This window comes from Malus domestica, chromosome 02 (assembly GCF_042453785.1).
Source record: "Malus domestica chromosome 02, GDT2T_hap1".
Taxonomy (NCBI): domain Eukaryota; kingdom Viridiplantae; phylum Streptophyta; class Magnoliopsida; order Rosales; family Rosaceae; genus Malus; species Malus domestica.
In genome coordinates this window covers 3,341,710-3,402,657 of record NC_091662.1, presented here as the reverse complement: position 1 = coordinate 3,402,657, position 60,948 = coordinate 3,341,710, and the positions used below count along the sequence as shown (strand labels likewise).

General features: G+C 39.3%; 5 protein-coding genes and 2 long non-coding RNA genes across 20 annotated transcripts; 3 read left to right on the top strand and 4 right to left on the bottom strand.

Annotated features, from left to right (window-relative positions):
* The first annotated feature begins 495 nt into the window (after positions 1–495).
* On the top strand, positions 496–8,812 carry LOC103426625 (disease resistance protein RPV1-like). Of its 4 annotated transcripts, XM_070805817.1 has the most exons (6): positions 555–695; positions 5,076–5,145; positions 5,594–6,215; positions 6,567–7,638; positions 7,841–8,119; positions 8,264–8,812. In XM_070805817.1, the coding sequence occupies exons 3-6, from the start codon at positions 5,683–5,685 to the stop codon at positions 8,657–8,659; spliced, it is 2,280 nt and encodes a 759-aa protein (XP_070661918.1). In that variant the 5' UTR covers positions 555–695; positions 5,076–5,145; positions 5,594–5,682; the 3' UTR covers positions 8,660–8,812. The 4 variants fall into 4 exon arrangements, with proteins under 4 accessions (XP_070661917.1, XP_070661915.1, XP_028965427.1 ...); XM_070805816.1 differs by lacking the exon at positions 5,076–5,145 and having other exon boundaries at positions 496–695; positions 5,482–6,215; XM_070805814.1 differs by lacking the exon at positions 5,076–5,145 and having other exon boundaries at positions 514–695; positions 7,880–8,119.
* Positions 8,782–10,160, bottom strand: LOC103426626 (uncharacterized). Of its 4 annotated transcripts, none has more exons than XR_528153.4 (3): positions 9,829–10,160; positions 9,329–9,446; positions 8,782–9,051 (listed from the first exon to the last, which is right to left on the bottom strand). XR_528153.4 is itself a non-coding variant. In XM_008364710.4 (3 exons), the coding sequence occupies exons 1-3, from the start codon at positions 9,992–9,994 to the stop codon at positions 8,896–8,898; spliced, it is 450 nt and encodes a 149-aa protein (XP_008362932.1). In that variant the 5' UTR covers positions 9,995–10,142; the 3' UTR covers positions 8,782–8,895. The 4 variants fall into 4 exon arrangements, 2 of the variants coding, with proteins under 2 accessions (XP_008362932.1, XP_008362933.1); XR_528152.4 differs by having other exon boundaries at positions 9,329–9,596; positions 9,829–10,087; XM_008364710.4 differs by having other exon boundaries at positions 9,329–9,456; positions 9,829–10,142.
* Positions 10,161–17,305: 7,145 nt separating this feature from the next.
* On the bottom strand, positions 17,306–19,039 carry LOC103426620 (uncharacterized). 4 transcript variants are annotated; one of them, XR_003776692.2, is made up of 5 exons: positions 18,910–19,039; positions 18,627–18,794; positions 18,413–18,489; positions 17,595–17,669; positions 17,306–17,514 (listed from the first exon to the last, which is right to left on the bottom strand). It is a non-coding gene; the product is annotated as an uncharacterized lncRNA (long non-coding RNA). The 4 variants fall into 4 exon arrangements; XR_003776693.2 differs by lacking the exon at positions 17,595–17,669; XR_003776689.2 differs by lacking the exons at positions 17,306–17,514; positions 17,595–17,669 and adding an exon at positions 17,782–18,129.
* Positions 19,040–30,972: 11,933 nt separating this feature from the next.
* Positions 30,973–36,252, top strand: LOC103406894 (disease resistance protein RUN1-like). 3 transcript variants are annotated; one of them, XM_070805822.1, is made up of 4 exons: positions 30,973–31,436; positions 33,030–33,652; positions 33,753–33,818; positions 34,992–36,252. In XM_070805822.1, exons 2-4 carry the CDS (start codon positions 33,105–33,107, stop codon positions 36,217–36,219), a joined length of 1,842 nt encoding a protein of 613 aa, XP_070661923.1. In that variant the 5' UTR covers positions 30,973–31,436; positions 33,030–33,104; the 3' UTR covers positions 36,220–36,252. The 3 variants fall into 3 exon arrangements, with proteins under 3 accessions (XP_070661923.1, XP_028965425.2, XP_028965419.2); XM_029109592.2 differs by lacking the exon at positions 30,973–31,436 and adding an exon at positions 32,118–32,187; XM_029109586.2 differs by lacking the exon at positions 30,973–31,436 and adding an exon at positions 32,726–32,939.
* An 860-nt stretch (positions 36,253–37,112) lies between these two features.
* LOC139188450 (uncharacterized) lies at positions 37,113–37,384 on the bottom strand. The gene is made up of 2 exons (XR_011571873.1): positions 37,295–37,384; positions 37,113–37,209 (listed from the first exon to the last, which is right to left on the bottom strand). It is a non-coding gene; the product is annotated as an uncharacterized lncRNA (long non-coding RNA).
* A 23-nt stretch (positions 37,385–37,407) lies between these two features.
* Positions 37,408–38,809, bottom strand: LOC108169477 (uncharacterized). Of its 3 annotated transcripts, none has more exons than XM_070805850.1 (3): positions 38,476–38,809; positions 38,321–38,365; positions 37,408–38,101 (listed from the first exon to the last, which is right to left on the bottom strand). In XM_070805850.1, the coding sequence occupies exons 1-3, from the start codon at positions 38,671–38,673 to the stop codon at positions 38,084–38,086; spliced, it is 261 nt and encodes an 86-aa protein (XP_070661951.1). In that variant the 5' UTR covers positions 38,674–38,809; the 3' UTR covers positions 37,408–38,083. The 3 variants fall into 3 exon arrangements, 2 of the variants coding, with proteins under 2 accessions (XP_070661951.1, XP_028965467.1); XM_029109634.2 differs by having other exon boundaries at positions 37,408–38,091; positions 38,476–38,779; XR_011571869.1 differs by lacking the exon at positions 38,321–38,365 and having other exon boundaries at positions 37,408–38,091; positions 38,476–38,763.
* An 11,255-nt stretch (positions 38,810–50,064) lies between these two features.
* On the top strand, positions 50,065–51,751 carry LOC103426710 (ABC transporter G family member 32-like). Its single transcript, XM_008364794.3, has 4 exons — positions 50,065–50,484; positions 50,812–50,932; positions 51,027–51,103; positions 51,319–51,751. Exons 1-4 carry the CDS (start codon positions 50,210–50,212, stop codon positions 51,446–51,448), a joined length of 603 nt encoding a protein of 200 aa, XP_008363016.2. The 5' UTR covers positions 50,065–50,209; the 3' UTR covers positions 51,449–51,751.
* The last annotated feature ends 9,197 nt before the right edge of the window (positions 51,752–60,948 follow it).

The window sequence follows — 60,948 nt, the reverse complement described above, 5'->3', positions numbered from 1 at the left end:
ACTTTGAGGACTGAGGAAATGTTGAATTGGCTTCAGTGTTTCAGTATAATCGGTCCAGCAACAGAACAACTGTCATTTTTTATTTGAACCAATGCAGCACCATAACGGTAGATACCACCATGACAGATTGATGAGTGTTACAAGAATATAGATTACAATTGATGGAAAAAAAATCTTAAGATATAATCACAACTAGTTAATTACTACTTGACTTCTCAACTAAAAAAAACGTTCCACTTGCTAAGGAATCCAATGTCTAATAAGATTATTTTATTACATTAGTTAATTTGCTCCAATTAGATTTGGGGTCGTTACTTGCATATATAATCATATCATAGTTTATACGGATTGATACCATGAATAGGTGAATAGCTGTAATCACTGCTAATAAGTCATTGTTATAATCTGTTGCATAGTCTTTGTCTTTTCATGTTCATTTCCTTCCTCTTTTCCTTTCTTTCCCTTTTTAAACTGACAAAGAACTCCAATACTCTCATAGAGAATTGTTGCATCCAACAATTTCTTTGTCACCTGATCATTCATCTACTACCTCAGGCCACTTTCAGCTGGAACACCTGACTCTCTTGGTCTTTACCATTTGAAGACAGGAGACTGTTAGAGTTTAATAGCTGTACTAGCTAATCACCGCCAAGAAAGTCATCGTATGCAATTTGCGGCCAGAACTCCAAGTCCAGGTCATATAAAAAGCGTTAGCTCCCTTGTCCTTTCAAAACATTGTTTATATATGTATATATGGTTCATTTCGCAATGGTGTTTAGCAGTTTAATCCTTATGCGCATTTTGCAAGAGTTTTTAGCAGTGGAGCCTAAAAATTGATCCATTTGGGTGTATTATATGGTCCACCCCCATATATTTGCCTCCTTGAAATTCCTGAAAAATAAAAGAGCATCTTCTTTGTCAATCATATTTGACATGCATCTTAGTGTACACACAGTTTCCCCATTTTCTGTCTTCTCTTATTCTTTGTGTGTGTGTGTGTGTATTTATTTATGTATAAATCACAATTCTCAAATAATTGTAAATCAAAGTTAGGCTAATAATCTTAACATGCATCTGAAACTCCTTTGTGCAGAAAGGAGATATCTCAATCCAACAAAACTCAACCACTCTTAAAAGCATTATGTGAACTCTCAACTCAAATAAGTCCTCAGTTTTCATATACTTTTTATTTCTTGATGTCTAGATGGTTTACATAGTTTTTAACCATTATATCATGCAATTTTACATTAACAATTCTATTGTTTCTGATTGTTTATATAAATTTCTTTTTGTTCCCAGCAAGAGGATGTCATGGTGTGGTTTATAGTGGTGTTGAATATAATGGAGAAACTATTCCTTTATCTATTCATGCTGTGGGATTTCAAAGTTGAAAACCACTTGCTTTCAATCTTTTGAAACAAATTAACTTTGTAAAGTAATTAAACAAGGACATTTATGGAGGAAATAAAATTGTTTGGTTTGCTGAGGTAGTGTTTAGATTAATCAATGTTATAGTACACTTTGAAACCTAACTTATGAATTCGTTTTTTAATAGCGAATCTTAAATTATCAATATAGAGAAGAAAGATCCGTTACTTATGGTTTTTAAAGTACCAGTATACAAAACAAAAAATAAAACAAACTATTAGTTTCAATTTGAACACTTCTAGAAACTTAGAGATACATTTTATTAGTTCAAATTTATATACTATTGGAAAGTTAGAGATCTGCTGATTACACTAAATTTGACATTGATAATCTTTCAAATATAATTATTCACACAATTTCTAATCCTACAACAATGCACGGACATCACTTTCTAGTAAGCTAACTAAATATGTTTCTTGTGTGATCGTTGATATGGACAAATTTTAGCAGAAATTTGTTTTTCCCTCCATTCAAATGATTCAAGTTTTATTCTGCAACCTTACACTTGCCCCATCTACAACTATACATGCACCACTAGAAATAATCAATGAATAAATCCAAGTGTAAAAACATCGGTCTCCTCCCGACCCCTTCCCCCACAATTAAGTGGCATTAAATTAAACTTAATACTCCATTAGTGGTGGTTGAACTGCATAGAACGGATGTGGGTCTTGCCAAATTAATAGGGTCATTCTAGTTAGGACAAAGATTGTCTGCCCTCCTTGTTCCCGTGCCTTTCTGTTTTGTGTGGTCACGGTTAAGCCACGTCATAGAGATAATAAGATAAAAATAAATAGTAATATAAAATGTTAACGTGGCTTAACCATGACTACACAAACAGAAGGGCATGAGAGGGCACGTGAACAAAGAGGGCAGACAATCCTTGTCCTTCTAGTTAATAACTTAATTGTGACTAAAAAGTCCACGTGTCAATTTCAATTTTTTTAATTATTTTATACAAAACAATTATATCTCTCTCTAATATTTCATACAAACTATCCGAAAGAAGCCTCTCCCCTCAATCCATCCTGCAGCAAACTTGCCAAAGCACAAATTATTAACAAATAATGACTGTTACAATTGTATAGATTACCATTGATGAAAAAAAAAATCTTAAGATATTAATCACAACTATTTAATTACTACATGACTTCTAAACTAAAAAAAAAGTTCCACTTGCTAAGGAATCCAAATGTCTAATAAGACTAGCTATTTTATTACATTAGTTAATTAGCTCCAATAAGATTTGGGGTCGTTACTTGCATATATATATATATATATATATATATATATATTTTTTTTTTTTTTTTTTTTGTTTTTTTGGTCAAACGTTACTTGCATATATAATCATATCATATTTTATACATTTTCATAGTTGAATATGTGAATAGCTGTAATCATTGCCAAGAAGTCATTCTTAAAATCTGTTGGATAGTCTTTTGTTTCATTTCCTTCTTCTTTTCCTCTTTCTTTCACTTTCACTGCACCTTCTCGGCCGTTGTTTCTCAAGTTCATATGCTAACATTATTATATTATAAACTTTTGTTTTTGTTGAGCAAAGGAGTTTGACTTGCTGCAGTGCAACCATTACCAATATTTCATCAGTTTGTGGGTATCACTTGGTATAACAAAAAACGTACATATAAAGTCCTTAACAACAAGGCACAGAAAAGAATTGAACACAGATTTAACCCTTCTATGGCACAATGCTTTGGTTAAGAAGCTCGGCTTAGTTGTGGCGTAAGTTTACAATCTAACAGTACCATATTACAATCTTTATTTTGATCTGAGCCAACGGTAGCACGCCTGACACTAACATTTAACTCATTTAAAAGAGCCTAATGCCTACTCAAGGCCTCCACAAATATTTTTAAACTGACAAAGAGTTCCAACACTCTTATGGAGATTGTGGCATCCAACAATTTCTTTGTCTACTGATCATTCATCTAATTGCTCAGTCCACATCGAGCCGGACACCTCACTCTCTTGGCCTTTACCATTTGGAGAGAGTTACTGAGAGTTAAATAGCTGTACAAGCTAATCACCGCCAAGAAAATGATTGCATGCAATTTGCAGCCAGAACTTCGAGTCATATAAAAAGACACTGTTAGCTCCCTTGTCCTTTCAAAACACTGTTTGTATATGCATATATGGCATCCATTTGGATGGTTTACTGTGTGGTTCATTTCGCAATAGGCTTTAGCAGTTCAATCCTACTGCGCATTTTGCAATAGTTTTTAGCAGTGGAGCCTAAATTGGGTTCATTTGGGTGTGTGTTAACATATGCCTCCTCAGAAATTCCTAAAAATTACATTAGAGCACCACTTAATAGTTAATACAACGATTCAGTAAATTGTGATCCTAAATTAGAACTTGTAAATGGCTGAATCATTTACCGTCCATATTGAATAATTCTTTTTAAGAGAAATTAGGTTCACATCCCTCTTTCTTCTATTGAATTGATTAAAACCTTATTTCTTTTTAATTTTTGATCAAGGTCCCTAGCTTTTAATGAACGTCATTATTTCAGTTATAAATTATTAGGAGACTTTAGATCCGGTCCCTAGCCACTAACATTATTTGATTAAAACCTTAATGGTATTCAATTTTTGGTCAAAGTCCCTTGACTTTGTACATCTCATTATTGCTATTAATATATCCCATATTATATGGCATATAAATTAAAAACGATTACAATAAAAAAGAAAATACTCAAAAATTTTGATTGCATAAATATATAAAAATAGGTAACAATGTAACTTTGAAATAATAATTATCAAACAAATGTACTCATAGTGTTCAAAAAATTGAAAAAGGGTACTTTTATAATAAATATGTATACATTATAAATAAAAAATAAATAGATTTCACATTAAAAAATGGGTACATTTTACATAAAAAAAAAGGTATATTTACAAAAAAAAAAAAGAGTACATTTTACATATAATAAAGTGGTACATTTATAAAGAAAATGGGTACATTATAAATAAATTATGAGTATAAATAAAAATAAAAAAAATATGGGTACAAATGAAATTAATATATGGGTACAAATTAAAACTAAAAAGAAAATTGGTACAAATTAAAAAAGGGTTGCCAATTAAAAATGGTACAAACTAAAAATAGAAGTATATGATACAAAGTTTAACCATAAATATAAATATACCAAATGTAATGTTTCTAACACTAAATGAATATACTTTAGAAATAAAATTTAATTATGTTGATATGTAGAAAATGTGATTTTAATCCTTGGTTAAGATTATAGTTAGAGAAATGTCTTATGCAAGATTAAATATTGATTATAGTCATTTGACTATACATCCATGTCAATATATATTATCCACGTCAGTGTTTATTTTTTTGGGTGGTTTTATTGATTCTATTTTTCCAACATTGCCCTTATGTAATGATGGACAATAACAAATTTTAAATGTTGAGTTATGGGTGTGCAATTATTACTTAATATATTTTCAACTGTTTTTCATTTTAAACACAAAAGTTCAATTGTATGAATCTTCCATCGTCCTCTTCTATGGTGTTGTGCAGATTCGTTTATTTGTCTAGGAAGTTTAGCATTTTCACTAAAATCGTGTGGGTTTTTTTTTTCTACATTAAAATTCTAATAATGTCTTTTTAATTTGCAGGTACTATGTATTAGGTACTATGATATAGGTACCATGCTATAGATACTATGGTATAGGTACCATGGTTTAGGTACATTGTTTACTTATTTGGTTTGATGTATTCATTAAATTTTGATTTCTAGAGTTTTGTTTCATTGTGATATGAAACTTTTTGAATTTTAATCAATAATTTCGTTTTCTTATTTGATATGTACCTGAATTTGTTAATTGGTATCTCAATTATTTTAGATGTAGTTATCTTTTATAGGAGGAAATGAGGCACTCAAATCAAATATTAATTGCGGGGTTATTTTAGGAACTTAAATACACATAAAGACATTAAATCCAATGAAATATGAGTTTTAACGTTAATCATGAGGTGGACATCCAGTCAAGGGACTAATTTAAATTTTTTATCTCACACCAGGTTTTTTTGAAAAGTTGATCTCAACGAAGGATTAAACTCCACTAACCCCTATTAATTATTATGGATGACTGTGCGGACTGAAGAAAGGTTGTCTTGGCTTTTGGTATTTCAGTATCATCGGTTCGGCAACACAAACACAGCCACTGCCATTTTTTCCGTCGTGATCTTAACCACTGCAACGCCATTACGGTGGATACCGTCATGACGGCCCATGAAGCCTCCTCTTCATCCTCCTCCGAGTCAAAACTTTGGAATTACGACGTGTTCTTGAGCTTCAGTGGCGAAGACACGCGCCATGGCTTCACGGGCAACCTCCACGCGACTTTAAAAGACCGGGGATTCCAGGCTTATATGGATGAAGACGATCTAGAAAGAGGGGAAGATATAAAAGAGCAACTGTTCCGGGCAATCGAAGAGTCGAGGATCTCTATCATTGTCTTCTCAAAGATGTATGCGGATTCGAGTTGGTGTCTTAACGAGCTGGTGAAGATTATGGAGTGCAAATCCAAACTGGGTCGACATGTTTTGCCAATATTCTATCACGTTGATCCTTCGCATGTCAGGAAGCAGGACGGAGATTTAGCCGAAGCATTTCAGAAACACGAAAAAGACATCTGTGAAGAACAAGATGACAAGAAACGTGAAGCTAAACAAAAACAAGCAAATCAGTGGAGAGAGGCTCTTACAAGAGCTGGAAATTTGTCCGGCCACCATCTTCGAATTACTGACAATAGGTAATCATTCACCTGCTTTTCAAGATTTGGAACATTTTAGTGAATGACTTAATGCTTTATTTATTAACATTTTTACAGAAGCTAAACATTAATTAACATGCTTAATTAATAAACCTTAATCTCTCATACAAAACCTAAACCGTAATTGGAGTTTTAACTAATACACCTAACTTTTATATATCAACGAATGACTTTCTTTCTTTTATTCAAGTTGGTCACAAAATCACATATACTAGGTGGTAGGTAGTGGCTAGTTATTATATATATACAGGAAAGGAAATTGTTTATGTACTGATAGCTCCTACTGAGCTTTCATGGAGTCCCACTAATGCTTAAGAATTTAATTTTCAGGCGGGAAGCAGAGGTTATTAGAAAAATTATTGAGGAGATTATTATGAAATGGCTTCCGAGAACAAATGAACTAAATGTGGCCGAGCACCCAATTGAAATCAAATCTCGCATTCTACGTATTATCAATCATCTTTCAGGTGGTGGATCAAATAAAGTTGTCATGGTTGGAATTTGGGGGATGGGTGGATGGGGTAAAACAACAGCCGCCAAAGCCATTTATAACCAAATTCATGGTGAGTTCCAATCCAAAATTTTCCTTGATGACATTAGAGACGCTACAAGTAAACATGGTCTAGTTTATTTGCAAAAAAAACTTGTTTCTGCCATCTTGAAAAGTAAGCGTCAAATAAGAAGTGTTGGTGAAGGTATTGAACTGATAAAACAAGAATTTCAACATAGAAGGGTACTTCTCATCATGGACAACGTAGATAAAGGGGACCAACTCAATGCAATAGCTGGAAATCAGGATTGGTTTGGTCCAGGAAGTAGAATTATCATAACGACACGAGATAAACATTTACTAAAGAAAGTGGATGAGATATATGAGGTTCAGAAATTGAATGATGGAGAAGCTTTGAAGCTCTTTAGTTGGCATGCTTTTGGAAATAATTGGCCTGACGAAGGATATCTTCAAATCTCAGAAAAGTTTGTTTCATACTGTAAAGGTTTGCCATTAGCCCTTAAAACTTTAGGTTCTTTGTTGTTAAAAAGACCCATAGAAGAGTGGGAAAGTCAACTGGAGACATTGGATCCTGATGGAGAAATAATAGAACAACTAAAAATAAGCTTCCAAGGGCTAACGGAAAAACAAAAGGCTATATTCCTTGACATATCTTGTTTCTTTATTGGATGGAATAAGGAATACGTCGCAAAAGTATTAGATGGAATAATAGATATTAGTATCCTTTGCGAACGATGCCTTGTAACTATTGAACGCAACGTGTTGAATATGCATGATTTGATTCGAGAAATGGCTGGAGTAATCATTTCTGAAAAATCCCCCAGTCATCCTAGAAAATGGAGTAGGCTGAGGAATCTTCAAGAGGTCACAGATGTATTGACAAATAAATCTGTAAGTACATTCCTAGTAAAATTTTGGATTAATGCATCGTACAAGAAAAGCATATATGTAACCTACGTATGTCTATTATAAATTAAACAATATTCACGTGTAGATATACGCATTTTCATTAAGAAGCTCAATTAGGCAAAATCACGTCAAAACATATGCAGATTATCCTTTTTCTTACTCCATATAACCTTTTCTTTAACAGGAATCTGAAGAAATTGTCGCACTAATTATTGATTTGCAGAGCTCGAACAATGATAGTTTCAGTACAGTAGCATTTGCCAATATGAAGAAATTGAAATTTCTCCAGCTATACCACGTAAAACTAGATGGAGAATACAAATATCTTTCCAAAGAGTTAAAGTGGTTGCGCTGGTATAGATGTCATTTGAAGTCCATACCAGATGACTTTTTTCGTCAAGACAAACTAGTTTGTATAGATATGCGGTTTAGCCAACTGGTACAAGTTTGGAAGGGTTCCCAGGTACAATCAATCCCGCATGTTGATGTTCTGTTTCTCTTTGTCGTTTTGATTTCCTTCTCTCTTCTTTTTTTTTTTTTTTTTTTTTTTTAATGAGATCTTCATTTTGAATATTAATTTCACTTTTCCTTTGGTTTTTTGCAACAGTCGCTTCGGAGGTTGAAAATCATGAATCTCAGTCATTCCTATTCCTTAATAGAATCACCAGACTTTTCAAAGGTCCCAGATCTTAAAGAGTTGATATTGGAAAATTGTGCTAGTTTGTCCGAGATTCACCCCTTCATTGGACAGCTTAAAAATCTCTCTTTGGTAAACCTTAGAAACTGTTACAGTCTTAGTTCTCTTCCAAGTGATTTCTATAAGTCCAAATCTGTTAGGACTCTTTGTCTTAATAATTGTCCGAAATTCGGAGAACTGCATGAGGATTTAGGGGAGATGGAATCACTGGAAATACTTGAAGCAGAGGATACAGCCATAAGACATATACCAACTTCCATAGCAAGATTGAAGAAACTCACTCGTTTCTCTGTAAGGTTTGTCTAGAGAACACCCTTCCATTTGGGGATTAGCAACCAGGGATGTGAGATCACATGCTTTTGTACTGAAACTAATTTTTGAAAGGTTGATTGGTGAACTAATTTGTTGTATAAAGGTTACTAAAATACTTTTTGCAATAAGCAGTTCATTCCCTCCTTAGATTTCCACATGTATGTAAATAGTATTGTCTATCTTACATATATTGATAACTTTCTACATGTTTTATACGATTTTACATATCTTTAAAGCCTTAAAGATGAAGGTGAAAACCCGGAATATTTTTTATTCATCTGCCAATCTTCGTAAAGTGGTTGAACAACACCTCCTAACACTGTCACGATTTTAGGACTCAAACATACCATTCCGTTCAGTACAGTAGCTTTACCTTCCAGACGAACCTGCCAATCCAAAAGTAAGACAAACAAAAGATGTTCAATTAACTCGAAGATTTTCAGTGACAAAGCACACAGTGTTCATCATTAAGTTCTACAAAAGTGTTGGTTTCTTAATGCGGTATTATCCAATTTTCCATAATCTAGCTCAATTTCATACTAGTTTGAATACTCAGCTGAACATATTCAAAAACCAAAAAGTGATTAATCAAAGAAATCTCCAACTCATTTACATATAAAGCACAAGCCGAGCATTGAGCAAGCACGAAGTAGCAGAAAGTACCTTAGTTCTAGGAAAGAAGTCGCCAGGGATTGCCGGGATATGAGAGTCCTTCACAGCAACTACCTCACTGCGGCCGTCTGTGAGCCCAAGTTTCAAAAGTCGAATTCCTCGCAAAATCCTACACACTGCTGTTATAACGTCTCTTGCTCAAGCTATCTGATATAAAAATTAAAAAAAAAGGCAACGAAGGACCATATTTTTTCTCTCTTTTTCTATTTTCTCAGCAACCAAACCGAAAACGACCCAATTCTCAATTCTCTTAATCAACCTGCAAGTAGCACAAGAAAGCTATGGAAGAAGAGGGAAGGAGAGAAGGAGCAAGCTCCAATATATTTTTTGTATTTTGATTTCTTTCTAAAATTCTGATCTCTTTTCAAACCAAAGAGCAAGTGCTCTTAATAACAAGTAAAACCCTCAATTACGACTAACTTGACTCTTAATTTGTGATTAAGATAATCACAATCCTAAGTTCATAACAGAAAACGAGAGGTGTGATTTACCTGGAGGACTTTGGGGCTGAGGAGGTGAGAGGACATTCGGAGCGTACGCGGGTCGAGCAAGGAGCTGGCGGAGATGGATTTGAGGTCCATGTTGGTGAGCTCGGCTTCCACTGAATTCCACCACCGTACGCGTGTCGCCGGACAAGGCGGAGTGGATCAGGATCATCGCCTTCACTTGTTCGAGATCGCCGAAGTACCCCCCTCAAGTTCTTAGGGTTTCGATTGCGGCGTCGGAACTCCCCTGCATTCTTTTAGCGCCTGTTTGCAGCGGCGTTTGATTATGGGTTATTATGTCGATGTTTTGGTCTTGCTTGTGTTGATAAATTTTGAGTTTAAAGTTATTTTTTCTGCCAAAAAAAGTCTATCTACGTACTTGAGAAATTTTGGTACGCTGACTGATTAGGATATAACTCACATAGAACAAGATCACATACAAACGGCCGAAATTTCAATACAACTGTCTGACTAGCAACTCCCGCACTGGTTGAGGATCAATGTAATTGAGTAAAACCAAATTATACGTCATCCCTTGATATTTTGAGAAGTGCTTTGTGGATAACGTGGTTGGACTGCGTTACCCATATTTTTCTGTCTGCTAACCCATGTTGGAATCATACAACTGTAATACATGGAAGAATAAAAAGAGAGTAGGTGTGGTCGTCTCTTCTTAATATTAATAAAGAAACCAGTGATTTCTTGTGAACATGAATCATGGGAAAGCCCTGACGATGGTGTCATGACTCATGCCACTCATGCCATTGGAATTTGACTTCTCATCTTCATTTGGACGGTGACCTCACATGGCCTGCACGTATGTACCCACATGTGTATACGTATATTCACACCTATGTGTGTGTGTATTTTATATATATATGTGTGTGCGCGCGCGTGCACATAAACATGTATGTATGTATGTTTATATGTATGATATTGAGAATGTAAATTTCACGTTGGAGAACTAAGGATCTTGCATGTCCTCATAAAAAGTTCGGCTACCTCTAATATTACCAATTGGTTTCTATACCTCAACTTTTTTATGGTACCAGAGCATGTTACTCACGTGTTGAGCCACATCTTGCTTGCTCTCACGTTACCCAATTGTGTTGTTATGTGTTAGGCTTAAATGACCCCACACAGAAGGGAGTGCTGAGAATGTGAATTCTAAATCGAAGATTAGGTTATCAGGAGTTAGACTGCCCACTTTTTGGGTAATGGAAGCTCATAAAAATGATTGGTGGATACATTTAATACTAAATCTGAGTGGTTGCATATCACACACAGCTTTTATCATTCAGTATTTCTATCAAATTTGTAAGCCTAAAAAAAAAAGAGTTGCACAGAAAAATCAGCACTCAGTCTTTATCTGTTTCTTGGATTTTCCAAGTCTCCAACCAAGAAGTTTTCCTCACTCGGGAAATTAAGGGAACACTACCCCAACCTACATGCTCCACTCAGAAAGCTTCAACATACAAGCTTCAACAAAAGAAAATTCAAAGAACTTAGCGAAGAAGGCTTTGGTGTATTTAACACAATACGTTGAAATGAAGGAAAGCTTATTTATTGATATCCCCGATAAGCTACAAATATGTACATATACATGAGTCAAAATAAACACACAAGAGGGAGCCTTCACAAAGGTTACTTAGGAGAAGTCTCAGCAGTCGGTAGAGCCCCAGAAAGAGAAGGCACCGGAGGGGGATCATTTGGAGCCTCAGTACTGGACAGAACCCTAGAAGGAGGAGGCATCAGAGGTTGATCATTTGGAGCTTCATTACGCGGTACAGCCCCAGAAGACGAAGGCAATAAATGCCTTTGGAACAAACCCACAAATCTCTGATGATCAAGTAAAACCTGACCATCAGTTTCCTTCATCTGGTCAAGCTTCCTCTTCATGTTTGTAGCATAGTCATGTGCGAGCCGGTGCAACTGTTTATTCTCATGCTTGAGCCCTCTAATCTCCTGTTTGAGACTCATCACTTCAGCCGCCAATGATTCAACTTGGCGGGTTCGAGCAAATAGGCGTTGGGCCATATTAGACACAGAACCTGCACACTGAACACTGAGAGCCAGCGAATCCTTAACAGCTAACTCATCAGACCGTTTGGAAAGTAGTCTGTTATCTTTGGGAGTGAGAAGGTTCCTGGCCACCACCGCAGCGGTCATATCATTCTTCATCACGGAATCCCCAACGGTAAGAGGACCAGTTGGGGAGACGAAGGATGGGCGCCATATGTTGTCTGGAGAAGGCGGGGCTGCCTCTTCAACAAGGTTCAAGTCAAAACGACGGTCGGAGGGGCCAGACATTTTCAAAGGTGTTGAAGAGAGAAGAGGTCGGACAAATCAAGATCTTAGAAGTGCAAGAATGAAGCTTCTACTGGTGGAGATTCAAGTGTGCTTTGGAACTTAATGCCAGCCCCTATAAAAATCTGCACTCGACGGAGCTTCAGAAATCAAAGAGGCGCCTGCTCAGAAATCGAAGAGGCGTTTGCTTTCTCAAAAGTTGGGCTGCTTAGAGATCACGAGGGTTGATCTCAGAAATCGAAGAGCCGTTTGCTTTCTCAAAAGTTGGGCTGCTCAAAGACCACGAAGGCCGATCTCAGAAATCGAAGAGGCGCTCGCTTTCTCAAAAGATGGGCTCCCTAGAGACCACGAGGGCCGATCTCAGAAATCGAAGAGGCACCTACTTTTCCAGCCTTGTCAGCACCTGTCACACGCACACTCAGCTTTGCGGAAATTATGGGCATTCTGTCAAAGACTTCTGTGGAAGTAGAAAACACATGAATCTTACTGTTCAATCACCCACTTCCCACACGCAACAATAGCTCATGGGTACCACAGATAACTTTGCCAAAGTTCTCTGCCAAAGTTGAGCACGTGAAGCTTGCAGCTCCCACTACATCGCTCTGACCAAGAAGGGTAAAAGAATAGCAAAGAAACAGCACTAACAAAGTTTAGACCCATAAATTTTGAAGGTCTAGCTACCATATTATTACCCACAAGGGTAAAGGAACAGTACCACTGCTGGATAATTGGAAAGTCCATGTATGTCAACCTCTGTGCTTCGTGGCAAGGTAGACTAGCAAACATGCCCAACCTTTACTCACATTCGAGAAAACACTCCCAATAAGATTGCTTGCTCCAAAATCGAAGAGGCACCGTCCTCCGAATCTAAAGAGCCAGACTCCCAACATGACTACTTTCTTAAAAATCGAAGAGAGGGTAAAGGAACAGTACCATTGCTGGATAATTGGAAAGTCTCTGTGTGTCAACCTCTGTGCTTCGTGGCAAGGTAGACTAGCAAACATGCCCAACCTTTACTCACATTCGAGAAAACACTCCCAACAAGATTGCTTGCTCCAAAATCGAAGAGGCACCGCCCTCCGAATCTCGAGAGCCACTCTCCCAACATGATTACTTTCTCAAAAATCGAAGAGACACTGCTCCCCGAATCTCTAGAGCCAGACCCCCAGCATGATTGCTTTCTCAAAAATCGGTGAGGCACCGTTCTCCGAATCAATCGAAGAGACGCTCGCTTTCTCAAAAGCTGGGCTGCTCAGAGACCACGAGGGCCGATCTCAGAAATCGAAGAGGCACCTACTTTTCTAGCCTTGTCAGCACCTGTCACACGCACACTCAGCTTTGCAGAAATTATGGGCATTCTGTCGAAGACTTCTGGTGAAGTAGAAAGCACATGAATCTTACTGTTCAATCACCCACTTCCCACACGCAACAATAACTCATGGGTACCACAGATCACTTTGCCAAAGTTCTCTGCCAAAGTTGAGCACGTGAAGCTTGCAGCTCCCACTACATCGCTCTGACCAAAAAAGGTAAAAGAATAGCAAAGAAACAGCACTAACAAAGTTTAGACACATAAATTTTGAAGGTCTAGCTACCATATTATTACCCACAAGGGTAAAGGAACAGTACCACTGCTGGATAATTGGAAAGTCTCTGTGTGTCAACCTCTGTGCTTCGTGGCAAGGTAGACTAGCAAACATGCCCAACCTTTACTCACATTCGAGAAAACCCTCCCAATAAGATTGCTTGCTCCAAAATCGAAGAGGCACCGTCCTCCGAATCTCGAGAGCCAGACTCCCAACATGACTACTTTCTCAAAATCGAAGAGAGGGTAAAGGAACAGTACCATTGCTGGATAATTGGAAAGTCCCTGTGTGTCAACCTTTGTGCTTCGTGGCAAGGTAGACTAGCAAACATGTCCAACCTTTACTCACATTCGAGACAACACTCCCAACAAGATTGCTTGCTCCAAAATCGAAGAGGCACCGCCCTCCGAATCTTGAGAGCCAGACTCCCAACATGATTACTTCTTCAAAAATCGAAGAGACACTGCTCTCCGAATCTCGAGAGTCAGACCCCCAACATGATTGCTTTCTCAAAAATCGAAGAGGCATTGTTCTCCGAATCTCGAGAGCCAGATACCACAGACCACTTTTTCAAAGTGCTCTGACAGAGTTAAAACATGTGAAACTGGCAGCTCCCACTACCGTGCTATGACCAAGCAGGGTAAAGGAATAGCATTACTACTTGTTGTTAGGGAGACTCCTATATATGTCGACCTCCATCCCCAACGGACAGGCAGACCTGCAAAAATGCTCAACCCTTCATCATATCTGAGAGGGCACTCCCAACAAAGCCTTTCGAAATATTCAGCTTTCTTTCCCCCCGATAATACCTCTGCAAACAAGCTATACTAGAGCAAGAATATCTCATATCATCAGGGTTAAAAGCAAGAGTATCCCATATCATGCTTTTTCCCTGTTTTTTCTTTTGGCCTTGTTTTTACCTGCAAGACAAGGAGAAAGAGAGCAATCAGTCAGCACTTGGAATCAAGCTTCCAGCCAGGAACTGACTACCTGGAACCCCTTACCTGATTACTTACCTGGCATTGCTCTCGAGTACTCATCTTCAACATCTTATGTTTCCAGGGAAGATTCCGCATCTGCTTAAGGAACAGATAGGGCAAGTGCGAAGGATACAAGGAAGCATGTGGAGACAAGCGTAACAGCACACGTGCCGATACATCCATGACTCTGTCAAAAGCAAAAGTATCCCATATCAGCAGGGTGGAACGTACTCTAGATTTGATGGACTTGTTTTGACCCTCAAATTCTTCAGTCGGCCTTATACTCTGGAGGAAACCAGAAAACCCTCCAGCTCAGTTCAAGAATAAGCCTGTGGAAAGTTACTTCTTCAAAAGCAAAAGTATCTCATATCATCTCTTCTCATTTTTCTTCTCTTTATCCTTCATGCTGCTGCAAGATGGGGAGAAGGTGAACAATCAGTCGGAGCTCTGATTGCTTACCTTGTCTGTCACCTCTTTCAGCAGACCCCCTAGCTCGGCGACTTGGGGGACTCCTACTACATGGTTTGTATCGCGCTTGACCAAGCCTGAAACTACAAGTAAGCTTCAAGTGAAATTGATACATTACCTTGTGCATCTCCACCAGTTAAAGATACCACCCCTGGATGGAGGAAGAGTACTTCCAGAGAAGATGCCACATCTACCTATGAGACAGATAAGGCAAGTCAAGACGACACCACACTCCGATACTTAGAAGTTTCGTGATTACGAGATCATTCTCCCACAATATTTCCTAATGTCATTTGTACTAAATCATTCACTCGTACTCACTAAAGGAGAGCTTGAACCTATGTACTTGTGTAAACCCTTCACAATTAATGAGAACTCTTCTATTCCGTGGACGTAGCCAATCTGGGTGAACCACGTACATCTTGTGTTTGCTTTCCTATCTCTATCCATTTATATACTTATCCACACTAATGACCGGAGCAATCTAGCGAAGATCACAAAAAGCGACCGTTTTCGTTACCTAGGATCTATCTTGCAAGAGAACGGAGAATTAGATGGAGATCTCAACCATAGAATACGAGCTGGATGGAAAGAGTGCATCCGGCGTGTTGTGTGACCGTCGTAGGCCACTGAAGCTCAAGGGAAAATTTTATAGGACGACAATAAGGCCAGCGATGGTGTATGGCAGAGAATGTTGGGTGGTGAAGCATCAACACGTACACAAAATGGGTGTAGCGGAGATGAGGATGCTTCATGGGATGTGTGGGCACACGAGAAAGGATAAGATTGGGAATGAGGATATCCGAGGTAAAGTAGGAGTAGCCGAAATTGTAGGAAAGATGAGAGAAAATCGGCTCTGGTGATTTGGACATGTGCAAAGAAGGCCGACTGACGCTCCGGTTCGAAGATGTGACTACGGGACAGAGGTTCAGGGCCGAAGGGGTAGAGGAAGACCTAGGAAAACTTTGGAAGAGACTCTAAGAAAAGACTTAGAGTACTTGGATCTAACGGAGGACATGACACAAAACCGAGCGCAATGGCGTTCTAGGATTCATATAGCCGACCCCACTTAGTGGGAAAAGGCTTTGTTGTTGTTGTTGTTGTTGTAGTCTTTATCTGTTTCTTAATTTGTGGTGGGAGGAGGAAGAAGAGAAAATGTATGCACCATCGTGGTACCAAGAAATGTCTCCGGTTGATCTGTGAATTTCATTTTGTGATCTGTGAATTTCGGTGCAGTTTGTTTGCAGCTTCTTGTTGTTTCAGCTGCTATGAGACTTGTGAGTGCTGTTTAGATGTACTATGTTGTTGCTGCACTTGAATTTGTCATCTTTAATCTGGAGATGGGGTCCCCACTCTATCAAAGAGGTTCTGAGTTCAAATTTTATAGATGACGGTTGTAATAAAAGTTAAAGAATCGGATATCAGATTTCTTATGAATCGGATATTGGCGTTTGAGGTTCTTTGGGGTTCTTGAAGCAGAGCATACAGCCATAAGACAAGTACCACCTTCCATAATAGGGTCGAAGAATCTCACTCGTTTATCTCTACGGAGAACTCTGCCTATTCCTTTGCCCCATTCATTACATGGCTTAAACTCTTTAAGGGAATTAAATCTCTCGTGGTGCAAACTACCTGACGATGCAATGCCTAAGGATCTTGGGAGTCTAATTTCTTTACAATATTTGTCTTGGAGGGAATGATTTTCATACCCTACACAGCCTCAATGGCCTTTCAAAGCTTGAAACATTGAGGTTAAGCGATTCACCCAAACTCGCCGAGGCTCCGCACCCCGATCAGTTATTAAACCCCATGACATGGATTGATATGAAGAGGTTTACCAATCTCACAGCTGATTTTGGCAAGAACATCATACATGTATTTCTTTTTCTCTCTCTCCTAAGTTCTAATTGCCTTCCTATCGTGCGCATGCAGGTCCATGATTTGTTCAAAAAGTAGTTGTTTTGAATTTTGAAGATATATTGCATCTAGAAACATTTCAACATTACAACAATCAATACAAGCCATTCATCCAAATATTTGACAAATACTACTCGAATTTGCACAAATACTTGCCATGCTTCCACCACATATCCCAGGAATTTACTTTTAAGGTTAGAAAGAAAATCAATGATAGCCGGAAGATGCCAGTCAATGGTTTCTACTACCTTTTCATTAATCTTGACTTGCCCTGATAGGTTAACTGAAGATTGATTGTACATTTACTAGAAGATTTATTACATTTTCTACTACCCTTGCAATTGATGAACTCGTTTGCGCAATCAAAAAATGGTCTCCTGTCGGATTCTCCAAAACTGTAGACGGAAGTTGTTTGTAAGATTGTAGAGCTGTTCCTGGTAAGATCAAAAAGCTCATTTGCAAGGCTCATAAATGGATTGCTCAATAGAATATCTCGGAAATTTTCTCCACTTACCTTCCATTCTGACTGATGTGTTCATGAGCTTTTTTTACAGTTTTAGTTTCTACTAGTGATGGTGCCTGTGCAATGCTGTGGGTTTTAAAATCATAAAAAACACGTCAAAAGTTCTAAGTATATACGTGATATGCAAAATTTACATACATGTGATTCATGTCTTCTTAACCATGAACAGAACACAAACTGAAAAAACGAAAAGCAAAAATATGAATTGTACATGAAATTGTGTTCGATCCAAAAACAACACTTAAGAAGGATAAATATACATGCGCTCTGCAATTTCACTCCTCAGTTCTATAACCGCCAAGTGCCACTTATTCTAAAAAGGGTCAACTTCGACTGTTCCCACTTTATGAGTGCTTATTACATCCCTTACTTGAAAACCAATTGCAAACCCCAGCCCATGTTCAGTTGCTTCGATCTTTTCTTTCGTCAAAATTTTTTCAAAACACAGTATTAAAAACAAAAGTTGCTCACTCAGCTATATTCTTCTGCATGGGTTGTGGCATTGTATTAATCTGAAAAGACAAAACTGGATTGGGGGAAACACTTTGGAATCATAGAAGTGAAATTATACTAAAACATAAGCACTTGATGGCAACTTCTTATGTTTCAGTCTCAATTCATTAGTTTTTGTAGCAAGAGAAATTCAATCATCCGCATAAAAAAAAAAATTCAAAATTTACAACCCACACCAAAATCCCAAATTGCAAAACAGTAAAATTCAACAGAAAACCACCATTCATTTCATCATTACATAACAACCCAATTCTTCAAAAAATGTAAAAAAATATAATTTGAGATTGGACACATACCAGTCATTAAATCTCTCCCTCCTCAATTTCTCACGGCAAGCTTTTGCCCTGATCTAGAGCACGAATCTGTTCATCCTCTTAATACCAAAACACCACCAATCAAATAATCAATTTCGTGACAAACAGTTTGGAGCCATAAACTGTAAGTCGTGACCTAAAATTTCCAAATTCATTATAAATGTAGTGGGCGAGTTTAATCTATACCAGAAAATACCTTAGTTCCAGGAACGACGTCGTCTGGGGTTGCCGGGATATGAGAATACTCCTCAGCTGCTACCTCACCTTGGCCGTCTCTGAGCCCAAGTTCCAAAAGCCGCCGACTCCTCGAATTCCTCGTAAAATCCTCCACACGGAATTTAGTAACGTCTATTACCCACGCTATCTGATAAACAAAACGCAAACGAAAGACCACGTTTTTCTTTCTCTTTATCTATTTTCTCAGCAACCAAACGCAAAACAAGAGAAATTAACGAGGAATACAATGAGGTGCGATTTACCTGCAGGAATTTGGGGCCGAGGAGGTGAGATGACTTTCGGAGCGTAATGCGGGTCGGACAAGGACTTGGCGGTAAAAGGGCAAACGTACGGTACAATCTCATATAGGTCATGAAACGGCGCCGTAGGAGTATTTGTTCCACTTTTGCGAGTGAGGGCCAATAGTCCAAAATTAAGGCCTACAAGGGCAGGTCCATGTGTAGCATGAAGATCTTTCTTATTTCTATACCTAAACAGAAAAATTTATCTACCAAACTTTTAAATTTGCTCTTAAATAAATGAAAAAGAAAAAATTAATTTTGTAACCCCAAACACAAACACAAACAGCAACAATAGAATCCGGTAAACGCAACCCTCCACTCTTGTTTTTTCTATTCTTTCTATTATATGATGACAAAAGTAGCTTCTTTTTCTTCATTTGATTGGTTTTTTCACAAAGTAATGCTAGGGTAATCACATTTTTGTACCATCTGACATGATAACTGATAAATACAACTAATATATAATCAAATAGATTCATTAACTGATGTGGCATATACACATCATTTGCCACATAAGATCGTATACTAAAGTGGTACAAAAATATAATCTCCTTAACATTTTTCATTTTTCACAAGCACATTTTGGGTGGTGTTGTTTTAGGACTGGATCCTCTCTGAGGCAAACCCTCGGAATCCTACTGAGCGACAAACACGGGCCGTTGGATTTCGATCCAACGGCTACAAACAGGAGGGCCTCTCTTAAAGTTATAATAATTGTAGTCGTTGGATCGACATCCAACGGCCCGTGTTTGTTGCTCAGCAGGATCCCGAGGGTTTGCCTCGGAGAGGATCCAGCTCCATTGTTTTATTCTGCCCTGACGAAAATTGAACAAGTACAATTTCATTTTTTTTTCTTGTTAAATATTTGTTTTTTCTCTAACGGTTCAAAAACTCTTTTTTTTTTTAAATTTGGTTTAACGTGCAGCAAGATGGGTTGGAGGGAAAATGCACATAAACCTTGTGCGGCTCTGAGGTTTGGGAGGGTTCCAAGTGTCACGGGATGACTCTTTAAGCCTTCCGCCCGTGCGGCACTTAGACTTGAATACCTCGATGAACAAGCTAAGTAAGCCTTCGAAGCCTCGCTTCCCCGGATCGAATCACAAAGAAAGCTAAGATAGCTTGGAGAATGCTAAAATCACTTAGAAGATGGGAGAAAGGAAGCTTTGTATTGAAACTTAGGATAACTTTACAATTGCTGACAATTCTTGGATGGTTTGGCCAAATGGCCTTACCTCCTATTTATAGGCCTAAGTCACCTCCTCAATGGAGGGTTCTAGAATTCCCTACTTACATCCAAAAATATCTAGTATAGTTCTAGATACAACTTGCCTAATCTAGATTGTTCTAGGTGAGGCTTGAATTTGTACACTTGTGTGGAATGTTCCGGAATGCCCTAGATTATCTTGAACGCTCCGCCATGTTCTTGATTTTTCCGGGATGTTCCAGAAGCTTCCATGAAGACAAGGCTTTATGGGCTTAGATATATGGTGTCTTGGGCATTTTCTTTGTTTTTAACATGCAGCCCGTGACATCCTCCCCCACTTAAGCCGTCGACGTCCTCGTCGACTCTTGCCTCTCGAATGTATTAATCAGGTCCTTATATTGCCATAAGGACGTCTCCTTCTCCCATGTTGCTTCGGAGTATGGTAGCCCCTTCCATTTGACAAAGTACTCCACATGCTTTGGTTGTCTTGGTCGCACCACGACACACTTGGCTTCAATGCTCTCCACTTCTTTGTCAAATGCCTCTGTCATCAAAGGGGGTGCTCGATGAGACTCACCTTGGCTTGGTTCCTCATCGCCTGCATGATAAGGCTTCAAGTTGCTCACATGGAACACCGGGTGAAACTTAAGGCGGGGTGGGAGTTCCACAACATACGCGGCTTTGCCAACTTTCTTGATGATAAGGAATGGTCCCTCATATTTCCGCAACAAGCTCTTGTGCAAGCCACGAGTACTCTTGTGCTGAGACGCATTGAGCTTCACAAAGACTTGGTCGCCAGTTTGGAACTCCACATTCCTTCGCTTACGATCCGCCCATTTCTTCATCTTCTTTGAAGCCTTCTCCAAGTGAGCTCGAGCAAGTTCGTGGGCTAATTGCCACTTCTTAGCGGTTTTGAAAGCGGCTGGACTATTCCAGTGTAGCCAGTCACGACCGTGTTCGGGGTCAAGGGTTGTTGCCCTATAGCCAACTCGAACGGACTTTTCCCCGTCGACTCCGAACGTTGCAAGTTATAAGAGAATTGGGCAACATCAAGTAACTTAGCCCAATCTCGTTGATTGACACTAACATAGTGCCGCAAATAAGTCTCCAACAATGCATTAACCCGCTCCGTTTGTCCATCAGTTTGGGGATGAAAAGTTGTGGAGAAGTCTAACTTTGAGCCAAGTAGCTTGAAGAGCTCCTTCCAAAATCTACCCGTGAAGCGAGCATCTCGATTGCTGACTATGCTCCTCGGAACACCCCAATACTTCACCACGTGCTTTAGAAACAAACGTGCAGCTACTTCGGCTGTGCACTCCACAGGTGCGGGTATGAAAGTGGCATACTTGGTGAATCTATCGACCACGACGAAGATAGATCCACATCCATCAGACTTGGGCAAATGTGTGATGAAATCCATGGTTAAACACTCCCATGGTCTTGATGGGGTGGGAAGTGGTTCCAACAGTCATCCCGGTTGCATTTGTTCCATTTTGTCTTGTTGGCACACAAGACAAGTCTTCACGTATGAATCTACATCATCCCACATTTGTGGCCAATAGTAAGCATCGCTCACCAAAGCCAACGTGCGGTGAGTGCCAGGATGTCCTGCCCACATTGAGTCATGGCATTCCTTAAGGATTTCTTTCCTCAAGCTCCCCCACTTTGGGATGTAGATCCGCTTGCCCTTGGTGTATAGCAAGCCGTCCTCAAGCCAAAACCTTCTTGTCTTCCCATCCTTGACAAACTCCACAATGTTCTTGGCTTGGACGTCATGTGATAAACCTTCTCGGACACGGCCCAAGAGATGGCTTTGCGGCTTGAGTACCGTAGCCATTAACTCTACTCGTCTACTTAGAGCATCGGCCACCACGTTCTCCTTTCCTTGCTTGTACTCTAGCTTGTAATCAAACTCTGCTAAGAACTTTTGCCACCTTGCTTGCTTAGGTGTGAGCTTTTGTTGGGTTTGAAAGTAGCTAGTGGCAACGTTGTCCGTCTTGATGATGAATGGGGTACCAAGCAAGTAATGCCTCCAAACTCTAAGGCAATGGACGATGGCGGTCATCTCCTTTTCATGGGTCGTGTACCTCTTCTCAGCATTGTTTAGCTTGCGACTTTCATAAGTTATCGGATGTCCCTCTTGCATCAACACTCCTCCTATGGCAAAGTCGGAAGCATCAGTGTGCAACTCGAATGGCTTGCTAAGGTCGGGCAACCTTAGTACAGGCTCCTCCATTAGGGCCTTCTTCAACCTCTCAAAGGCCTCTTGACAACGGTCCGTCCATTCCCATGCCTTATTCTTCTTAAGAAGGTCTGTTAAGGGTGCCGCTATGGCTGAGTACCCTTTAATGAATCTCCGATAGTAGTTGGCTAGCCCCAGAAATGATCGTAGTGTTGGTACCTTGGTCGGCGGTTCCCACTCTTGAATGGCCTTGATCTTGCCCTTTTCCATCATAAGTTTCCCCTCCTTTATCTTGTGGCCAAGAAATTCTACTTCTTTTTTGGCAAATGAGCATTTCTCCTTCTTGACATAGAGTTCATGCTCCCGAAGGGTCTTGAACACTATGCGCAAGTGGTTGACGTGCTCCTCCAATGTCTTGCTATAGACAACAATATCATCAATGTAAACCACGACAAACTTGTCAAGATAAGGATGGAATACCTTGTTCATCAATGTGCAGAATGTTGCGGGGGCATTGGTCAGACCAAATGGCATGACTTTATACTCGAACGATCCATATCTGGTCACCATCGCCGTCTTCGATTCGTCTCCAGGGGCTATCCTCACTTGGTAGTATCCCGATCGAAGATCTAACTTTGTGAAGTACCTTGCTTCACCAAGTTGATCGAATAAGTCGGCGATCAACGGAAGTGGGTACTTGTTCTTGATGGTAATCTTGTTCAATGCTCTATAGTCGATGCACAACCTTAGGCTACCTTCTTTCTTGCGTTGGAACAGGACGGGTGCACCATATGGGGACTTGGAGGGTTGGATGTAGCCAGCATCAAGTAGCTCGTTGAGTTGCTTCCTCAATTCCTCCAACTCGGGTGGCGATATCCTATAAGGTGATTTGGAGGGAGGCTTAGCACCAGGCTCCAACTCAATCGCATGGTCGACCTCTCTCCTTGGTGGCAACTTTTTTGGCAGTTCTTTAGGCATCACGTCCGCAAACTCCATAAGGACGGCTTCCACTTGTTTCGGCAAAGGCCCGTGTTTCTCCTCCCCTTCATTCAACATTAGAGTTGCAAGAAATGTGGCCTCGCCTTTCTTCCAAGACTTGGCAAATTGAATTGCCGACAAGTGCTGGGTACACTTCTTGGCTTGCCTTTCCAATGGCACCAGGCAAGGTTGTCTTCCGTCGTCTAGGATACAGAAGATATTGTAGAAGGGAATGGGAAAGGCCCGTACCTTGTCCATGAACTCTAACCCAATGACTACGCCATAGTCATCCATCTTGACTACGGTGAAGTCGATATTTCCCTTCCATGTGCCAATGTCTACTTGTACATTGCGCGCAACTCCAACAATGGGGGTGGCAGCGAAATTTACCGTCTTCACGCTACCGGGCTCCTTGGTGACTCAGAGGCCAAGCCTTGTGGCTTCCTCCGACGTCATGAAGTTGTGTGTTGCTCCCGTGTCCACCAACACACGCGTCGTCTTGTCACCAGTTTTGACGTCGACGAACAATGATCCTCCCCCAACTTGAGCCTTAGGTTGTGGGAGGGTTGTCTGGATGGCATTCAGTAGATGGATGCATCCCATCGTTGCATCGTTACTTTCTTCGGCCTTGTCCTCCTTGAAAGCCATGGCCTTAAAGGCCTTCTTTTGTGGGCAATCTCGCATCATGTGAGGGCCGTCGCATAGGTAACAAGTGGGTTGCCAAGACTTACCCTTGCCTTTGTCATGCTTATCGGCTTTCTTCTCCTTCGGTTTGCTTGTCTCGGCCTTGTCCTTCGGCTTGTGTTTTCCCCCACTTCTCTCATGGTTACCCCTATTCCCCGTGGACTTGGAATCACCTTGGTGGCTTGATTTAAACTCAATCAAGGATTCGGCGGCGGCAATGGCATCAGACAATGTTTGCACGTGTCTCCTTTGTAGTTCGAGTTTTGCCCAATTTTGCAGTCCACTCATGAAGTACATGAGATTGTCTTCCTCTAACATGTTGGGCACCTCGAATAACAAGCTCACGAAGGCGTTGACATAGTCTTTGACGCTCCCCGTTTGCTTGAGCCACCTTAGTTTCTCCTTGGCTTCGTACTTGGCATTTTGGGGATAGAAGTGCAACATAAGATCTTTCTTAAATTCATCCCAAGTGGTGAGAGATAACGTACCTTGCTCAATCTCCATGCTCCGACGACGCCACCACATAAAGGCGTTGTCAGCTAAGAACATGGTTGCCATTGAGATTTTGGACTCGTCATCTTCAAGCTTCAGGTACTTGAAGTATCGCTCCACGTTCCACATGAATGTGTCGAGCTCATTTGCTTCCCTCTTCCCATTATAGGATTTGGGTTTAAAGGAGTCGATTACCTTGGAGTCCAACGCCTTGATTTCCCTCGGCCCTTGTACGAATTGCTTCACGACTGCTTCTTTACAAAATGCCACATCTCCCTTAAGTTCCCTTGTGTCCTTTATCTCTTCTTGAAGCGCCACAAACCTTGCCTCTATGTTGTCAAGGTGAACCTGGACTTTCCTCCGCATCTTGTCTGCCATGGTGTTGAGAGCGCCAAGGAGCTCATCTCGTAGCCCTTCCACCAAGCCACGAAGTTCATCCTTACCATTGTCCACTATGGTTTGGATTTCCTCCTTGTCGACAACGTCGTCATCAAGTCGAGTATTGAACTCGAGTATGGTTCGTTCCACCTTCTCGAGTCGCTCTTCCATGGTCTCCATCGATGCTTGCAAGTCCTTTAACTTTGGCTTGCTCTTGGCAACATCTTGGACCTCGGCAGTACGCTCCCTTAGATCGGAGACTCCGGACACCATCTCTCCACTTGCCATATCCTACTTTCCTTCAAGTGATTCACGAGCTTGGCTCTGATACCAGCTGTCACGGGATGACTCTTTAAGCCTTCCGCCCGTGCGGCACTTAGACTTGAATACCTCGATGAACAAGCTAAGTAAGCCTTCGAAGCCTCGCTTCCCCGGATCGAATCACAAAGAAAGCTAAGATAGCTTGGAGAATGCTAAAATCACTTAGAAGATGGGAGAAATGAAGCTTTGTATTGAAACTTAGGATAACTTTACAATTGCTGACAATTCTTGGATGGTTTGGCCAAATGGCCTTACCTCCTATTTATAGGCCTAAGTCACCTCCTCAATGGAGGGTTCTAGAATTCCCTACTTACATCCAAAAATATCTAGTATAGTTCTAGATACAACTTGCCTAATCTAGATTGTTCTAGGTGAGGCTTGAATTTGTACACTTGTGTGGAATGTTCCGGAATGCCCTAGATTATCTTGAACGCTCCGCCATGTTCTTGATTTTTCCGGGATGTTCCAGAAGCTTCCATGAAGACAAGGCTTTATGGGCTTAGATATATGGTGTCTTGGGCATTTTCTTTGTTTTTAACATGCGGCCCGTGACACAAGGTACGATCAATTACACATGAATGATGAAGTTCTTCCTCTATTTGGTTTTTTATTTCTTATTTTTATTATGAGATCTTCATTTTGAATATTAATTTCAATTTCCTTTTTCATTATGGCTTCTAGAGAACAAAAGTGACAAACATAAGTGGTTTCTAAAGTGCTTTTTCATTAGAACCCAGTTTTATATAGGGAACTTTAACGAAAAGCTCCCGGTACTGTTCACCCTAACGAAAAACCACAATTTTACACTAAAAAGTCAATCCTGGTACTATTCATTTTACCCTTTATATTGTCATTATCATTAAAACTCAAAGTTTTCAAACCCTTTTCATTAGTTTTCCTTTTTATATATAATATAGCACATAGACTTTGGTGGCTTGTTGGTATAGTAATGTTTACTAACTAATGATGGCTAACATAAGTTAAGGGCTCATCTGGTAACGTCTTACAAACAGTTTTGACAAATAAAAACAAAAAAAATAGAACTTTACAATTTTTTTATTAAAATCTCAAAATGACAAAGCTACATAACTTTGACTCTACGTTAGTTTATATGTACATGAAGATTATTATACTAAAATGGATTGTCTCTGCAATTTCGTGCATCTCTCCATCCCCGATCGTTTCTCAAGTTTTAGACGTGAAGATTATCTGATAAACAAAAATAGACGTGAAGATTATATTATTATAGACATGAGGCTTGGGTATTTATATCAGTATGGTCGCTTACCACACACATAACAAATGCAAATATTGTCAAGATTCGTAAAGACTCATCAGTGACCCGTTATTAACCACATTGATACTTTCTTTCAACTTGAATTTTACCACATGCACAAAACATCATATGTGAAAGTTATCACAAAACACCTTGATATAATCAGAAGCATGGAAAACGCACAACATAAGTTGTTTATATCATACTTAGGGCTTCCGTATTTAGATCTCGTACAAATACTCGGGGGACTTGAATGTAATTATGTAATAAAGGAATGGGCAAATATGTAATAAGTGAGGAGTCCTTATTCTATAAAAGGACCCTTCACCCTCACAATTAGAGGAGGCCAATTCCTAGGCCATCAGAGACCTCACTCTCTCCCTCAAAGGCTTTGAATCTCTCTCCCTCACTCCCCTCACATCTCAGATAAATACATAATCAGTGTGGACGTAGCCCAAACATTGGGGTGAACCACGATACATCTTGTGTTATTTACATTACTTGCAGATTCACGGTCGGATTTACGTTGTTCCAAGACCTCTGGTTTTGTGCATCAACATAAGTCATCTTTAATTTTGATAAATTTGATGTGAAATTCTTGTACTCTTCAACATGTATAGGGATGGACTTTTTGCGAATATGGTGGGATTCAATTTCAATGGGATTTATAATATTGCCGAGTGGTTTGAGTTTACTTAGGAGATAAATGTAGCCGACTTTGTTATGTCTAAAAGTGGTGGTCGTAATTTTAAAGTGGTTTTTTTTTTTTGGAAACACGTAATTTTAAAGTGTTAGTTGTCTGCTGTATTTACTCGTCAAGTGAACAAACTACTGCAAATGTATGACTCGTCCATTTAAAACTACTATGTCATTCACTACTTTCTTAGCTTCATCTGAAATCAGTTTCTCTGAACATTATCTCTCTCTCCAATATTGCGTACATACTATCTGAAAGAAGCCTCTCCCCTCGATCGATCCTGCAACAAACTTGCCGAAGCACAAATTATTAACAAATGATGAGTGTTACAAGAATATAGATTACAATTGAAGAAAAAAAATCTTAAGATATTAATCACAACTAATTAATTACTACTTGCATATATAATCATATCATATTTTATTCTTAATGCATTATTGATTAATTGAATAGTTGTAATCATAACCAAGAAGTAATTATTATAAATATATTGGATGGTATTTGTCCTTTCATGTTCATCTCTCTCTCTCTCTCTCTCTCTCTCTCTCTCTCTCTCTCTCTCTACACCTTCCCGGCCAGCAGTATGTTGTTTCTCAAGTTCATATGTCAAAATTATTATATTATAAACTTTATTTTTGTTGACCAAAGGAGCTTGACTTGCTGCAACACAACCACTACCATGATTCGATCAATTTGTGATCATTTCCTTCATCTCTCTCTCTCTCTCTCTCTCTCTCTCTCTCTCTCTCTCTCACTACACCTTCCCGGCCAGCAGTATGTTGTTTCTCAAGTTAATATGCCAAAATTATTATATTATAAACTTTTATTTTTGTTGACCAAAGAAGCTTGACTTGCTGCAACCCAACCACTACCATGATTCGATCAATTTGTGATTAACAAAATACATACATACATGGCCCTGGTAATGTTATCTCCAGTCTTTCAAAAAAAAAAAAAAAAATACATACATACATATATATATATATATATAAGTCCTTAACAACAAGGCATGTAAAAGAACTTAACATAGATTTAACCCTTTTATGGCACAATCATTTAATTAAGAAGCTCAATTTACTTATGGCGTATGTTTACAATCTTACAATCTTTCTGTTGGTCTGAGCTAACAGTGACACGTCTGACACTAACAACTAACTCACTTAAAAGAGCCTAATGCCTACTCAAGATCTCCAAAAGATTTTTAAACTGACAAAGAGTTCCAACACTCTAATGGAGAATTGTGGCATCCAACAATTTCTTTGTCTCCCGATTATTCATCTACTTGCTCAGGCCACATTTAGCTTGACACCTGACTCTCTTGGCATGGGCAAAGACTCACTAATCCACTCCAATTAATTTATCACAAAATCTAGGATAATTAATTCATTACACTCAAACAACACCTCACCTGACACAATCATCTTTAAAGACTCACGAATCCACTCCAATTGGAATTACTTCAAAATTCTTTTATTTCATAGCTTTTTGCCCAAAGTAGATCCACATGTTCTTCAATTGAAATATAAAACAAAGTATCAAAATCCTCCCAAAATAACTAATAAATTATAAATAAGATTAGTGGGAACAAGAGAGATTTGTATTTTCTTTTTTATAACATGTTGGGGTCCTCTTTTTCCGATTTAATGTGTCCCATTATTTGTTCTTCTGGAGTAATTGAGAACAAGAGAGATTCGTGGGATCTGTTTAATGTTGAAATGTTGATTTTTGAAAATCTGGGGAGGGATTCGTGGGAGAGGGATTTGTTCTAGATTGCCCACAACCTTCGTAAAGAAACAACTTTGAAATGCTGATTTTTTTTATGTACCATACATTTTTCTATACTACAGATCCGATTGAAAATGATTGATTCTGAAGAAGCAATTAATATCAACAATGATGACTCGAACGAATTCGATTGTACACTGAGGTAAGACAGTTGAAAATCTTTCATTTTTTATGTTGTACAATTGGATAATGAATAGCAAATAACCAATATATTCTGGGTGGATGCTAAAATGATAAGTGACTGGTCATTTTGGAGATGTTGTTTCATTTGACACTACCTATAAAACTAATCGAGCAGGTGGTCCGTTTGTTGTGTTTTCTGGCTTGAATCATGATTGAGAAATTGTAGTTTTTGGGGCAACATGTTGGACATTGCTACCAAAAAAGTTTCAAATAACTAAATAAACGATGGAGCAGTTTCATCGTACATCAATGCTGCCCCAAAAACTACAATTTCTCGATGATGATTCAAGCCAAAAAACATAGCAAACGGACGACCTGCTCGATTAGTTTTATAGGTAGTGTCAAATGAAACAACATCTCCAAAATGACCATAGTCACTTATCATTTTAGCATCCGCCCAGAATATATTGGTTATTTGCTCTTCATTATCCAATTGTACAGCATAAAAAATGAAGGATTTTCAACTGTCTTACCTCGGTGTACAATCGAATTCGTTCGAGTCATCGTTGTTGATATTAATTGCTTCTTCAAAATCAATCATTTTCAATTGGATCTGCTGTATAGAAAAATGTATGGTATAGAAAAAAAATCAACATTTCAAAGTTGTTTCTTTACGGAGGTTGTGGGCAATCTAGAACAAATCCCTCTCCCACAAATCCCTCCCCAGATTATCAACATTTCAACATTAAACAGATCCCACGAATCTCTCTTGTTCTCAATTACTCTAGAAGAACAGATAATGTGACACATTAAATCGGAAAAAGAGGACCCCAACATGTTATAAAAAAGAAAATATAAATCCAATAGCAAAAACAAGCAAAGAAAATTAACATAAACTGACCTGGGAAGATTGGAAGGAGGTGACGGGAAAGGCAGCATAAAAGTTGAAGAGGCGGGAGAGTGAAGATTAGGAAAAGTGGATGAGGCGGGAGGCTTTAAAGATGATTTGGAGCTGTTGGTGAGGTGGCAAAATCTGGAGTATTAAATGAAATCAATGGCTAGAAAAGTAGGAGGGTATGGAAGGGCATGGTAACTAGGAGGGCTGACAATCCAGGTCCGATACCACTCACCAAAGTGCAAAATCATCAGCGTACATTTTTGTGCTTCTTTTAAAGCCCCTCAGTAAGATTTCAAACTTTACTTCCAATTGTATCTTCTCTCTGTTTCTTTGCTTTCAAAAAGTCTCAGTTTTTTGTGCTCCTCCAGCCCACCAAACACAGTACTAATATATATATATATATATTTGTATATGCACCTTCTTTAGTTTCTTTGTCAATTATATAATCTCTCTGTTAATATTAAAAAAACATTTGATTTAGTAACTTAATCTCAACTATTGTAATGCAGTTCAAGATTTCTATGTTAATTTAGTTTAATATTAAATAAATGGTTTGCACAGCTAATTGCATGTAGTTCTCTTTATCTCTATTCTCCTCATCGATGCAAATGAATGTAAAGATTTTTTTTCTCCCATTTTCATTATGCCCAATTTCAAATTGAAATATATTTATCTTTCTTTTGAATAGGACTTCAACCTACTAATTTTTTCCTGAAATTATAGCCTCTTAATCGATAGAAAAAATAAATGGTGAATATAAGAACAAACTCATTTGTGCTAATTTTGTTCTCTTTATCTCTATTCTCCTCATCGATGCAGAGGAATGTTTATTTTTTTTTCCTCCCATTTTCATTATGCACAATTTCAAATTGAAATGTATTTATTTACCTTTCTTTTGAATAGGACTTCGACCTACTAATTTTTCTCCTGAAATTAATCGATAGAAAAAATAATTGGTGAATATAAAAACAAACTCATTTGTGCTAATTTTTTAAAGCTTAATAAGATTTACAAAACCCTGTATTTTAAAAAATAGTTATTTTTGAGTTTTGTGGGCTATCATCTCTTACCGATTGTCAACAACCTTCCATGGGACCTTCGCTTCCCATTTATCTCTCTTGGAGTTCAATAAATTATAGACTACAACGCAAGTAAAAAACTAATCCAAAAGCTTTAAAAATTTGAACGTTTGATAATTTGCTTTCCAAAATTCTGAGTATGTCTGTACTTTTGTGAATCCTTACATTCTTTATTACGTTCTTAAATTTTTTTTACCACAATGTGTTACATATTTCTGATTACTAAATCAAATCATCACCGTTCAATTTGACAGGAAAAAGAATTCTAACATTATTCTTATGATTCGCAGATGTGTGATGATTCTCAATGTACTTGACAGGAAAAAGAATTCTATACAAATTTCAATGCACTTGACACTCACTTCAGGGTCATTGGCATTGACTGGACAAGGTGCGCAAATTCTTATCAATACCTTCTCTCATTGTTTAGTTTTTTTATAAAACATCATAACTCCAAATGAAGCCATAAAACATCATAACTCCAAACCAATAACCAGTTTTATTTATAATACAACATTTAGACTTTGGTGGATTGTTGGTGTAGTGTTTTTTACAGTAATTAGGACTAATATAAATTAAAGGCTCATTTGGTAACGTTTTACTACCGGTTTAAAAATCAAAACAACAAAAATAGAACTTTACATGTTTAATTAAAATCTCAAAACGACAAAGTTGCATGACTTTGACTCTGCACTAGTTTATATGTACTTGAATATTATTATACTAAATTGGATTGTCTCTGCAACTTCAATTTTGTGCAACTCTCCGTTCCCGGGACTCGGTCATATCTCAAGTTTTTTACGTGAAGGCTATATTATTAAGATTTCGACTCGGGTATTTATTTCGGTATTATTTTTGGTAGCTTACCCACACGCACATAACAAATGCAATATCGTAAAAGGTTCATACAGACTGATCAACGACTCATCATTAATCAAACCAATATTTTCTCTCAGCTTGAATCTTACCACATGCACATATCATATGTGAATGTTTTATCATAAAATACTTAGGTATAATTAGAAGTGGAAACCGCACAATATAAGTTATCTTTAATTTTGTCAAATTTTATGTGAGATTCTTGTACACTTCAACATGTATAGGGATGGACTTCTTGTGGAAATGGTGGCATTTATCTCATGGTATTTATAATATTCCTGAGTGGTTTGAGTTTGCTTATGAGTGAAATGTTGCTGACTCTGTTATACATGAAAATGATGATCGTAATTTTAAAGAGTTGGTTGTCTGATGCATTTATTCGTCAAGTGAACAACCTGAAGGTCCTCATGAGGTTATTGTTATAAATAGAGTAAACTGTCATTTAACCCCCTAAACTATCACGTGAGTTTCAATTTCCCCCTGAACTATTTTTTCAGCCAATTGACCCCCTAAACTATGTTAAAGTGGCCAATTAACCCCCTACCGTTAAGTATCTTTAACTCCATCCAATTTTTTGTTAGAAAGTGTCATGTGCTTGGCACATGACCACCTTTTTACATTTTATGTCTAAATCTTTACAAAGAAAACATATAAAACAAGCATACTACTTTGCACACCTTGATAACATTTACCTCAGTGCTACCAAAATCTCATGAATGCGAAAGCGATTATCTTTGGCAAGGAGACATATTGCAGAATAAAACCTAGTGCGAAAAAATTTAATGTATATGTTCTTGGAGAAAATTAATGTATAAAAAGCAAAATTAAAACATAAAGTTACTAACATTGGTTGGGAATAAATGTAATATGAGGTAGATCTTAATTGAACAGGAGCCTTTTCCTTCACGTGAGCCTTTTCCTTGTGTTCAGATATTCTTGAAGAAAAGCAAACATGAGTCTTTCGTGTTCCTTTCTTTCCTCTTTTCCTCTCTGTTTCCTTGCACCTTCCTGCCCGGTAGTGTGTGGTTTCCCAAGTCCATACACGAACATTATTATATTATAAACTTTTGCTTTTGTTTATTGAAGGATCTTGACTTGTGTTTAGGTATCATCCTTCGGCAACACAAACACAACCACTGCCATTTTTTCAGTCTCTGATCTGAACCAGTGCAGTGTCATAATGGTGGATACCGCCATGACAGCGCACGAAGCCTCTTGTTCGTCCTCCTCCAAGTCAAAACTTTGGAGTTACGACGTGTTCTTGAGCTTTAGCGGCGAAGACACGCGCAATGGCTTCACCAGCCACCTCCACGAGGCGTTAAAATACAGAGGATACCATGTCTTTATTGATGAGGACGGTCTAAAAAGAGGGGAAGAAATAAGAGGGGAACTGTTTCGGGCAATCGAAGAGTCGAGGATCTCTATCATTGTCTTCTCAAAGATGTATGCGGATTCGAGTTGGTGTCTTGACGAGCTGGTGAAGATCATGGAGTGCAGAGACAAACTGGAGCGACATGTTTTGCCAATATTCTATCACGTTGATCCTTCGCATGTCAAGAAGCAGGACGGAGATTTTGCCGAAGCATTTCATAAACACGAAAAGGACATCCGTGAAGAAAAAGATGACGAGAAACGTGAAGCTAAACAAACAAGGGTAGAGCAGTGGAAAGGGGCTCTCACAAAAGCTGCAGATTTGTCTGGCCACCATCTTAAATCCAGTAATAATAGGTAATCATTAAGCTGCTGTTCAAGATTTAAGTTGTATTACTCTAATTAACATGCTTAATTAGTACACCTTAATCTCTCACGTTGATCCTTCACATGTCAGGAAGAGGCAGAGAGATCTTCATACTGAAGCTGCAAATTTGTCTGACCACCAAACAACTGACAACGGGTAATCTTTCACTTGCGTTTCAAGATTTGAAACATTTTAGTGAATGACTTAATCTCTCAATTAATTAACATGCTCAATTAACATTTTACATAATCCAAACATTGATTCACAGGCTTAATGAATACACTTTAATCTTTCATATAAAACCGAAACCGTTATTGGAGTTTAATTCATACACACCTAACTTTTATTTATCAATGAATGACTTTCTTTTATTCAAGTCGCATGCTATTTAGTTGCTAGTTAGTGTATATATATATAGGAAAGGGGTGTGATATTCACACACCCCATTTTATTTCTCACATATCTTTTTAGTTTTCGGCCTTCTGATCGGATGAATTGAAGAAGATCAACGGACATAAATTATTTAGGGGTATGTGAGGAAGTAAAATGGGATGTGTGGATAACACACTCCTATAGGAAAAATTAGGTTTTCATCTCTTATTTTTATATTGCATCGATTGAAACTTTATTGTTTTTCTATTTTTGATCAAGTTTCTTCGACCTTGTCCAAATCATCATTTTAGAATTTGAAAAATTACACGTCAACACTTTGCTAATTATTTATAGTTTTTAGTTAAAGTGTTAGCCCTATTTTTGTTGAAATTAACTTGGGTGAGATGGGAGTTGTCTTGGCTGTCTTGGCTCTAGTGCCACTGCACTAGGCCCCCATCCTCATATGGGCACTATATTTTATTGTAGACATTTTTTTAAGTCTTATAATCTGTAAGATATGTAGATCTTTGATTCCAATAAATTTTGGGAATTTTAAATTTCATAAGTTTTTAGATTTGATCTTGGATTTAAATCCTTTAAATCCGTGAGATATAAATTACATTAATTATTTGATTTAAATCCCTTAAATGTTGTTAATTATAGCCATTTTCAACAAGACAAAGTGTTTTAAATGTTGGACTCAATCAACAATTTTTAATTTAAAATACAAAAAAATGACATGGAAATATAATAAATACTAAAATGGTGAGGTGTACAAATCAAAGACTTTGATCAAAAATTGAAAAACTATAAGGTTTTAATCTAACAATTGAGATGACCAAAGGACCAAAACCAAAATGACCCATATATGAAGAAAAGAAAGAAAATTGTTTATGTACTGATATCTCCTACAAAGCCTCATTGAGTCACACTAATGCTTACAAATTCAATTTTCAGGCGCGAAGCAAAGTTCATTAAAAAAATTGTTGACGACAATATTTGGGAATGGCTCCCCAGAACAAACGAATTAAATGTGGCGAAGCACCCAATTGGAATCAAATCTCGCATTCAAGGTATTATCAGTGATCTTTCAAGTGGTGGATCAAATGATGTTCTCATGGTTGGAATTTGGGGGATGGGTGGATTGGGTAAAACAACAGCTGCCAAAGCCATTTATAACCAAATTCATCTTACGTTTGAATTCAAAAGTTTCCTTGCCGACGTTAGCGATGCTACAAGTAAACATGGTCTGGTTTATTTGCAAGAAAAACTTATTTCTGACATCTTAAAACAAAAGTCTGAATTAAGCAGTGTTGATGAAGGTATCAGTTTGATAAAACAACATCTCCAACGTAGAAGGGTACTTGTCATCATCGACAATATAGATGACCTGAAACAACTTGATGCAATAGCTGTAAGTCACAATTGTTTTGGTCCAGGAAGTAGAATTATTATAACGACACGAAATGAACATTTGCTAAAGCAAGTGGAAGTGGACAAGACATATCCGCTTCGAGAAATGAAAAAGAGAGAAGCTTTGGAGCTCTTTAGTTGGCATGCCTTTCGAAAAAGTTACCCTAATGAAGAATATCTTGAAGTCTCAGAAAAGGTTGTTTCTTACTGTGGAGGTTTGCCACTAGCCCTTGAAGTTTTAGGTTCTTTTTTGTTTAGAAGACCTATTGCAGAGTGGAAAAGTCAATTGAAGAAATTGGAAAGAACTCCTAAAGGAGAAATAATAAAACCACTAAGAATAAGCTTTGAAGGGCTAGATGATACAGAGAAGGCTATATTCCTTGACATATCTTGTTTCTTTATTGGAAAGGACAAAGACTACGTCGCAAAAGTATTAGATGGATGTGGATTTTTTGCAACAGGAGGAATCGGTGTCCTCCGTGAACGATGTCTTGTAACTATTGAAGGCAACAAGTTGACTATGCATGATTTGCTTCGAGAAATGGCCAGAGTAATCATTTCTGAAAAATCTCTTGATTGCCCTGGAAAATGGAGTAGGTTGTGGAATCGTCAAGAGGTCACTGATGTATTGACAAATAAATCTGAGTTTATTCCCAATAAATTTTGGATTTATGCATCATACAAGAAAAGCATAGATGTAACCCGGGCAAGTCAATTATACATTAAACAACATTCGTGTGTAAATATATTCACCGTGCGTGGTTTTGCGTAATGAATAATAATAATACATATAAACATATGCAAATATACCGTTTCTTACCACTATAACTTTTTTTTTGTTAACAGGGAACTGGAGAAATTGAAGGACTTGCTCTATATTTCCTTGAAGAAACTAAGATTGCTAGTTTCAGTACAAAAGCATTTGCCAAAATGAAGAAACTGAGATTGCTTGACCTCGGCAGAGTAGAGCTCAAAGGAGAATGCAAACATCTTCCTAAAGAGTTAATATGGTTGCGTTGGTTTGGATGCCCTTTAAAGTCCATACCAGATGACTTTTTTAATCAACCAAGACTAGTTGTTTTAGAGATGCAGTGTAGCAAACTGGTACAAGTTTGGAAGGGTTCCAAGGTATAATGAATTACACCTGATGATGTTGTGTTTCTATTTGTTTTTTGGATTTCTTCTCTTTTTTTTATAACATCTTCATTTCGGATATTAATTTCAATTTTCTTTTGATTTTCTGCAACAGTCGCTACATAACTTGAAAACCCTTGATCTCAGCTGTTCCAATTCCTTACAGAAATCATCGGACTTTTCACAAGTCCCAAATCTTGAACAGTTGATATTGGAATGGTGTACTAGTTTGTCCGAGATTCACCCCTCCATTGGTCATCTTAAAAGACTTTCTTTGGTGAACCTTAAGTGGTGTTTCAAACTTATTTCTCTTCCAAGGGATTTCTATAAATTGAAATCTGTTGAGACTCTTGCAATTTCTGGTTGTCAATTAATCAGTGAACTGCATGAGGATATAGGGGAGATGATATCACTGAGAACACTTGAAGCAGAGCAAACAGGCATAAGAGAAGTACCACCTTCCATAGTAGGATTGAAGAATCTCACTCGTTTATTAAAAACATCTGCTCCTCCCCTGTCCCCTTCCTCCTCTTCCTCTCCCATCATAATCTCTATCATCTTCTTTTTGGTAGCTAAACATGCTCATTTTAATATTCTCTGCATCCACATCATGAGGACCCTTTTGTACCTCAAGTTACAGCACGATAACATCAGAAATCTTGCAATACAACAACAATACCAATTTTATGATCAGAATATGCTGACACACTGACATGATAATCATCCAAATCAAATTGATTTTGGAGCTGCCGTGCAAGTTCCTCCTCACGACTACTACCTGTACAGGCACCTCCAATTGAACATCTATAATAAATAAATAAATAAGTTAACTAAATGTGTTTCTTGTGTGATTCAAGTATAAGTCCATTACAAACAAAACTTAGCAGAAATTTGGTTTTCCCTCCATTCAAAAAATTCAAGTTTTATTCTGCCACCTTACACCTGCCCCATCTACAACTATATATTCACCACTAGAAATAATTAGTGAACAAATCCAAGTGTAAAAACACCGTCTCCTCTCAGACTCCTTCCCCACAACTAAGTGACATAAAATTAAACTTAATAGTTAATACTACACAAAACCCGGATGCAGCATAGAATAATAGTAATAACAACCTGCAAGCTGGACATGAATGAAGATCCACATTTTGGCCTCGTAGTCGTTGCAGAGCTGCTCGGTTTGTCTTGAGTTCTTTCATCATGGGAATCTGCCTTACGAGTGTTATCTGTCTCAATTTTTTTATAAAATTTATTCTCTTGCTTTCAAATGTAGGTTCTGCTACCTTCCAACTGATCTAACCTCAGTATTTCAGGCAGCAGCCCACTACTCTTGGAGCTGACATGGGAGTAATCTGCCTATGATTGCATCATGCCCATGAGTTATGCATGCAATTGCAACATTGAGTGGTTGAATATTATGGTAATAGCAACTTGTCCTGCTGAGGAAACCGACTTTTAGCTGCCCCAACTTGCAACTTCTCAAATGGAGGGGGGCGTTACCATCACTTTCCTGTGAAAGCCTTAAAGATAAACGTAAAAAACCTGGAATATTTTTTATTCATCTGCCATTCTTCGTAACTTGATTGAAATTCATATTGAGTTTAGAGAGACACCTAAAAATTCTTATGAAATTCATATTGAGTTTCATGAAAATGTACTTGTATCCAGTGCATAATGGTGTTCCTCTTAATAAATGTCAAAATTAAAAAATGTACTTGTATAACACAAGCAGTAAGTACCTTGGTTCCAGGAACGAGCCCAAGTTTCAAAAGCCGCCTACTACTCTATTCCTCGCAAATGAAATACCACAATTTTCTTTCTCTTCATCTATTTTCTCAGCAACCAAACAGAAAACGAGAAAAATTAACGAGAAATACAGAGAGGTGTGATTTACCTGGAGGACCTTGGAGCCGAGGAGGTGAGAGGACTTTTGGAGCGTAAGCGGGTCGGGCAAGGACCTAGCGGAGATAGATTTGAGGTCCATGTTGGTGAGCTCGGCTTCCACTGAATTCACCACCGTACGCTTGTCGTCGGACAAGGCTGAGTGGAGCAGGATCATCGCCTCCACTTGTTCGTGGTCGCGAAGCACCATCCTCTGGTTCTTAAGGTTTCGATTGCGGCGCCAGAACTCCCTCCATTTTTCAGCGCCTGTTTGCCGCGGCTTTGATTTTGGGGGTTATCTGATTTCTTTTTTTTTTTTTTTTTTTTTTTTTATGGCATCAGAAAACAGCAAATATATGGTATCGTCCAGGGTATTGGTTCGCCTTTTGTGAGAATGAGGGCCAGTGGCCCAAAATTAAAGCCTAAACTGTAATGGACAACCGACAAGGTCAGGCCCATGTGTAGCCTTAAAGGTGATGTTGTATGGGCCAAAATCATAGATTATTAGGACCGAATGCCTATAGGATGAGAGGTCTTAAGCTTAAATTTTATGAATGATAGGTTCGACTTTTATAATGAAAAGGTAAAAATTTAGGTTGAACTAAATTAAATTATAATTAGCTTGGTTTGGTTCAAGTCGAATTAACGTATTAAGAAACTATTAAACCAAAACCAAGCTTAACGATGTTGTTACATTGATTGGTGTATTGTTTAAGACTTGAATTGAATCAAATTGAACCACGCTTATCTCTACAAAGTGAACTCTGTGGATGCAAATTTTCTCCTCTTCGATCTTGGACGATTTTGCACCTACAAAACAACTAGCACCTTAGGTTAAGGCCAAGAGCCTCACGCGCCCACGATGAATGGGGGGGGCTTTGGCCGAAGAACCTCCGATGCCAAAGTTAGAATTTTAGAGAGAAATAGTGTTTAGAATATTTGGGATTTTTTGTAAGAGAATTGGAACTAGTGTTTTGTGAAAATGGGACCCAATTTATAGGAGAGGAAAGGGTGATTTATTTTTGGGGGTTATGGAGATAATGGGCTAGTTATTTTGGGGAGTTATGGAAATAATTGGCTAGTTTATTAGCAAATAGTAATAACCTAATTAACTAGCTATTTGAATGTCATAAAAAGGGGGAGAAAATGGCAACAACAAACAGAAAGTAAAGGGCATGGCCGGCCCTAGTGGGGTTTTGGTTATAATTTGGAGGTTTAGTTGATAATTAAGGGATTGATTAGGTAATTAATCCCTTAATTAGTCAATTTTAGGAAATATGAAAGGAATAAGTATATTATTTAGCTAATTGATTAGCTAAATAATGAAATGGGAAATATATGAATAAATTAGGTTTTAAGTTGATACCTATTTTGGGCACTTTTGACTTGGTTGAAGGATAATTGTATGCTGATTGCACGTAGGAATCCCGGTATACCTCAAGGGTAGTTTTGTCTTTTTTGTCAAAAATCCACGTGTCGCCTTGTGATTATTTTTGGCTCCACAAATGCCCCCACACCTGTTGGGCTGCTTGTAGGAAATGGCAACAGGTGTAGAGATTTTCTTGCTTTAGGAAACTTAAGACTGCTTCCTATTTTGATGTTGATTCTCTCTTTAAATGGAAATTAGATCCTTCTAGGAAAGGGAAATAAATTTCTCTCAAAGCCTATTTAATTCCACCTTAAGTGGGTTATTAAATCAACTTTGGAGAGCGATTTATTCTACCCAACAAGAGAGAGAAAGTTAGAGGATATTTGTTCCCCCTCCTCTAGCAATCTTCTACATCTTGCCCGTGCAAAGGACCATCTTTCGTTGATTTCTTCGTCTTCTCCGTGCCGTACCAATGTAAGAAAAATTTAATTTTTCTTGCCTTCTTCTTGGATAGTGTTATTGCAGGGCAGCTGTCGAGGTGGTGCGACACGTCGGCTGGCAGGGGCCAGGAGTTGGCTTGGCATGGGCCGAGGAGATGTCGTGGCAAGGACCACTGCTTGGGCAGCTTGGCTTGGCTTGAGCCAAGGGCTGCTTGTGCGGCTGGGGTCGCGGATTGTGGCGTTGGGATGCAGTGCTAGGCGAGCCGCATGGCTCATGTCCTTTGGGCTCTTGGACCTGACTCGGACCAGGCTGGCGATTGAGAGAAATGAAGAGATTGTGGGTCTCATGGGCTGTTGGAATGTTGGGTTGAACTCCCCTACTGGGTACCACGAATGGTGTTGGCTACTTTAACTATCTTCATCAGGAGAAACATGGGCTGCTCCTAAAATAAGAGGTGAATAGGATCAAGGCGGATGCATTGGTTCGTCCAATCACCGTTGTGGATCCTGCTGCAAGTGAAGGTGGGAAAAGGGATCTTCCATGCCTGCTCAAGAGATGCCGGTTGAGAAAAACCAAAGACTTCTTTCGTTGCTTATGCAAAGTATGAAAAGTTGATTGCTGCTTATAATTAAGTGATCCACTTCAAGAGAATCGTCGATAGGCTTGAACCCCAAGTGTTGGAACTTCAAGGTGTACTGAAGATCAACGAAAATTTGAAGAAAAAAATGGATGAGCTGCAACGCGTCCATGTTGGTATTGGTGAAGTAGTTGGAGAAGTTGGTGCCCAGGCTGGAGCAGTCAAGGGTGATGCTGCTGCTAAGAGCTTCGCGGTTGCTGAAGGTGTGGCGACGGAATAGTCGTGGGATGTCCAGACTGCTAAAGTGTAGTCATCTAGGTAGCCTTTAAGATTTTCTTTGTTTTTCCTTGTAGTTCTTGTTTTGCTTGAACTCCTTCGACCTTTGCTAGTTGTTTATAAACATGTTTTCCTTCGCTTTTCTTCATCTTCACTTCTTTTGTTCATGCCCTAACCTTTAGACTTGATAGACCAGTGGCAGGCATGCTACTTTTTTATAAGCAGACAAGCCCGCGTAGCCTATGCAGCCGTAGGTGTTGGTGTAGAACTTTGCAAAGATGTTAGCCATTGGGTTGGCAGCCAGATGCCTTACTTACAGAAGCAGACAAGTCCGCGTAACCACTAGGCTATTAAGCTTGACTTTCTCCAATTCCGTAAGTTGCGCAGCAAGTATCACAACACTTTAAGACTTGGTGTAGGTTGTTCCGCGCTTGGCAGAGGTGAAGCTTATCGACTACGTAGCATGTCGGCAGTGGATAAAACTTCGTATATGCGTGCTAGCTTGTTTAACCTTTCACAAGAATGTGCGGTTGTATAAGTCTAGTGCGGCTTTACTGCTCAAAGGGCAAGCCGTAGGCAGTCTTCCGGAATCCGTAGGCTACCTTAGTGCACTCGGTAGCAGCTTTAAGGTTCCAGGGCAGGCGTCTGTAGGGCGTACTACGTAATGTGCCCCCTCCGTATCTAGGGCCCGGTTTCCCACGGATTAGGCCAAGAGACCCAAAATCCTTCAGTTAGCTAAGCCTTGAAAAAGACCATTGTGGCTACTTCTAGGAATCCCAGCGCAAGCCATCGTGCTTCTAGTTATACTAGGGCAGCCAGGCTCATCCACGTCTGGATATTCAGAGTATAAAGTTTATCCTCCCATCTTGGAGAGCTAACCCATATGGGTGTCGGGGAATTGGTTTACCCTCTCGCACTGAAGAGCATGGTTGGTCCCTCGGGGGGCGCAATTCCTGCGATGAGTCCCTAAGAAGGGCGCAGTCTTCTTTTGAAGTGTAGGAGTGATTAGTTGTTGTAAGCATACAGCCAAGCCAAGTTGTGATTACTTCTAAATTCCTCATTGAAAAACAAGTGAAACGAACGAGAACTTTAGCTGTAAGGTAGGAACTGCATAACAACTGGATAGTCCTCAGCTTGTGAGGTGGTGCCCGTCGAGCTTCTTGAGTCTTCGGGTTTTGATGTAGCGGGAGGTCACACATGGTACTTCCTCAGATTGTAGGCCATCCATTGCTTTTCGATCTTTTTACCGTTTCATGGTGGCGAGGGTGTAATTACAATTGCCGCCTACTCTGCTGATCTTGTACAGACCTTCCCAGATGAGAATCGTCTTTTTGGATCCTTCTCTGCAGGCAGTGATGAGGGCTTTTCTGCGCCGTCGACATGCAAATGCTAGAAGTCTCCATCGGGTGGAGTAGGCGCGGCTAGAGTGTGCTCGGCTACTTCTGAGACATCGTTGGGCCGCTCTGTTGCATCACCTAGGCTCGGCGTGAAGGCGCAGTAGGGAGCTGTGGAGATGGGGCCATGTCATACGCAGCAGGAGATGCTCAACTGCCGGTATTGGGCCACTCTAAAGTTGAATCATTGAGTAAGGGTCGGCTAGGGCCGTGTGGTGCGCAGCAAGAAGTGGTACTCAACTGCCGGTACATGTTGCTCATATGTAGAATCTTTTAGGGTGACGAGGACAAAACTTGATTCTGAGTGTGTCCTTCTAGTGTTGCGTTCGTCAGAAAACTTCACATCCACCGGGGTCTATGCCTTTATCGTCGCGCGTCTGGATTGGGCAGAATAGTATGTCATGAGGATGACTGCATGCATTTGAAAGTAAAACTTGTGCTTCTGGGTTGCAACAATTATCGCCAAAGTTAGCTTTTGAATTTTTAATAGCATCGAGGAAAGCTTTTGAACTGTAGAATACAGGTAGTCGGGCCCCTAGCTCTTCTCACATGATGGTAGAGCTTATTGCTACTTTAGATACCGTCAAACATGCGAATAGGTCATCCGCTGCTTCTAGGAAGGTGATGTCGGGTACTTCTTCAAGTCTTTAAATGTGCATTGGCGAGCCTCATCCCAAAGTGCATGCTTCTCTGCCAAAACAAAAGAGTCTGACAGAGTTAGATCTTCTTTCATGATCAATTTTCTGAATAGCGGGTGGTCTGCCGGAAGTCCTTTTTGGAAGGCTGCTCTAGCTATCGAGTCGTTGCATCTGACTATTTTTGCCTTCTCTACTTTGAACCTCCTCACATAGTCGCGAAGCGACTCCTTTGGGTTCTTCTTGACGTCGAACAAATGGTCAGACTTCTTTTTAATCGAGCGATAGGATGAATATTCTTTGGTGAAAACCAAAGAAAGTTCGTAGAAATTCCGGATGGATTGTGGCGGCAGGGTGTAGAACCAATCTTGCGCCTCGCCTTGTAGATTGGTGGCGAATATCTTGCACATGAGATCATCATTGTTTCGATAAAGGATCATTGTGCTTCGGTAGCGCTTTAAGTGTCTCTCCGGGTCTTCATCCCCTTTGAAAAATGTGAAATGTGGCATGCTGAACTCACGTGGAGGCTCTGCCTGCTCGATCTCGTCCGTGAAGGGTGACCTGCTTATGTTGGTCATGTTCCGTCGTAGTGCCTCGTCGGTGACCTCGTTGCATTGGAAATCATGCAATCGCTTGGTCAAGAGGCTTTCTACTTCTTCCTGAATTTGCCTTTGTTGGGGTAGCGGATCTCTCGGCTGCCTCCAGCCATGACTTGCTGGTCTAGGCTGCTCTTCCATGAGTTTGGCTCGTCTATGTCGCGGATGCAGTGCATGTGGTGCGTTCCTAGCAGGCGAACGAGTTCTTCGCAGGCTGCTGGTTGAACTTGAGCTGGATTGAGTGACTGCTTCTCTCCGTCCGTCGTGCTGCCTACTCTGATGTGAGGTGGAGGATGTTCCTTGTGGGCTTAGCCGCGAATGGACAATTTTCCCGGAAGGTTGCTCATGTTGACTATCAGAGTATGACCCCAACCATGAATGTATGCTCATCCGTGGGCCTAGTCGAGAGTGCATGCTCCTCCGCGCGCTAAGACGGGAATATACACTGCCCAAACGTTCGGCTCGTGGCTGTTCAAGTGGCTGCTTACCGGGACGCTGCTGAAAAGGTCTGTCTGCCCTTGTTCTACTTCGGGATACCTCGTCCGAGGCACGTTGGATCCCGATGCGTTGCAAAAGTTGATTCACCAAAGTTGTCTGTTGTGCAAGGGCGCTCGTCAACTCTATGACTTGTCGAGACAAGTGTTGTTCGCCATTTGGATTGGAAGAGCTTGGAAGGAATGCGCCTCATTGGGCAGTGAAAGGGTGGTAGACTTCGGGCGCGAGATTTGAGTTGGGAAATGTCAAACCCGCGAAAAAATATGGTGAGAATGCCCCTGGTTCGATGGTAGGTCCGGATGGTTGAGATAGTCTTGGGCTGACTTGGGCTGCTTGGAAAGCCACTGGAGCAGGATAGGCAGTGAGAGTGGGCTGCTCGATGGAAGCAGGCTGGACCATGGAAGTGGGCTGCTCGTCGGGAGCAGGCTGGGTCATGAAAGCAGGCTGCTTGGCAGGAGCAGGCTGGGCCACAGGAATGGGCTACTCGATGGAAGCAGGTTGGGCCACGGGAGTTGGCTGCTTGACGGAAGCAGGCTGGACCACGGGAGTTGGCTGCTCGTCGGGAGCAAGTTGGGTCACGAGAGCAGGCTGCTTGGCAAGATCAGGCTGGGCCACGGGAGTTGGCTGCTCGACAGAAGCAGGCTGGACCACGGGAGTGGGCTGCTCGTCGGGAGCAAGCTGGGTCACGAGAGCAGGCTGCTTGGCAGGAGCAGGCTGGGCCGCGAGAGCAGGTTGCTTGGCGGGAGCAGGCTGGGCCATGGGAGTGGGCTGCTCGACGAAAGCAGGCTGGACCACGGGAGTGGACTGCTTGTCGGGAGCAGGCTGGGCTGCTCGTCGAGAGCAGGCTGGGTCACGAGAGCAGGCTGGGCCACGGGAGTGGGCTGCTCGACGGAAACAGGCTGCTCAATGCACGGTGCATGTGAATGCGAGGCTTGGGCTTGGGTCCACGTAAACTTGGATGGCACGGTTTGGGTCGTGGTATTGGTACCGTGAGCCTTGGATGGCACGGCTCGGGCCGTGGTGAAAGCTCCATGGAACTCGCCACAAATGGCTACCGAGGTAGCCACCGCGATGGTTCCCATGGTGGAAACTCGTGGTGGTGATGCTGCTCCCCTTATTGTCGCATTTTGCCTCACGGATCTCCGTAATCTCATTTCTTGTATATTAGAATTTTCACTTATGGAATTTTCTAAATTTCTAGCCATTATATTTTGCTTATACGTTTTATCAAAGAACCTTTGCAAGTAAAAAATTCTAATAATAAGAACGTATGAAAAATATTCAAATGGACTAGAAAATAAAGAAAAAACCTTTTTGTGCGAGAGTCTTCTACGAGTATGGATTTCAACTCTCAATGAAAGCACCAATTTGTGGATGCACTCCTCTTCGATCTTGGACGATTTTGCACCTACAAAACAACTAGCACCTTAGGTTAAGGCCAAGAGCCTCATGCGCCCACGATGAATGGGGGGGGCTTTGGCCGAAGAACCTCCGATGCCAAAGTTAGAATTTTAGAGAGAAATAGTGTTTAGAATATTTGGGATTTTTTGTAAGAGAATTGGAACTAGTGTTTTGTGAAAATGGGACCCAATTTATAGGAGAGGAAAGGGTGATTTATTTTGGGGGGTTATGGAGATAATGGGCTAGTTATTTTGGGGAGTTATGGAAATAATTGGCTAGTTTATTAGCAAATAGTAATAACCTAATTAACTAGCTATTTGAATGTCATAAAAAGGGGGAGAAAATGGCAACAACAAACAGAAAGTAAAGGGCATGGCCGGCCCTAGTGGGTTTTTGGTTATAATTTGGAGGTTTAGTTGATAATTAAGGGATTGATTAGGTAATTAATCCCTTAATTAGTCAATTTTAGGAAATATGAAAGGAATAAGTATATTATTTAGCTAATTGATTAGCTAAATAATGAAATGGGAAATATATGAATAAATTAGGTTTTAAGTTGATACCTATTTTGGGCACTTTTGACTTGGTTGAAGGATAATTGTCTGCTGATTGCACGTAGGAATCCCGGTATACCTCAAGGGTAGTTTTGTCTTTTTTTGTCAAAAATCTACGTGTCGCCTTGTGATTATTTTTGGCTCCACAAACTCCACCTGTTAAATCACTTATTATTGACAATTGACATTTAAATTTACAATCTAAAATTGTAATTCATTTAGAGTATCATCTTCACATTCATATTGTTTATATCTACTAGTTCTCCTTTAATTTGTTTAATATAAAAGAATATAACAAACTTAAAGAGTGCATGTGCATTAATTACTCCGTCTTTGTGTACATTCGCGTCATAAAATTCTGGTTCAACCTATAAACTGTATAAAATGTGGATTAGTTGTGGGACCCACTCCACATTGAATTTCAACTATCTGAATCGTTTATTTTGTAAGTCTTGATTCATAGATCATCCTTACAAAAATTCAATTCAATATGAAACCATTTAACTATTAATTTCATTGTTTATTATAGAACAAAGTGTTCGTTAATTTCTTTAAACCCATTTAGATATCTGAAGTATATCCGATTTGGCTATATTTTGTAAGGATGATTTATGAGTTACAACTTGAATAATAGACGGTTCGGATCGTTGAAGTTCAATGTAATATGTATCTCACAACTAATCCCTATTTAAAGAAATAAAAAATAAAAATAAGCATCCCTTCGCTTAAAGGGATACACACACACACATCCTTGTACATGGGTTTCTCAACCATGCATATTTCAAACTTCAGACATATGGTTTGTATGTATGATCACGTTGTTCCATAAACATGCTCAATTATGTAAATGCCTTGGCATCTTGGACAATTTTATTGAAACTTTAAACAATATTTTCGTCAAGGTGTGCACGTCAAAAACATATAGCAATAAATTCCACCACTTATTTGGTAGATTAGAAGGACAATATTATGATCGAGGATATCTGAGATAAAGTGAGAATAATTGCAATTGAAAATAGATGAAAAAAAATCTATTAAAATGGTTGGACATGTGAACCGAAAGCCTACAAATTCTCATGTTAGAAAATGCTCCTTTGACACAAAGGTTTAGGGGTAATAGGGGTAAATGATGACTTGACACAAAACCGAGCACAATGATGTTTTAGGATCATACAATCAACCTGCTTAGTGGGACAAAGCTTTATTGTTGTATTTGAAGGATTTGAAGGAATTATTGAGTTTTTGCAACTACATCTGAACCAGCAGTGGTGGTGTTACATATTTTCAATGCTGGGCCTTGGGCATTTAGTTTTCCCATTAATATCCCAACGCCATTGCCAACAAGTAAAAGGGCAAAGGAACAATAATAATATGCAGTTGGCAGGGAAATGTTTTCCAATTTCCGTTGTCTGAATAGTTTTTTTTTTCTTTTCCTTTGACTTGTCACTTGTTCTTTCTCCATATAAACCAAATTCTCGTCCGTAATGGAGGCAGAATTTAAATCCTACCCGTCTTTTTTGCTTTTAGATCACCTAACTCTTACCATAGATTTCTTCCTTGCTAAATCATGTGTCATCAATAAAAATGAATACGTTTATCAACCCTTAAGTAATAAATCAGTCATCGACTTTCATGTCCTTTAGTTTCTAAAATTTTGTCTACAAATTTAGTCTGCTTGACATTACCCTTTATCATATACGTGTAGTGTTGAAGACAACTTCCTAGCTTGATTGTAAATTTATGACATTTTCTCTCTATGTTATATATTTTACTTTTTTGGGAGCTCAGAAGATTTACAAAGATATTTCAGTCTTCCCTTAACCATTATTATGTGATTCACCAGCGCCAAGGATCAAACCCAAAACATGCTGTATGGAATATGAGTCTGTAATTTGTCTCCTACCATTGAATCATTCCTTGGTGGTTCTAGATTTTGGTTTGAGTACGTCACATATTTTCTGACCATCGATGGCAGAAATTGCAATATTTTTGGTACATGAAACCGACTAGGGTTTGAAAGTCCACAATTTTCATACGATATAGAGAAGACAACAAGACAATTTAACAGAAGCTATTCTGATGAAAATGTCACTTTCAGTGGGGTTAAGAACTGCCATGCCATATTGATGAAATGAAGTTCTCATGCTACCAAAAAATATACAAATTAAGAAATTGCATTTACCCTCCATTTATCATATTAACCATATGATCAAATACAATTCTGACCTGAAACATATAAAAGTTTATATGTTCTGTCGTTCACATACGGAATTGCAAATGATGGTCTAGATTGTTCTTATCTTACAATGCGTTAACAATTAGGATTGTAGGCGATTAACCAAAGCATTCCTAACCAATAATGCATCAATGATCAAGAATTTTGGAATATCAGAGCAGCCATGACCCACAATGCATCAATTGTTAGAAATTTTGGATATCAACAATGAGGAATTGTAGATGATAATCATCAAATATCTTACCTACTATCTATCTACAGTAGGCGACTAACAGGATTAGCTATGATCAATTATGAATTAACGATTATAAATTATGAGCAACTGATAGTGTCAACCTCAACTAAGAACTGTGGAGAATTAGAATGCATCAAGAGTTAGAAATAACGAGACCTTGGCAAAGAACACACGAGTATAGCGAGCAATGGCAATGGAAAAGCTTCCACAAAATAGGCAATGCCTCACCTTTTCGACGAAATGGTGGATAATGAATAAATGCTTCGATTTAAATACATGCCGTTTTTTAACTCCGAATCACCCCAACAGGGTGGTAAATCAGTAAAATCACACATTCCCAACCGTTTCATTTAAATTCCCACGAAAACAACCCACACGCGCCAAACCTATAAACAAAACCAACCTTTCACACTTCACAGTGGGAATGTTGGAAATTTGATTTTTAGTGGGCTCAAAAATATGTTTGATTCTTTAATTTATAAAATATGCTATTTTTGTATGTGAAAATACTTAATAGGTCTTATAAAGTGAGAACCTCTTAGAATTTTGCGCTTGAAGTTGATAGGCTGAGAAATTCCGACCACTTAATTTAAATCATGCGGTCCTTATTAGCTTATCTCACTGATACACCTCACACAAAAATAAGTCTTAAACCGTCCGGATGTCATATGTTCTGACATCGAAAAACGTGCAGAATCGATACATGACGTTAGGAAGTACCTATTCAACTATTACGTCTCGCTTTCGAGTCATAATTTAATTGCACTCAATTTGTTTATCTACCTTCAATTGCCACTCTCCAGTATGTCTTAAGCTCATCTCAAGTGATTGTCGAGTCATTGTGTGTTATATTTACTTCTTGTTATATTATTCGAGAGATGTTGAAAGGGCTCGAGTTGTTTTTGAAGGGTCTCAATCAATAGTACCAAAAAACAGAGTTTTCTTATTTCATATGTGAAAAAGAAAACAAGGACATCAATTATTTTGAGCCTCTAAAAATAGATAAATTTGAAAGTTCCCCATTTCACGATTAATTCCAGCCGTTGGATAAGATAGACGCTTCATCCGTGGAGCGAATAAAATTGATTTAAATAGCCGCGCGAGTCGCGGTTTGATTTAAATAGCCGCGCGTGTCGGGGTTTGAAAGTTCCCCATTTCACGATTAATTCCTGCTCATTGTCTTTCCCGCGGCCATTAAATGAACCTCTCTCTCTGTCGTCCTGCACAAACTGTGAAAAATATTAACCGTCATTTTAGAGAGAGAAAGATGCAATATTTTAGCGAGAGAAAGTAGAAGCTCTCTCTCCGTCTCTGTCTCTCTCCGTCTCCGTTTCTCTCTCACCCGTCACAACAAACTCCAAGACTTAATTAGAGAAAGAAATTAAATGCAGAGCTCCAACCACCATTTCCAGCAATCAAACATGTCCATCTCACATTCACACTCCACTTTTAATTAGCCTCTCTCTCTCTCTTATCTCCCTCTTCAGCCAAAGCCTCCGCATTTTTCTGAGGCTAGGGAGAGCTTTTGGGGATTTCCGATGTGGAACTCGGCGGAGAACGTGTTCGCGAGATCGGGGTCGTTTCAGGAGGGAGGGGACGATGAGGAGGCGCTGCGGTGGGCCGCGCTGGAGCGGCTCCCGACCTACGCCCGAGTACGGCGCGGCATTTTCAGAAACGTCGTCGGAGACACTATGGAGATCGACGTCGGCGAGCTCGAGGCTAAGGAGCAGAAGCCCAATCTCGACCGGCTTGTTAGCTCCGCCGCCGACGACCCCGAACAATTCTTCGATCGCATGCGCCGCAGATTTGACGCGTAATCCTCTTCAGTTTTACTGGATATACTGTGATTGACACTGTTTGGCTGCTGAGAAATTCAGTATACAGTGCCTAATGCGATTATTTTCTCAGCAACCAAACGGAGGATTTTCTTTTCGTCCTCTCCAATTTCGAAACTTTTCTCTTGTACTTAATTTGTGTCTGTTTGGCTGCTGAGAAAATGTCGGCAGAGACTGCGAGTACTGAAGTTTCTGTTTTCTCTCGTTTTCTCAGCAACTAAACAGATATTCATTTTGTCCTTTTCAATTTCGGAACTTTTCTTTTGTGCTTAATTTGTTTTGGTGTTCTTTATTTGAGTGTGCAGAGTAGCATTGAATTTTCCGAAGATCGAGGTCCGATTTCAGAACTTGAAGGTTGAAGCTTTCGTCCATGTCGGAAGCAGAGCGCTGCCGACTATTCCCAATTTTGTTTTTAATATGACGGAGGTATAAAATCATTCAAATTCTCCCCTTAATTTTCTTAAATTACATAATTTTGTGAAAGATTTGTAATCTTTGCATTTTTCGGATGGCGTTTTAGGCAATTGGTATATACAGGGGGCAGAGAAGCAAATTAATTATTTTAGACAACATTAGCGGGATTATAAGACCTTCAAGGTAAGTTTTTTAAGCTTCAGTCAGTACTCGGTTACTGAATTTCCAGTCCAGTGTTTACGAAAAGGACTTATAATCGGGATGCCATGGTAACGGTATTTCAAGTCAATTGATCTCGTGGTAGTGTTGGATTGGCTTTGGTTACTTGGTATATCGCCACATTGGCATCAGAATGTCTATGTGTTTACGCCTAACAAGCCGTTGGTATTGTCTTCTAGATTGACATTACTATTGGGTCCACCAAGCTCTAGAATGACTACACTACTATTGGCTCTGGAAAAGTCAATTGGAGAAATTGGAAGGAACACCAGATGGAAAAATAATAAAATCATTAAGAATAAGCTTTAAAGGGCTAGATGATACAAAAAAAGCTATATTCCTTGAGATGAATGTGGATTTTCAGCAACAGTAGAAACTAGTGTCCTTCGTGAACGATGTCTTGAAAATGTTGAACGCAACAAGTTGAATATGCATGATTTGCTTCGAGAAATGGCAGAGCAATCATTTCGAAAATTCCCCTGGTCATCCTGAAAAATGGAGTAAGTTGTGGAACCCTCGAGAGGTGACCGATGTGTTGAGAAATAAATTTGTAAGTACATTACCAATAAAAACCCACGTATGTCTATATACATTAAACAACATTCATGTGTATGTGTAGTTGCACAAGGAAAGCTCAATTAACCAACAATAATACTTGCATATATTCACCGTACGTGACTATATGGGTTGATACTTGCATTCCTCTCTTGGAGTGATGAGCTAATTCCTTTATTTACAAATTTTATAATCGGAGATCGTTTATGAAATTTGTACAATAAAGAAACGTAATTTGCAAGTGGTGAAATAAGCTCATCACCTAAAGGGGGATGAAGTATAATTCGTTAGGCAAATTCGTGTAAACATATGCAAATAATGCTTTTGTTAACAGGGAACTGAACAAGTTGAAGGACTTGCTCTAGATTCCCTTGATCTTTGGTTTCAAAACTCTAACGAGTATACTTTCAGTACAGTAGCATTTACCAATATGAAGAAACTGAAATTTCTTAAGCTCAGCTACGTAGAGCTCAATGGAGAATACAAGCATCTTCCCAAAGAGTTAATATGGTTGTCCTGGCATGGATTCCCTTTAGAGTCCATACCAAATGACATTTTAAATCAAGAGAAACTAGTTATGAGATAGGTCTTCCTTTTGGATATTAATTTCAATTTTCCTTTCCTTTTGGGAGCAGCCTCTTCATAAATGGGGGTAAGTCTAGCCGACATTCACCTCTCTCAGACCCTGCGTAAAGCGGGAGCCTTGTGCACTGGGTACGACCTTTTTTTTTAGTTTTTCTGATTACCTAATTAAATCACTGGACTTTTCACAAGTCCCAAATCTTGAAGAGTTGATATTGGAACGCTGTATCAATTTGTCTGAGATTCACCCCTACATTGGTCGTCTTAAAAGACTTTCTTTGGTGAACCTAAACGGATGCAGAATGCTTAGTTCTCTTCCAAGGGATTTCTAAAGGTCCAAATCTGTTCACTCTGTCTTAATTACTGTTCAAAATTCAGTAAACTGCATAAGGATTTAGGGGAGATGATATCATTGAGAATACTTGAAGCAGAGGAAACAACCATAAGAGAAGTACCACCTTCCATACTAAGATTGAAGAATCTCACTCGCTTATCTCTAACCGTAAGGTTTGGGTGTGTTCATTCTCCCTATTCGTTCCACTGCTATTTGTGCGACATAGATGATGATGCAATCGTTATGGGTCTTGGGAGTCTAATTTCCTTGCAATATTTGGATGTTCGACGAAATGATTTTTATGCTCTACCCAACCTCAGTAGTCTGTCAAAGCTTGAAACTCTACGGTTAGATCAACGCTTTAACCTTCATACAATCCTTGATTTACCAACAAATTTGAAATTTTTGTACGCCTCTAATTGCCCTGCATTGAAAACAATGCCCAGTTTTTTGGAAATGTCAAATATGAGAAAACTGAATGTAAGGGAGTCACCCAAACTCTCATTGAGGTTCCGGGCTTGGGTAAGTCATTAAACTCCATGCATGGATTTATATGAGTAACTGTACCAATTTAACAGCTGATTTTGGGAAGAGCATCCAACAGGTATCTCACTCTCTCTTTCTCTCTCTCATCCCAATATTTGACAAATACTACTCAGAATTCGCACAAATACTTGCCCTGCCCTGCTGCCACCACATATTCCAAGAATTGACTTTTAATGTTAGAAAATCAATGATAGCCAGTCAATAGTTTCTACTACCTTTTCATTAAACTTGACTTGCCCTAACATGTTAGCAGACGATTGACCACACATTTTAGTAGAAGAACTTCTAGCTTTTCTATTACCTCTGCAGTCGATGAACTCATTTGCGCAATCAGAAAATAGTTTTCTGTCTGATTCTCCAAAATTATCGACGGAAGTTATTTGTAAGATCGGAGAGCTGTTCCTGTTAAAGATTAAAAAGCTCATCAACGATGGTTTTGCTCAATAGAATATCTCGGAAATCTTCTCCACTTCCCGTTCACTATGATTGATGTGTTCATAAGCTTCTTCTAAAGTTTTACTGTTTTAGTTTCTACTGGCGAAGGTGCTCGCGTGATGCTGCAGGTTTTAAAACCATATAAAATATGTCAAAAGTTTTAAGTATATATACGATATGCAATATTTACACACATGTAATTCATGTATTCTTCACCATTAATCGAACAAACTGACAAAATGAAAAGCAAAAATAAAAAAACTACACTTCACTACAGCTTCCATTTTATTAGTGCTTATTACATCCCTTACCTGAAAACCAATTGCGAACCCCAGCCCATGTTCAGTTTCTTTGGCCCTAACAACTTCCATTAAATATAGCTTAGATATCTCTGTAGGATTTCAATTAATAAAAAAAGAAAACTCAAAAGAGAAAAAACAATACAATTAGCCGCAATGTGAAGAACTATCTCACATTGATTAAATAAGCCTAAACCAAAAAGTGAAAAAAAGAAGTTTTGATAAAAAATAAAAAAAATTGTACAGTAATTGAATTATTGAAGATTTAATGAACATTAGAACTCCACAGATGCTTAACTAAACCACAATTTTGCCCATTGCCCCGAAGATTGATTCCCTATCAGAATTGTTGTAATAAAATAATTTTGGCAACTATGGAGCTATTAAAAAAAAAGAAAACTAACGAAAAGTCCAAAAAAATTTAGTTTTAATGAAAAATGACAAATAAAGTAAAGGTGTAGTGAATGGAACCGTGAAAAAGTAAAAATATGATTTTTCGTTAAAAATAAATAGTACCTAGAGTGTTTCGTTAAAACTCTCTTAAAAAAATTGGGATGCTTTGGTCTTTTCTTTCGTTAAAAGACTCTGCGCTTCAGTTCAACAATGTTGCTCCAAAACATTTTCAAAACAGTGTTAAAAACAAAAGTTGCTCGCTCAGCTAATATTCTTCTTCATGGGTTGTGGCAACAGATTCATCTAAAGAAAAAAAAACACTGGATTGGGGGAAACGCTTTCGAATCATAGATGTAAAATTATACTAAAACATAAACGCCTGACAGCAACTCCTTATTTTTCAATCTCATTTCATTAAGTATGTGTCAAATGCAAGAAAAATTCAATCACTGACAAAAAAATTAAAAGTTTACAATCCACACAGAAATCCCAAATTGCAAAACAGTAAAATTCAACAGAAAACCACCATTCATTTCATCATTACAAAACAACCCAATTCTTCAAAAAATAAAAAATAATTTGAGATTGGATACATACGTACCTGTCATTAAATCTCTCCCTCGTCAATTTCTCACGGCAAGCCTTTGCCCTGATCTAGAGCACAAATCTGTTCGTCCTCTTGATACCAAAACACCACCAATCAAATAATCAATTTCGTGACAATCAGTTTGGAGCCATAAACTGTAAGTCGGGACCTAAAACTTCCAAATTCATTGTAAATGTAGTGGGCGAGTTTAATCTATACCAGAAAATACCTTAGTTTCAGGAACGACGTCGTGTGGGGTTGCCGGGATATGAGAATACTCCTCAGCTGCTACCTCACCATAGCCGTCTCTGAGCCCAAGTTCCAAAAGCCGCCGACTCCTCAAATTCCTCGTAAAATCTTAAATTTTAATGAAAATCCATTAAATTTTAATAAAAATGACAAAAGAACTTAAATTTTAATAAAAAAATGCATAATTTTAATAAAAATGACAAAAAATCTAACGCGCAGACTCACGGTATACCGTTTATGTGTAAGAAAAAGGTATGTAGGCTAAAAAGCATATATGTTATTGATACGTGAATGATATTATATACAATTACATGCCTTGCATAGCAAGGAAAAATCCCTACAAATTAGGAATACAACTACAATTAGGACTACAATTACACAAGGACTCCAACCATATTCCTTATTTGTCTAACACTCCCCCTCAAGTTGGAGAGTGGATGTCAAGAACTCCCAACTTGCGTAACATACTCGAAAACTTTTCTTTCCCAAGAGGTTTGGTAAACAAGTCTGCCAACTGTTGTGCCGTACCCACATGTTTGGTCTCTATTGTGCCATCTACAATCTTATCTCGTATAAAGTGACAATCCATCTCAATGTGACTAGTTCGTTCATGAAAAACAGGATTGGCAGCTATATGTAACGTTGCTTGATTATCACAAAATAAACTGGAAGGACCAACCAAGGAAATGTTCAAATCCTTCAACAAAAAATGAAGCCAAACTATCTCGCAACAAGAACCTGCCATAGCCCTATATTCTGCCTCTGCTGAAGAGAGCGAAACAGTTTTCTGTCGTTTCGTCCGCCATGAAATCAAAGAACCGCCCAAGAATACACAATACCCAATAGTCGAACGACGAGTGATATGACAACCTGCCCAATCAGAATCACAAAACGCAGTTAACTTGGTCTGGTTGTCAGATCGAAATAATAAACCTTGACCTGGAGTAGCCTTCAAATAACGAACAATACGAAGCGCTGCATCCATATGAGATATCCTTGGCTCGTGCATAAAACGGCTTAGAACATGCACAGAATAGGTAATATCCGGCCAAGTTATAGTGAGATATATTAACCGACCTACTAATCGTCGATACCTTTCAGGATCCTTGAGAAGTTCTCCTTTATCAGATAATTTTGTGTCATCCATAGGAAAAGCAATGGGTCGTGCTCCCAAAAAACCATAGTCCTTGAGAATCTCTAATGCATACTTGCGTTGAGAAATATAAATCCCTTGTTTGGAACGAGAAACCTCAATACCCAAAAAATATTTTAAATCACCAAGGTCTTTTATCCGAAAATGATCACGGAGAAAAGACTTCAGAGAATTAATGGCACTAGCATCATTGCCTGTAATCACAATATCATCCACATAAATGAGCAAAGTTGTGAAAGAAATACCAGACTTTTTAGTGAACAATGAATAGTCAGCTTTGGATTGTTGAAAACCAGCAGAAATGATGGCACTAGTGAATTTGGCAAACCATTGGCAAGAAGCCTGCTTAAGACCATAAAGTGACTTGTGAAGGCGACACACAAGATTCTCCCCCTGTCGCCGAAGACCAGGAGGAGGAGACATATAGAGTTCTTCATGTAAGTCACCATGTAAGAAAGCATTATTAACATCAAGCTGATGAAGAGACCAAGACTGACTAGCAGCAAGAACAAGAAGACAACGCACCGTAATCATCTTAGCAGTAGGAGAAAAAGTGTCATGATAATCAATACCTTCAGCCTGAGTGAAGCCTTTAGCAACCAAACGAGCTTTGTAGCGCTCAATAAAGCCGTCGGAGTTGTACTTGAGTTTGTACACCCATTTACAACCAATGGGAATTTTGCCAGGGGGCAAGGAAGTTAAAGTCCAAGTACCATTAGCATGTAAAGCTTGAAGCTCCTCAGTCATAGCACGTTGCCAATTGGGGTCAGTGGCAGCCTCGGCAAAAGAGGAAGGCTCCACAGTCTGACTGACAAAGTTAATATATGAAAAATGTCAGGGAGAGTAACGGTGATAAGAAAGAAAATTACAAAGTGGATATCGCGTACCTTGTGTAGAACCGGGTTGCGAATTTGAAGATTGGTGGGATGGCAGAATCACCTGCCAGCAAACGTAGACTTTTAAATATGATGGAGGTTTATGGGCACGAGAAGAGGTGCGGGGAATGGGAGGATTGGTAGGAAGTGGGGGGGGGGGGTAGGGATGTCCGTGGGTAAATGGGTGAAAGGTAAGGAAGTAGCGGTGGGGGAAGGAGGGGATGCCGAGAGGGCAGGGGCAGGTGGAGGAACGGGTAAGGGGGCAGCAAGGGAATCTGTGGGAGGCGTGGAAGTGGATGAAGTGGTATGAGGGTGAGGTGGCGGGGCAGGGAGGGGTGGGGTATAGGAAAATTCCAGAGGGGGTGGGATGGGTAGCGTAGGCGGAGTGGATGGGATAGGAGGGTTAGGAACGGCATAAGGAAAAGTATTTTCGTGAAAGATGACATCTCTACTAGTGAAAATACGGTGATGGTCGAGATCGTAAAGGGTATAGGCTTTTTGTCCATGAGAGTAACCGAGAAAAATGCAACGATGAGCCCGAGGGGAAAATTTGGTGGTGGGAGTGACAGAGGTGGCATAGGCCAGACAACCAAAGACGCGGAAGTGGTCATAAGATGGGGTTTTCGAAAAGAGAACCTCAAAGGGGGATTTATTATGGAGAAGATGGGTTGGGAAACGATTGATGAGATAAGTAGCGGTAAGGACACATTCACCCCAAAATTTGAGAGGAAGATGGGATTGAAAACGAAGTGCGCGAGCGGTTTCAAGAAGATGACGATGTTTGCGTTCAACAACGCCATTTTGTTGGGGGGTATAAACACAAGAAGTTTGTAAAAGCACCCCATGATCAGAGAAAAAACTACGAAGAGATAAAAATTCACCGCCATTGTCAGTACGAATGCATTGGATTGTAGTGCGGAATTGGGTATGGACATAAGCAAAAAAATCCTTAATTAATTGTTGAGTGTCGGATTTATGTTTCATGAGGAAGACCCACGTAAATCGAGAAAAATCATCCACAATGGTTAAAAAATAATGAGCACCAGAAAGAGAAGATTGACGAACAGTGGGAAGGGGATTCATCAAAAGGATCTGGTCACGAACGGCATCAAAGGATTGGTTGAGGCCCATTAAAAATTGCATGAGTTGTTGACGGTCATGCTTGGCGTTGCAAGAGCACATGCAGCCATCATTATAAGAAGAAAGCTCATCCCAGAGAGCTTTCAGGCGAGTAAAATAGGCTGAGACAGAAGAAGAACCTTGAGAAATTGTAGCAAGCTCCCGGTTGAGTTGGAAGATGCGAGGAGCGTTACTCTGAGAGAAGCGTTTGCGAAGATCGTCCCACACATCCTTGACAGAGGTGGAAAAAAACACAGATTCTTGAAGGTCAGGTTCCAAGGAATGAAGAAGCCAAGAGAGAATCATGTCATTGCAACGACGCCAAGCCGCGTGATCATCGGGATCGTCGGAGGAAGAAGGCTCTTGGACATCACCAGTGATGAAACCAAGTTTATTCTTGGCACTCAAAGAAAGCTGCATTCCACGGGCCCAGGATGTGTAGTTATCACCATTCAACTTCTTGGATACAAGGACAAGACTCGGGTGGTCTGAATGATGAAGGGAAAAAGCACCATCGGGAGAAGAATAATCAGCCATGGGAACGGCAGAGAAAGCTGCCGAAAAAAAAGGGAAAAAAAATAGGGCTAGGGTTTTAAACCTGCTCTGTATACCATGTAAGAAAAAGTTATGTAGGCTAAAAAGCATATATGTTATTGATACGTGAATGATATTATATACAATTACATGCCTTGCATAGCAAGGAAAAATCCCTACAAATTAGGAATACAACTACAATTAGGACTACAATTACACAAGGACTCCAACCATATTCCTTATTTGTCTAACATTATGAAACTTATTACACTGTTTATGAAACTTACGACACTGTTTTAGAAATAGTGCCTTCTCCGGTTTCGCTACATCCCTGAGCAACAACCACATTCATGATGGTGATGATGGTGGTGGATGTAGAGAAAGACAATATTCCAAACTCCAGAGTATTGCTTCTCGGTTAGTGCAAACTCCACACTAGCCCAAGACTTAAACCAACAGTAAAGAGAAAGAATGGAACTCAATGAAGATGAATCAACTTTCACTAACAAGGAAAATAAGCTTACAAGTTACAACACTCTCACCAAGAGCATGAACAATACAATCTAAAGGAAAGATGAAAAACTAACTCAAAAGGATAAGCAGCAGCTAGTTATCAATGCAATTGAAAACTATTGTCTAGAAGGAACACCAAAACATAAAGGAGTGCCACCGCACCATGAAAACATGCGGATTCCCAAGACAGCCACAATTAAGGAATTAATATAAGTTGTTGGGTATGTGAGAAGTCATTCTAGGAAAACCACTTTAATTTTATCACTCCCCCTTAAAGTGATTTTCTAGATGTTAAACCAAGCTGCACACGGAAGTCTTCAAACGGTCCTTTGGAGAGCGACTTTGTAAAGATGTTAGCAACGTTTGCACTACTTCGAACTTCAGAAACTTTGACTCTTCCTTTAAGCACACATTCACGAATATAGTGATGCTCAGTCTCAATGTGCTTGGTCCTCGCATGAAACACTGGATTTGTTGCAAGCTTTATAGCACTTTGGTTGTCACCATGTATAACCGTAGGACAGTAGATTGGTGAATCAACATCCCCAATCAACCGACGCAACCAAACACATTCTTGAGCAGCAAAAGAAGAGGCTTTATATTCAGCCTCAGTTGTTGAAAGAGAGACAGAGTCTTGTTTCTTACTGCACCAAGAAATACATGCTGATCCACAAAAGAAAACATAGCCAGACGTTGATTTTCGATCATCTAAATCACCAGCAAAGTCAGCATCTGTAAAACCATATAGCTTAAAATCAACATCTTTCTTGAACATAAGTCCCATGTCAAGAGTTGCTGAAACATATTTCAATATTCGTTTTGCTGCATCAAGATGAGGTTTCCGAGGATTCTGCATAAATCGGCTAACAAGCCCAACCGCAAATGAAATATCTGGCCTTGTGATGGTCAAGTAAATAAGGCTACCAACCAATGCACGATACGATCGAGAATCTGGAAGAAGCTTGCCTTGATTTTGCCTTAACTTCAAATTTGCATCCAGTGGAGTGGAGCACTTTTTGCTTGTAGATAATCCAAACTTTTCAACAAGATTTCCAGCATAGCTCTTTTGAGATACAAAAACTCCATGCATTAAATTTTCCACTTCCAAACCAAGAAAGTGACTTAGTTCACCCAAATCTTTCATTTCGAACCGAATTGAGAGTTCGGATCGAAGTTTTGCAATTTCCTTCTCATCATTGCCACTCACAATCATGTCATCCACATACAAGAGAACTACAATGTGTGAGCTTTCATGCCACTTGACAAATAGGCTTGCATCAGAATCTGAAGCAACATAACCACAGAATAGTAAGAATTCAGCAATCTTACCATACCAAGCTCTCGGAGCTTGTTTCAAGCCGTAAAGCACTTTCTTAAGCTTGCAAACAAAATTTGGATGCTCTTGTGATACATACCCAGGTGGTTGTACCATATATATCTCTTTGTCAATCTCGCCATACAAGAATGCATTTTTAACGTCGAGCTGCCATAATTTCCATCCTCTACAAGCTGCCAATGATATCATAATTCAGACTGAAGTTAACTTTGCAACAGGGCTAAAAGTTTCTTCATAATCTTCCCCATATTTTTGAGAGAAACCGCGGACAACAAGTCTTGCTTTAAACCTGTCAATACT

Bases quoted from the DNA above. Each gene is read 5' to 3' on its own strand.
- LOC103426625 (XM_029109594.2), top strand. From the start codon at position 665: ATGCAATTTGCGGCCAGAACTCCAAGTCCAG. The intron at 6,216-6,566 runs GTAATCATTCAC...TTTAATTTTCAG, and splicing joins CTTCGAATTACTGACAATAG to GCGGGAAGCAGAGGTTATTA. The intron at 7,639-7,840 runs GTAAGTACATTC...TTTCTTTAACAG, and splicing joins ATGTATTGACAAATAAATCT to GAATCTGAAGAAATTGTCGC.
- LOC103426626 (XM_008364710.4), bottom strand. From the start codon at position 9,994: ATGATCCTGATCCACTCCGCCTTGTCCGGCGACACGCGTACGGTGGTG. The intron at 9,457-9,828 runs GTAAATCACACC...ACGTTATAACAG, and splicing joins TCAGCCCCAAAGTCCTCCAG to CAGTGTGTAGGATTTTGCGA. The intron at 9,052-9,328 runs GTACTTTCTGCT...TTGGATTGGCAG, and splicing joins ACTTCTTTCCTAGAACTAAG to GTTCGTCTGGAAGGTAAAGC.
- LOC103406894 (XM_029109586.2), top strand. From the start codon at position 32,877: ATGAGTCTTTCGTGTTCCTTTCTTTCCTCTTTTCCTCTCTGTTTCCTT. The intron at 32,940-33,029 runs GTAGTGTGTGGT...ACTTGTGTTTAG, and splicing joins TCCTTGCACCTTCCTGCCCG to GTATCATCCTTCGGCAACAC. The intron at 33,653-33,752 runs GTAATCATTAAG...TTCACATGTCAG, and splicing joins CTTAAATCCAGTAATAATAG to GAAGAGGCAGAGAGATCTTC.
- LOC108169477 (XM_029109634.2), bottom strand. From the start codon at position 38,673: ATGGTGCTTCGCGACCACGAACAAGTGGAGGCGATGATCCTGCTCCAC. The intron at 38,366-38,475 runs GTAAATCACACC...TGCGAGGAATAG, and splicing joins TCGGCTCCAAGGTCCTCCAG to AGTAGTAGGCGGCTTTTGAA. The intron at 38,092-38,320 runs GTACTTACTGCT...AGGCTTTCACAG, and splicing joins GGCTCGTTCCTGGAACCAAG to GAAAGTGATGGTAACGCCCC.
- LOC103426710 (XM_008364794.3), top strand. From the start codon at position 50,210: ATGTGGAACTCGGCGGAGAACGTGTTCGCGAGATCGGGGTCGTTTCAG. The intron at 50,485-50,811 runs GTAATCCTCTTC...TTGAGTGTGCAG, and splicing joins ATGCGCCGCAGATTTGACGC to AGTAGCATTGAATTTTCCGA. The intron at 50,933-51,026 runs GTATAAAATCAT...ATGGCGTTTTAG, and splicing joins TTGTTTTTAATATGACGGAG to GCAATTGGTATATACAGGGG.